Source organism: Medicago sativa, chromosome 3 (assembly GCF_051527215.1).
Source record: "Medicago sativa cultivar Bolivia chromosome 3, Bolivia_mono, whole genome shotgun sequence".
In the NCBI taxonomy this organism is placed as follows: domain Eukaryota; kingdom Viridiplantae; phylum Streptophyta; class Magnoliopsida; order Fabales; family Fabaceae; genus Medicago; species Medicago sativa.
Window position 1 is genome coordinate 34,145,164 of NC_140751.1, and position 72,089 is coordinate 34,217,252.

Here is a 72,089-nt window from a genome sequence, read left to right on the forward strand (position 1 = left end):
ACCCCTTTCTCTCTGGTATATGGCATGGAGGTTGTGCTCCCTGTGGAGGTTGAGATCCCGTCTTTAAGAGTCTTGTAGGAAGATGAGTTGTCTGAAGCTGAATGGTGTCAGGATAGGTATGATCAGTTGAATTTGATTGAAGAAAAGCGTATGACAGCTTTGTGTCGTGGACAGCTATATCAGTCAAGGATGAAGCATGCATTTGATAAGAGGGTGCATCCCTGTGAATTTAGAGAAGGAGACCTTGTGGTCAAGAGTATCAAGTCTTTTCAACCAGACCCAAGGGGCAAGTGGACACCTAACTATGAAGGTCCCTATGTTGTTAAGAAAGCTTTCTCTGGTGGTGCTTTGATTCTTACAAATATGGATGGAGAGGAGTTACCTCGTCCTGTGAATTCTGAAGCAGTCAAGAAATACTTTGTCTAGAAAATATATAAAAGAATAGCTCGGTAGGTTGAAAACCCGAAAGGGCGGCCTAAACCAAAAATGAGCGTCTCGATGGATTGAAAACCCGAAAGGGTGGTCCATGCAAAAATTAGAGACAAAAAAAAAAGAATGTTTACCCTGATAGATCGAAAACCCGAAAGGGCGATCTATGCAAAAGTTAAGGGTTTATGACAAGTAACTGCATCAGACTAAGCATCACTCACTTGGAGCACCTTAGCTGTCAGAAGTTCTCCGATATCAGAGCATCGTAGCAGTGGATTTCAAAGTTGTTAGGGAATATAGCGGTTATTGTGTTCAATGTACCTTCCATATATTAATTACCATTTTCCAAATTTTGTAATCCGTGGTGCCATGCCTTTGGCCGGTTACCATTTCTAATACATTAATTTGAGTCTGTGCTTTTATTTGGAATTCTTGTTTATTCTATGTGCAAAATTTCTTCCATTTTTTTTAATATTAGTACTTGAAACAAAAACTTTGAAAAATCTTTTTAAAAATCTTTGTATTTTCTTTGAAAAAAAAAAAAACAAAAATGACAAACATATTATCTCTACAATTATGTATCATAGAAGCATGTGTCAACATTCGGTCTAAAAGCAGGTAGATACAACAAATGGACATAGTCATTGCTAAAAAAAGAAGAAAAACAAGAAGAAAATGAAAAAGCTCGCTAAGTTGAAAATCCGAAAGGGCGATTTAGGCAAAAAAAAATGAGGGTCTTGGTGGATCGAAAACCCAAAAGGGCGGTCCAGACAAAAATTAAGGACATGAAAAATACAAAAAATATATTTCCGATGGATTGAAAACCCGAAATGGCGATCCAGACAAAAGTTAGGGATTTCAAAAGAATTGAAAAAATATATACAAAAGAAAGCAATGACTATATGAAGCATGAATTTGAGAAAAGTACCTCGGTCAAGAAATGGCGACTTCTGCCAATAATTTATTGGAAAGGTTGTACCCCGGTTGTGTTTTGGTTCATCCCCAGTGATATTATCCCCGATGAAGGGTGCTGGATGTTGGTAATGTGGTGACGGGTCACTTTCTTTGGACCTGCCCAATCTTGTCTCAACAGTCTCACCAGTATACTGTCACATGAGTAGCATAAACATTCATTCATTCATGCATACATAGCACGCATACAAATATCATTCGTACATAGTTGCATTATTCTCCTGTGTTTTACTCTAATACGTAAAAATGTCATCCTTAATTGTGTTTGATTCAAGTTCAAGTGGCAGGTCCCACCAAGTGTTTCGTGTACCAGTAGCTGTTGATTCTTACCCCAGTAAAGGTAACTGACGGTGTTTCTTTCGTATGTTGGTCGTTATCCCAGTAAAGGTAACTGGCGGTATTTCTTTCGTATGTTGGTCCTTACCCCAGTAAAGATAATTGACGGTACTTCCTTTCGTATGTGGTCGTTACCCCAGTAAAGGTAACTGACGGTATTTCTTTTCGTGTGATTGGTCGTTATCCCAGTAAAGGTAACTGACGGTATTTCTTTCATATGTTGGTCATTACCCCGGTAAAATTAATTGACGGTATTTCTTTTCGTGTGATGGGTCATTACCCTAGTAAAGGTAACTGACGGTATTTCTTTTCGTATGTTTGGTCGTTACCTCAGTAAAGGTAACAAACAGTATTTCGTTTCGTATGTTCGTCTTTACCCAGTAATGGTAATAGACAGTATTTCTCTTCGTATGTTCGTCCTTACCGCAGTAATGGTAGTAGATAGTCTTTTCTCCCCAGTGATACTTATCGGTTTTGTTCCCCAGTCACTATGTGTTCTTCGCCTTTGCATTCGTAATTGAATTGTAGGCATTCATATCATTATATTCGTAAAACATTGCATTCCCAGCTTTTCAACTGGTCAAAATTGGCGTGCTTAATATTTAAGTCTCCTCGATCCGTTGATTTAAAACTTCATTTTTAAATCCCCGTGACGAGGAAACTTAAATAGGGGCATCTGTCATACACCAAATTTTGACCAGTAAATATTTTTGTTCGCATTTAATTAGGTAAAATCCTTTTTTCGTATAGCTAAGATCTTTTATTCGCAATTTCAGTATTTAAAGCATTTTTATCCATATTCTAGTCAGTTTAAAACTTTTTTGATTGTTCGTATGTCATTTCTAATTAACTCAAACACTTCTTTCCGTATAATTAAGTTTTTATCGTGTTTTTAGTTAGTGAAGAGTTTCTTATTGTTCGTATAATTAAATCCTTTTTGTTCGTATTTTGAGATTGTCATTCGACATTTTTTTTAAAAAAAAATAAAATAATTTATTCGTATTTTAAAGGTACTGTTTTTTAGACACCTCAATCGATTTTTTGGCAAAGAGGTATTTTAAAATACCTCATTTATGGTAAGCTTTTGGTCTTTCATTTATTTTTATTATTATCTTTTCTTTATTTCCTTTTATTGTTATTATTATTATTATTATTATTATTATTATTATTATTATTATTATTATTATTATTATTATTATTATTATTATTATTATTATTATTATTAGTTTTTATATAGATTTAATTTGTGTTGTTAGAAATCACGTGGGTTGTCCCACATACATAACATTTTATTTGTTCATTTTTATTAGTCCATATCCTTGGGTCCAGTTTGTCCATGTGTCTTTTCCTCATTAGTCTTATTAGAAACTTGGTCCCCAAACTTCATTTTGTTGTGCTGGCATTTTTCATCAGATTCAATTGAGGGTATTTTCGACATTTGTTCTCACCAGTCAGAAACCCTAATTTTTAGCAGTATTTAAAGCCTGCATTTACTGCACCTGTCCAATCAGTCAGAAAAATCAGCAGCAGCAATTATTACAAACACTATTCCATTTCTCTTTCTTCCCAAATCCGAATCAAATACCAAAAAATCATATGAACTTCATGAAGAACATGAAGAACACATAAACCCTAATTTTTTCCAGTGACTAACAATCATTGAATCATACCACAAATCTGTTGGAACAAAATGTGTTTAAGAATGAACCTTAAAGAGTTTTGATGATAACAAGGTATTAAAAAATTGTAAATTGGACTAGCTAATATTTGTTCAAGTGTACAGGACCACAGTTAAAAAGTTACATCATTTATTGGTTCTGAATGAGCAAATAAAGAGCAAATGAAAATGAAGCTTAGACGATTCTGAAGGCAATACGCTCCTGAAAGTGGAAAGCGCTCCTGAATTCAAGCTGCTTCTGAAGATAGTAAACGCGCTCCTGAAGAAATAGTGCTCCTGAAGACAAGAGGTCCAAAAGCCACATTATCAGAAACTGCATCATCAGAAGCTGCACCATCAGAAGCTGCAGACGCTGCTTCATCAGAAGCTGCATCATCAGAAGCTGCCTCATCAGAAGTCATTTCACCAAAAGCTGAAGATCAACTGGATTTGCAGAAGATTCAAGATTGAAGAATCTACATTGCAAAATCTGTCTATTGGATTCGAAAACACAGCAGAAAATTAGTGGAACATTGCAATGGTCATTTCAAAGGTGTTTTAAGGCATGTGCTTGCAATTTGGACGAAAGCGTTGACATTGTACTATTGTACGAACTGTACAACCACCTTCTCCACTACTCTGTTTTGTGTCCACGCTACAACACAAGAAAACAGCACCAGAATACGGCTTCGCCTTCATAGATGTTCCTTTGGATAAGGAATGGATTTCAAATTTGTTCTTCATAGGACAACAACCAAATCAGGCAAAATATCATTGGTGAAAGATCAAGCTTCAACAACGACTCTTTGGTGTGCTGGCAATTTCACAACGTCTCTTTCACACCTCTATATAAAGGAGTGAAGACTTAGAGTTTTGGTAATGCAAGAACGCTGAACGAAAGACTCACAACATTTTTACAAGTGCCAAACCTCTGCTGAAATTGTTCTGCATTCACTTAGAATTTCTGTGTCTCAAAGTCATATCTTAGAAATTCTTAAGTCCATTGAGTCTGTATCTGATTTATATTGTGAGCACCTCTGATTGTATATCAAGTGTTCAACCTTAAACAATTTTCTGTGTAATTTTGTTTAGTTAGGAAGTCTCTTGCAGTTGTGCTTGAGCAGGAAGTCTCTTGATTGTGTTCTTGAGCAAAGGAAGTCTCTAGCTTGTGTGCTTGAGCAAAGGAAGTCTCTTGCTTGTGTGCTTGAGCAATTGTAATCAGATATTACTCTTAGTGAAATCTCCTTGGAAGTGCAAGGGGGACTGGACTACTTCCGGATTGTGGAAGGAACCAGTATAATTGCTTTGTGTCGTTCTTCTTCTCTCTCTCTGTTTTTATTCCGCTGCATTTAGATTCTGATCATCACTTCAGAAGCTGTCTCACTTAGCTTCTGATCAGTGTGTTCAGTTCTTAGGTGAAACGAAGAATTTTCAAAACACAATTCAACCCCCCCTTCTTGTGTTTTTCTCACCTTCAATTGGTATCTAGAGCCTTGGTCTGTTGTGTAACACTTAACCGTGCAACAGTCAAAGATCTGAGAAAAACATGTCTACTCCTCCTCCTACTGGTTCTGGTGATACTAGCTATAAAAATGTCTCACATGATTATAGTGATAGTAAGAAATCCAGTGTTGGAAAGATTCCAAAATTCAATGGAGATGCTGAAGAATTCTCTTGGTGGAAGACCAACTTTTACAGTTACATCATGAGCCTAGATGAAGAATTATGGGATATTCTGGAAGATGGTGTTGGTGATTTAGTCCTTAATGAAGAAGGAGCTGTTGTGGATAGAAAGAAACATACTCTAGAACTGAGGAAACTTTACAAGAAGCATCATATTATCAGAGGAGCCCTTGTCACTGCCATACCCAAAGCAGAATACATGAAGATGAGTGACAAATCCACTGCTAAAGCTATGTTCGCTTCTCTCTGTTCAAATTATGAAGGGAGAAAGAAGGTAAAAGAAGCAAAGGCTCTCCTGCTTGTACATCAGTATGAGTTATTCAAGATGAAGGATGATGAAACTATTGAGGAGATGTACTCAAGGTTTCAAACCTTAGTTTCTGGGCTACAAATTCTAAAGAAGAGCTATGTTGCTTCTGATCATGTAAGCAAGATACTCAGAAGCTTACCTGCCAGATGGAGACCAAAGGTGACTGCCATTGAGGAAGCTAAAGATTTAAACACTTTAAGTGTCGAAGATCTTGTTAGTTCTCTCAAAGTTCATGAGTTAAGTCTTAATGAACATGAGTCTACTAAGAAGAGTAAATCAATAGCTCTTCCATCCAAAGGCAAGTCATCAAAAGCTCTCAAAGTGGTTGAATCTGAAGAGGAAGAACAGTCAAGTTCAGATTCTGAACCAGATGCTGCTGAAATGGCCATGCTCTCAAACAGACTTCAATATCTGGCCAAGAAGAACAGAAAGTTTCTCGCCAGAAGGGGTAACTCCAGAAGCTCAAGGAAAGAAGATCAGAATGGATGCTGCAACTGTAAGAAGCCGGGACACTTCATTGCTGAATGCCCTGATCTTCAAAGAGAAAAGTCAAAGGACAACTCAAAGAGGTCTACATTCAAACCAAGCAAATTCAAGAAGCAGATTAAGCAGAGTTTAATGGCAACCTGGGATGATTTGGGTAGTGAATCTGGATCTGATAAAGAGGAAGCTGATGAAGATGCAAAGGTAGCTGTTGGGTTGGTAGCAACAGCAACTTCAGAAGTTGGATCAGATTCAGACTCAGAAGATGAAAACGAGGTATATTCCAAAATTCCCAGAGATGAACTTGTTGAGTCACTTAAAGAACTTCTTACACATTTTGAAGTAAGAACCAATGAGTTGAAGGATTTAAAAGAAAAATATGCTGATTTGGTACAACAGCAAAAATCAACTCTATTGGATCTGAAAGCTTCTGAACAAGGACTTAGGGGCTTTGACTTCATGTGTAAAACATATGAAGATCAGCTCAGGTTCTTATGTCAGAAGCTACAAGAAAAGTGTAATGAAAAACCTTTAAGTAACCATGAAATTGCTCTTGAAGATTTTATTATATCTGGCATTGACAGAAGCAGAGTAGCTTCTATGATTTATAGCATTTACAAGAACAATGGCAGAGGAATTGGTTTTCCAGAAGTGAAACTTGAGAAAACCAATCTAAAATCTTGTTGTGAATGCATCAAGGAAGGTCTAAAAACCTTCTTTGTACCACAAGGGGCTGAGTTGGAAATTGTTGTTCAATCAGAACCTGAAGCTTCTAGTTCTAAGGCTAAGATTACTTCAAAGCCAAAGAACTCTAAGTCAAAGGCTATGATCAAATCTGATTCCAAGACTTCAAAGGTTAGGATCCTGAAAAGATCAGAACCTATTCCTCAGAGTCTGGTGAAACCAAAATCTGGGGCTCTGAAGTCTAAGTTTCAGAAGAAGACAGTTACTGCTTCTGAAGTACCAAAACCTAAGGTGATGGTTAATCAGAAGCAACCCAACTCACATCACAAGGTACAAGAAGTGAAGAGTAAAGCCTTAAGTACTAACCTTCCAGGACCCATAGGACAATGGGTACCTAAATCAAAAAATGTCAATGATGCAGGTATGTCTAAAAGCAGTGCCAAAGCAAAGATCATGGTACCTAGACAGCGGTTGCTCAAGACACATGACAGGAGACAAGTCCATGTTCCTCAGCCTAACAATGAAAGAGGGAGGAAATGTGAAGTTTGGAGGAAACCAGACAGGCAAGATCATAGGTACAAGAACTATTGGTAATTCCTCTACCTCAATTAATAATGTATGGTCGGTAGATGGTCTTGAACATAACCTTTTGGGCATTAGTCAATTTTGTGATAATGGTTATGATGTGCTTTTTGAAAAACCCAACTGTACAGTAATCAACAAGGAAGACAAATCCATTGTGTTCAAGGGAAAGAGAGTTGACAATCTCTATAAAATCAATTTTTCTGAACTGGCTGATCAGAAAGTGATTTGCCTACTATCAGTGAATGATAAAAAATGGATGTGGCACAGAAGGTTGGGACATGCTAACTGGAGGTTAATCTCTAAGCTTAGTAAGTTACAACTTGTGAAAGGGCTACCAGACATTGACTATCATTCAGATGCACTCTGTGGTGCATGTCAGAGAGGGAAAATTGTGAAATCATCTTTTAAAACCAAAGACATTGTTTCAACCTCAAGACCTTTAGAATTACTCCATATTGATTTATTTGGACCAGTGAGTACTGCATCCTTATATGGAAGTAAATATGGATTAGTCATTGTTGATGATTACAGCAGATGGACTTGGGTGAAATTCCTGAAAAGTAAGGATTATGCATATGAGGTATTCAGTAACTTCTGCACACAAATTCAAACTGAAAAAGAGTCAAAAATTTTGAAAATCAGAAGTGATCATGGTGGAGAATTTGAAAATGAGCCATTTGAAGCTTTTTGTGAAAAACATGGAATCATCCATGAATTCTCTTCTCCTAGAACTCCACAACAAAATGGGGTTGTAGAGAGAAAGAATAGAACTTTACAAGAAATGGCCAGAACCATGATCCATGAAAACAATTTGGCTAAACATTTTTGGGCAGAAGCAGTGAATACAGCATGTTATGTTCAAAACAGGATCTATATTAGACCTATTTTGGAGAAAACTGCATATGAACTCTTTAAAGGAAGAAAACCCAATATCTCTTACTTTCATCAATTTGGATGTACATGTTACATTCTGAACAACAAGCTCTACCTAAAGAAATTTGATGCCAATGCCCAAAGAGGAATCTTTTTAGGTTACTCTGAAAGGTCAAAGGCATACAGAGTGTATAATTCAGAGACACTCTGTGTTGAAGAATCTATGCACGTCAGATTTGATGACAAAGAGCTTGAAGATAAAACTTCAAAGCAAGATGAAAGTTTTGCAGAGATACAGATTCCTGAAGTTACTCCAGAACCTGATCAGATAGCTGAATCTGAAGATAGTCCAGAAGCTGAACCCACATCAGAAGCGCAAGATGAAACTGCTTCTGATGAAGCACAAGATGGCTCACATCAAGCAGATCCTCCCAGAAACACATTCAAACACAAGTCTTCACATCCTGAGGAGCTAATCATTGGAAATAAAGATAGTCCAAGAAGAACAAGATCACATTTCAGACAAGTAGAGTCAATGATTGGACTAATCTCAATGATTGAACCTACAACAGTTGATGAAGCACTCTCAGATGATGGATGGATCCTAGCTATGCAAGAAGAGTTGAATCAATTTCAAAGAAATGATGTGTGGGATCTGGTACCCAAACCTTAGCACAAGAACATTATTGGAACAAAATGGGTATTCAGAAACAAGCTGAATGAGCAAGGTGAAGTAACAAGAAACAAAGCCAGGCTTGTTGCACAAGGGTATAGTCAACAAGAAGGCATTGATTACACTGGAACATTTGCTCCAGTTGCAAGATTGGAAGCAATCAGGTTACTTCTTTCCTATGCAGTTAATCATGGCATAATATTATATCAGATGGATGTCAAGAGTGCATTTCTAAATGGTGTCATAGAAGAAGAAGTGTATGTCAAGCAACCTCCTGGATTTGAGGATATTAAATATCCTGACCATGTTTTTAAACTGAAGAAATCACTACATGGCTTGAAACAAGCTCCCAGAGCTTGGTATGATAGACTAAGTAATTTCTTAATCAAGAATGATTTCAAAAGAGGACAGGTTGATACAACACTCTTCAGAAGGACCCTTGGGAAAGATATTCTTGTTGTGCAAATATATGTTGATGATATAATATTTGGTTCTACTAATGCATCTTTTTGCAAGGAATTCTCTAAGTTGATGCAGGATGAATTTGAAATGAGCATGATGGGAGAGCTGAAGTTCTTCCTTGGCATTCAAATCAATCAATGCAAAGATGGAGTCTATGTTCATCAATCAAAGTACACAAAGGAGCTTCTGAAGAAGTTCAAACTTGAAGATTGTAAAGTGATGAACACTCCAATGCACCCTACGTGCACCTTAAGCAAAGAAGATGAAGGAGCTAAAGTAGATCAGAAGCTGTATAGAGGTATGATTGGTTCTTTGTTATACCTTACTGCATCTAGGCCAGATATTTTATTCAGTGTATGCTTGTGTGCAAGATTCCAATCAGATCCTAGAGAATCTCATATGACTGCTGTCAAGAGAATCTTCAGGTATTTGAAAGGAACAACTAATCTTGGACTCCTTTATAGGAAATCCTTAGATTATAAGCTAATTGGATTCTGTGATGCTGATTATGCTGGTGATAGGATTGAAAGAAAGTCAACCAGTGGCAATTGTCAATTTCTGGGTGATAATCTTATATCCTGGGCTAGCAAAAGACAAACAACTATTGCTATGTCTACAGCAGAAGCAGAATACATTTCAGTTGCAAGTTGTTGTACACAACTACTTTGGATGAAACATCAGTTGGAAGACTATCAGATAATTGCTAACAGTATTCCCATTTATTGTGATAATACTGCTGCTATTTGTTTGTCTAAAAATCCAATTTTGCAGTCAAGAGCCAAGCACATTGAAATCAAACACCATTTTATCAGAGATTATGTTCAAAAAGGAATTTTAGATATACAATTCATTAATACTGAAAATCAATGGGCTGATATATTTACTAAGCCTTTAACTGTTGAAAGATTTGATTTTATAAAGAAAAATTTGAACATGCACTACGTGTCTGATTAAAGTTTGCTTGCTCCTGAATAGGATTTTAGGTTCTGAAGTTAGTTCAGAAGCAGTAGTCCATCAGAAGCTCTTTATTGAGGTTCTGAGGAAAACTCGCTTCTGATGATGACGTCAGCATCTGAAGACCAGAAGCTGGATTTATTGCTTCTGAATAGTTGAATTAGTGGAAACGTTGGGAGTTACTTTTTAAAAGTAACTTCTGGCCCACTAACTTGGTAGTTACTCTGTGAACTTCTTACGTGGCCTGTATGTATTGGTGTATAACTAAAAGGGCAATGATGATTTAATAGCTTTGAAAGTACTTTTCACGCGCCCCCAATTTGTCATTAATGTTATGTTTGTTTGTCTCTTTTGAATTGCAATCGTTTTTACTCTTAAACACTTTTTCAATTCACACACTACTCACTCACAACAAACACATTTTGCTCTCAAACCTCTTGCGAAGTAAGCGCAAAAACCTTAGAACCCTAAATTCTCTAAATCTTCTTCAATCATCATCAAATGGCATCATCAAGTTCGCAACAGAAAGTTTTAGACTCTTCTGCACGAATGGTTCCTGAATATGACTACAAAGGAAGAAGTATGAAACTGGAAGAATGGGTACTACAGGTTCAAATAGAAAATCCGGTGGATTTTCAATCACTCGCCTTCCATGAGTGTTGGGTCAGAAGCTACTATGAAAAGCAGGAACTTATGCATTACTTCAAGATGTTGAATGGACCAACATACGAAGCATTGGTCAGACACTTCTGGGTGAGAGCTAAGGTTTATGACAAAGCTGCGTCTATAGCTGAAGAAAATCAAATGGTGTTGAGTTATCCCGAACTGGAAGGGAAGACCAGAGAAGTAATGGGACTTGAGCCATTTACAGGTGTTGAAATCAGGTCAAGTATTTGTGGTATTCCAGTAAGAATTGCAGAATGGCAGATAGAAGCTGTACTCCCTAGAGAGGCCTCTGGAAAATACTCTGGAATTGATCTCTCAAGTACAGCTGAAGAACGCTTCTGGAAAGAGAAAGTAAACTTGGCTCTGTACAACTCCATGCAAGCAGGAAAGTATGCTGATCTGAGCATGGATAAGAAGCTGCTTCTGAAGATTTAGAATGAGGACTTACTTCCATGTGGTGGAAGTGAGAAACCCAATTTGGCACAGAAGGTCTTTCTCCAGCACTTCATTAAGAAGGAGAAAGTGAACGTGCCAAAATATATGTTCAAGTACTTGATAGAGTGTCTAAAACAGAGTCAGCTGCAGAATAGAACCTGGGTACCTTATGGAAGACTCTTGTCAGAAATATTCTATCAAGGAGGAGTCTTGGACAAGCTAAGCAGTGCTGAAGCCTTCACAGATGAGCTGCTTGATACTAAAACTGGAAAGTTCATAAATGCTCAAACCCTCAAGAATATGAAGTTGATCACTGTTGTCACCAAGCTCCAAACAGATTTGAGTGAATCACTTGTTAAGTCTGATCTTATGAAGGACTTTCCACCCATCTGCAAGAAGGATCCCCTTGAAGTGCAGATGTACTATATCAAGGAACACTTTGAGGTAACCAATGAGAGAATCAGATTAGAAGATGTACCAGAGGAAATGTATGGTGGTGCTCTGCCACGAGCCAGAGGCAGAAAGTCAAAAAGGAAAATGACTGCAGAAGATTATATGGAGGTTGAAAAGACCGTTAAGAAGGCAAGAGTTGCTGCTGACAAGCTCAAGATTGGTGGTTCATCTGTACCAACAATTGAAGAAGCTATTGAAGGCATGGATTCGAGGTTGATCATGGATGTTGGCTTTACTGGTAATCAACCTGTAGTACCAAAGAAGAAGAGGAAGCCAGCAGTAAGGAGGACCAAGGACTTTCCTCATGTGTCCAAGAAGGCTGAAGCTGCTACTAATGTGTCAGAAGCTATTGGAAAAGCTATGGAGATTGCTTCTGAACTTCAAGAGAGGGTAATGACAGAAGCATCACAACTTCTTAAAACTTCTGGCATTGCTGAAGATGATCAATTAAAGTCAGCTGATTGTTCAGAACCTTCTACAACAGGTAATATCTTCACACAATCAGATCCAGTAGTACATGAGATATCCAGTGACTCTCCTTCACCTTCTTCAAAATCCTCATCATCATCTTCAGATTTTGATGATGATATACCCATAGCTCAACTTTTTCGAAAACCAGTAAAATGCCAGTCAACATCAACCAATACCAACACAAAGCCATCTCAGTCAAGCATTTATGAACCAGTTGGTCATATAATCAATGAGAAGTTGACTGAATTGGCTGTGCAGAGAGATAGAGTCATTAATAATATCTTTCGTCTTAACCCTCAACCTCTTAACATTCAACCTCTCAACATGATTGTACCAGAATATGTTGACTCAACCTCAGAGAAAGCCTCTGAGACAACTCCAGAAGCAGCTGCTTCTGATAACGTTGTTTCAGAAGACCCCCCACAACAAAAACCTTCACCAGAAAAAGCCTTTTCACCCCCTACAACTTCATCACCCCCAACTGTTCCTGAACAACCAATTCCTCAAAAGACCGTTCCTGAACATATTGTTCCTGAACAACCAGTTACTCAACCCATTCCTGAACCTGAACCTGAAACTACCGCTCCTGAACACATTGTTTCTGAGCCAACCCTGCTTCCATAACTCCTTCACCAGTACAAGTTATCAAGATCACCCATCATACTGGTGTACGTGATATGGACACAGACTCTGAGGATGATCAAAATGATCATGCCTCTGATATGGTAGTTGACCCCACTCCTGACCAACCATCAACTAGCCAATCCTCAACTAGCAATGACCAATCATCATCAAACCTACCCATTATACACTTAGCCCCTCCAAAACCCTCTAAACAACCTTCACCTCCCACCATTTACCTGGATTCTCAAGTACTAAAAGATGTGTGGGAAGATATTGCTTCTGAAGTTCTCAAGCCGATAGCAGGTAGAAATGACTTGGGTCATATAATAAGCTATCAGAAGCAATGGAGAAGGATAAAAGAAAGGGTCGTCAACCTGATTTCAGCTTTGCATGATTCCTGCATTGAGGTTCAAGAGCAAGCCAAGCAGAAGCTGGAAGATTGGTTGAATGGAATAGAAGAGAATACTGGAGATGTTGAAGTTCTTGGTACTTGGGTGAAGAATCCACTCAGTATCAGAGGCAAAGAACCTGATGAATTCCTATCTAAGGAGCTGCATCTGATTATTCCTTCTGAGATCCTGGAGAAGATTGATGCACCTAACCTGGCTCTAGCTCAGGAGAACAAGGTGCTCAAAGAAGAAAATGACAGGCTTGAAACAGAGCTACTAGAGCAGAAGCTGAAGATATCAAAGTTGGAAGCTGATATGCAAGAAGCCAAGATCAGAGAAGACAACTACAGAAAAGATATGGACCAGAAGTATGCTGATGTTCAAGAGCTTCTGAAGAAGATTTTAGAGAAATAAGCCAAACCCATAGTTGCACACTTTTAGCTTATTTTTTTTCTCTTTAGGCATTTAATATTCTTTGATCATCTCTGCTTCTGATTTAGTTCTTTTCGCTTCTGATATTATAAGCTTTTGAATTCTTCCTGCTTCTGAAAATCTTTAACTGTTTATACCTTGTGTGTTATTATTTGCTTTGATAATAATGCTTGCTATGCTTGTTTATTTAATCTTTGAAGATGGTTAATATGCTTTAAAATAATTTGAATTATGCTCTGAACCTTTAATCTTATGTTTTTCTCATCTCTTCTTTTTGTTTATGTCTTTTTGCTAATGACAAAAGGGGGAGTATATGTGATAGTATTTAAAGGCTCTGAGCCCCATTAATAATATTTGATAATTTTGAAAAATTTCTATCTTTTTGTTTTACCTTAAAACGGTGTATCAAAAAGGGGGAGTATCATATTTCAAATAAAAATTAATTGAACCATTCTTCTTATCTATAAGTCAATTCTCTCAATTTTTTTAAGCTCTGATATTATTGTGCGGAAAATGAATTTAATTAACCTGGATAGAACTTAGGGGGAGCTTACAAACCTCACCTTAAAGACTATCAGACTCAGGGGGAGTTAGAGCTTACAAACCTCAGACTCTGAGCTTACAAACCTCTGAAACCCCAAAGTCAACTCGTTAATTAGATTAACAACAATTGACCAATTTTAAATACTATTGTTTGTCATCATCAAAAAGGGGGAGATTGTTGGAACAAAATGTGTTTAACAATGAACCTCAAAGAGTTTTGATGATAACAAGGTATTAAAAAATTGTAAATTGGACTAGCTAATATTTGTTCAAGTGTACAGGACCACAATTAAAAAGTTACATCATTTATTGGTTCTGAATGAGCAAATAAAGAGCAAATGAAAATGAAGCTTAGACGATTCTGAAGGCAATACGCTCCTGAAAGTGGAAAGCGCTCCTGAAGTCAAGCTGCTCCTGAAGATAGTAAACGCGCTCCTGAAGAAATAGTGCTCCTGAAGACAAGAGGTCCAGAAGCCACATTATCAGAAACTGCATCATCAGAAGCTGCACCATCAGAAGCTGCAGAAGCTGCTTCATCAGAAGCTGCCTCATCAGAAGTCATTTCACCAGAAGCTGAAGATCAACTGGATTTGCAGAAGATTCAAGATTGAAGAATCTACATTGCAAAAGCTGTCTATTGGATTCGAAAACACAACATAAAATTAGTGGAACATTGCAATGGTCATTTCAAAGGTGTTTTAAGGCATGTGCTTGCAATTTGGACGAAAGCGTTGACATTGTACTATTGTACGAACTGTACAACCACCTTCTCCACTACTCTGTTTTGTATCCACGCTACAAGACAAGAAAACAGCACCAGAATACGGCTTCGCCTGCATAGATGTTCCTTTGGATAAGGAATGGATTTCAAATTTGTTCTTCATAGGACAACAACCAAATCAGGCAAAATATCATTGGTGAAAGATCAAGCTTCAACAACGACTCTTTGGTGTGCTGGCAATTTTACAACGTCTCTTTCACACCTCTATATAAAGGAGTGAAGACTTAGAGTTTTGGTAATGCAAGAACGCTGAACGAAAGACTCACAACATTTTTTCAAGTGTCAAACCTCTGCTGAAATTGTTCTGCATTCACTTAGAATTTCTGTGTCTCAAAGTCATATCTTAGAAATTCTTAAGTCCATTGAGTCTGTATCTGATTTATATTGTGAGCACCTCTGATTGTATATCAAGTGTTCAACCTTAAACAATTTTTTGTGTAATTTTGTTTAGTTAGGAAGTCTCTTGCAGTTGTGCTTGAGCAGGAAGTCTCTTGATTGTGTTCTTGAGCAAAGGAAGTCTCTAGCTTGTGTGCTTGAGCAAAGGAAGTCTCTTGATTGTGTGCTTGAGCAATTGTAATCAGATATTACTCTTAGTGAAATCTCCTTGGAAGTGCAAGGGGGACTGGACTACTTCCGGATTGTGGAAGGAACCAGTATAATTGCTTTGTGTTGTTCTTCTTCTCTCTCTCTGTTTTTATTCCGCTGCATTTAGATTCTGATCATCACTTCAGAAGCTGTCTCACTTAGCTTCTGATCAGTGTGTTCAGTTCTTAGGAGAAACGAAGAATTTTTCAAAACACAATTCAACCCCCCTTTCTTGTGTTTTTCTCACCTTCAAAATCATCTTCCATACACAGTCATCTCATGTCAAGCTCGAAATTCATGATTATCACAACATAAGTTTCGAATTTAACACCATAAGCATCACAACATGAACAATTTCGAATATGGCCATACAAGATAGAAAGAATTCGAGTTCACCACCATTTCTCTGTCAAATCCAAATAGAAAGAGCTCAACAACTACACACAGTGGTACAAGCATAAATCGAAACACAATCAAGGAAAAGGTGGAGGCACAGATCGGAATAGAGAGGATAGGAAGGAACAGCAGCTTGTTTTCTTTCGTTCTTACAGATCCGAGATAACCAAGAGGTAACACATCTATCATCTCTTTTCGTTTTCTTTGAGTGTCAATGTTTTTTTGAAAATAAATGCTAGATCTAGAATCGTAGAAGACTTATTTTGAAAAAACAAGGCCGGATTTGTCATCTACATCAAAAAGGATGTTTAGAAACGTAAAAAGAAAAATTTAAACAAAGGTGTTTGATTTTTCCGACGCGGTGGCGCCGCCCTGTTGGGCCGGCAACCACCGCGCCGGCGATGACAAAGCTGGCCGGAGAAGAAACTCTCATTTGAGAGCTTCTCACACTAGAAATTGTTTTAGAGAGAGGAAGAAGAAGGAATTATGGAAGGAATAAACCGAAAATGGCTTTTATAGGTGTAAGCGAACCGGTTTGGTTTACTTGAACCGGACCGGTTCACTTTGATTCCTTCTCCTTCTTCCTCAACCATCAGATCGGCCTTCTTTTTGAATCTAGCGGTTCCTGTTGTTTTGTTCCCATATGCTTGACCTGTTATTGTGTGTGTTATTGCTTAAGAATCGTCAGATCTATCATCTGATGGATCTGACGGTTACTGAAGCTCTCTGTTTAATTCCATGATGCCTGTATTTTGGTAGTGCTGTGTGTACACCTATTTCCAGCCTTATGGTCAAACAATCCTAGGGCCAGGATCAAATCCCAAGCCAATGGATCAAGTGAAGGCCCATTTCCCTTTCTGTTTTAATTTTCTCTATGTTTTTACTACTGGAACCTCCCTGTTATGTTATTTACACCCCTGTTTCATTCAAAATTTCTCAAAAAAATTTCCAAATTTTTTTATATGTTTATTTCACTTCTCTTTTTGCTGTTTTGGTACTGTTTATGTTATATTCTTGCTTTATTACCATACTTCATGATTTCATATTGCATATTTCTTTCATGCATTTCTCTTTTTTAATTTCTTCCCAATAAATATTATCTCTTCCATTTTAAAGCTCTAATTTCTATACCTCATTTTATTTTTTTGCTTTGCTTTAAAGTTTTATCTCATGCATTTTTTAATGTCTTGTTCAATATTTTTCCATGTGAATCTTGCTTTATTTTATGCCTTGCTACAATTTTCTTAACATCATTGCATTGCATTGTAGTATAAGATGCCTTTAAATGTCTCTTTACCTTATTACATCATGATTGCTTTAATTTTAGTACATATTCATGCATTTTTTTTCTCCTATTGCAAAGCCCCATAATATTTAGTGTGTATAATTAGGGAGTGATGTAATTTATTTTGGGCTTTGCATTTCTCTTAGTGTGTATCTAGGAAGGATATGTAATAGCGTAGTAATTGCACACACCGACACAAGCACCGACACTACACCATTTTATTCCTTGCTTTACGCTCGCTTTATTTTTCCGCACCGTTATGCTAGTTTACCGTTAGTTTAGTAAAACCTTTTCATCTCAAAAATCAAATATGTCAAACTTCAAAGTATTTTCCTAATAAACCTTGGTCTATAACCCAAGTGTTTTTCCTTTATTTTCTTAATCAAATTCCTAATGAATCTTAATCGAACTTAGACTAAATTTCGCAATTAAAATGAAACAACGTCACTCCTATTTTATTCTTTTATACCTTGAGGTCTCGCAATCCTTCTCAAAAACCATTTTCAAAATCAAATTAAAATCAACCTAATCCACACAAAAAAAATTTTGAGAGAGAACTACGGCGGTTTTGATCCCTTTTAAGGGTACGTAGGCAGAGGGTTTATTCCTTCCAAATCGATCAAATAAAAATAACCAAAGCTCATACTTCTTCTCCCTCCATTCTTTCACTTATACTTTAAGCAATAAATTTTCAAATAAAAATAAAGTTAGAAAGAGGTTCCCACGGAGTACCGTGGACGATGCGGGTGCCTAACACCTTCCCTAATCATAACCGACCCCCAGATCCAAATAAGAGTTTAACTCATTTTCCCTTCCCACGAAAAATCGAGAAAGTCCAAACGATTGAGGGTTCAAAACCAATCAATGGATTGACACCCGAAAATCATGGTCTACATTACTCTTTTGAAATCATTCATTCTAATCATTCAAAAGCTAATGATTACTTACGGTTTTTTTTTAATTACTTGCTTGATCAATTGTAGAAGCTACTAATAATAATAATCAAATTACTCCCTCCGTCCTTAGTTTTTTTTTTTTAAGCAAGAGAGTAGCCAAAAGCCACCTCACCAAGATAAATTAACAAAGATTGATACAAAAAAGTAGGAGGGGGATCTAGCCAAAACCTCCTCAAGCAAAAGAGAATCTGAAACTAGGGATGCCTAGTCTGTTTTGTACATAAGCTGCTCTAACCTCCACTGGTAAAGTGTCATACATAACCATAGAATTCAAAGATAGCCCTATGTTTGCTAACATGTCAGCACATACATTCCCTTCTCTATAAATGTGTGTTATCAAGAAATCAATATTAGCAATGTAGTCCAAACAATTGTTCCATCTGCTTCTCACTTTCCAAGGAACTAAAGTTACAGATTTAAAAGCCAAAACTGCAAGTTAAAGAATCAAATATAGAAATAGTTTATTAGAATGTGTGCATTACATTTAATTTTAACTTTTTAATGAATTGAATGCACAAAATTTTAGAGAATATTTCTTCTTTTGGGTTTCTTAACATGTGCCTTAAGGACACAAGTTAACATTACCCCTTATAAAAAAAGTATTTATCCCTTAATATAAGATCATATACAAATTTCTAATCATTCTAATCATTGCTTGCTTGATCAATTGGAAACAAAGGTTGATAACATGCATGGTTGCTTTTTAGTTTTTTGAGACATATCATTCTTAAGTGGCAATTTCCAAAGCCATCTTCAAGTAGTCTTTTTCATTAGAGTTAGAGGCCATGATCTTCTATGTAAAATTGTCACTGCAAATTGTTACCGCAAATTGTCACCGTAAATGGTCCAGAAATAAACCAAGGGACACAACGACAGTCCATGCTGTTGCCGCATGGATTCGACATTAATGTTGAACAAGCATTACCGTAGGATGGACATTGCCCTGCTTCAACGTTCTTCGTCTGGACGATTACTGCAAATGGCAAAGGAAGTTAAAGTTGGAACCAATACACATCTATGCATATAACGTATATATTTAAGAAAGTTTGGTATTAAATTGAGAATGTAGTATACTAAATTTTCATTTATTTTATTTTATTTTATTTTATCAAATCCTAATAAGTTTTTTTTCCTAGCATATAAATATATCCATTAGAAAGATGACCGCAATGTTAAAAAAAAAAAAATGTACGTACAGAATGTGGTGAGCATGAAGACAGCCAAAGTAGCGAGCTTAACATAAATCATTGTTTGATCAAAAGAAAGAATAAGCTAAAATTATTTGTATGAACTTAGCTTAGTGTTGCATTAGTTCATTGTTAAATGCAACATTTTATAGAGAGGTCCATACACTAACTGACACTATAGCTCCCTCATGAAATTAAAATTGTTTCATTCCATTTCATCAAAAGTAAATATTCACTTCCCGTACAATAATAGAGCTGCTTGATGGTGCGTGACAATTTTTATATAATCTCTTTTCGGCGTGTTTTCGTCTTATAACTGAAAAGGCAAGGCTCGTGTCTTATATAATTGAAAAGGCAAGGCTTGTTTTTTTTATTTTTTTGTTACAAAAAGGCAAGGCTTGTGAATAATGACACTATTTTTACCTTTTATTTTTTTTTTAAAACCAAAAAAGAGGAGCAGCAAAGGGCTACTACCTCAAAACATTATATATGAAAGAGAGAAAGTACAAAACAAAAGGAGGGGGACATAAACCAAAACCTCCTAGACATTAGAGACCCTAAAGTTGGGCATCCCTAGTCTATCATGAGTAAACAAATAGTTAAGAAATTCTGGCATCTGTAACCAAATTGTGACCCCTTGAACCTCCAAACCTTTTGAAGCAAGCTTGTCTGCGCACCTATTTCCTTCTCTGTAGACATGAGTAACTAAGAAATTCATGCGATAGAGCATGTTTCTACAGTTTATCCATCTATTTCTTAGACAACAAGGAATCATAGAGCTATTTTTGAAGGCCATTACCACCAAAGATGAATCAGACTCTATCCATAAGTTAGACCATCTTCTTTGGTTTCCTATTTCCACAGCTCTCATAATTGCTGAAAGCTCTGCATGGTAAGCGCTACCACCTCCTATATTCTCTGCAAAGCAAGAAATGAAATTGGAATTTGAGTCTCTAAAGATCCCCCCACAAGATGAAGCTGTTGTGCTGGAGGACCCATCAGTGTTACACTTAATCCATCCTACAAGAGGTGGAGTCCAGATGACTTCCTTGATGCTAGGTGGCTTAGCAGGGTGGACATTCACATTGAACTTCGTAAGCATTATCAAATCCTTGACTGATGAGTTAGAGGGTTTAGTTGTATAGTTACCAGAAAGGGTCACTGCCGAAATAATGTTGTTGACTGCTAGCTGCCAGTGAGTTTTCTTGTTGTGGAATCTGCTTTGGTTTCTAGAATACCAGATTGTGCTAATGATGTTCACAATGGTGGCTTGAATCACAATTTTACATTGGGGAGACCAACCCCTATCACAAGTGGACCAAATGTCTTCTCACTACTACATAAATGATTTTTTACATCAGTTGAAAATGATTTTTCACATCAGTTTGCAACCGATGTAAACTGATGTGATGTGGTAAGTCCACATTCTTTCACATCAGGTCGCGACTGATGTGAAATCTTCAATTTCTACATCAGGTCTGCTTCCACTGTTGTAATAGACGCACTTTAAAATTTCAAACTAGAGTTTTCACATCAGTTATACTATAGACACTGAAGTGAAATAATTATATTTTTTTTGTTTTAATATTTTTTTTAAATGGCTTACCAAATAAGCTTGACACCTGCTCTTTTCTTTTATATTAATAAAATGAAAAAAAAATTTGGATAATTTTAATGCCAAAAAAGAAGTTATATTATCTAATTGGATATACATAATCAATCCTCAATTTTCCACGTCAATATTCCAATCTATAAAAGAGGCATATGAATACAATATAGCTAGGAATATTCCAATAAAACAACTTTAGGCAGAAATTTCAAACAAAAAAAAAATCCACAGGAGGACCACCATGAAAAATCAGATATTTTTCCTTTGTGACCCCCATGAGAGAAGAGTAGTTCAGGAGGACCACCTTCTTCATCTCCCTCTATCAGCTCATCCTCAATCCTGAGTCATCGTGAAAATAAAGCATGGTAAAATGTCAAAAAACATATTTCAATTCTCTGTTTATATTTTACAAAATCATAATTGAACTTAAAAAGTAGAATAAATTAAACATTACAATTATCAGAGAAAGAAGAAACAAAGAATTCCATAGGAGTGTCTTCTTTTACCTGTTAAGGTCTCAAACCATCACTAGAAGATGCCAACACTCCCTCGTAGTTAGGATCCCACTCTACCTGGAATACCTCATCTCTACGCATTGAAAAATAAACCAAAGACGTGAGTAAAAGGCACTGGAATTTCCAAAGCTAAGAACTTATCAGTTATCACATACAAAATCGGATCTAAAGGTCAAAAAATACATAGTTGATATCAACTACTATAGATAGTAATATAAAGAAAAACACACAACATGGATCTGTGATAGATGAAGGTCGTACGTGTGGCTACTTAGAAAATGCAGTGGCACATCAAGCTTCCGTAAATCAAAGAGACCGATGTCGGTGTCTGAAGATGCTGTAGCCAAAATCCATTCACTATTCGGACTGAAAGAAACAAAATTCACCTGTTCAAGACAAAAAAGAGCATACAACCATTACACATGATTGTTTAGTTTAAAATAGAGAAACCAATTTCAAAATTTCTTATATTAGAGATGTTCTTCATTACTGAAAGTTGGTGCATCCAAGAACACCAATAAAAATTAATTTATGTATCTTAATTTCTTCAACCGATATATGTGACATAGCCTTAGAACTTTATAAGGGCCTTTTCACTAGCCATAAATCAAACAACAATTTTTTTTACATAGAAATAGTACTTTGTGATAAAAGTTGTTGTAACCTGATAACTGATGCATCCAAATTAACAATCATATTAAACACTTTGAATCCCACTCTTTTAAAATAGGCAAATCACTTTCAAGTGTAAAATAAGCAATAGTACTAATTATTGAATTATTGAAATAGGCAAATACACTTTAATAGTTAATATATATGCATATTTTTTATATTTTCCCTCTCAACAAAAAAAAAATGCATATTTTCTATATGCATGTATCGAAATTATTGACTATTAATTTCTAATATGATTGATGAAGAATAGCCTAGCCTACACAAAGATTATGAAGTAACATCATTACCTCCCTTTAATGGGGTGTGAGTGAATGATGGGCTTTGTTTGTCCGCAAATCCCAAATTACCAACTTGTAGTCATCTCCACCAGACCCAAACAAATTCTCATTGTGCAAGTGCCAAGACACATCTTCAACCACACTTTCATGTCCCTAACACACAAAAACCACAACTTCAACAATAATTTCATCATCAAAACAGCAATTAACCTCACAACAAAACCAATATCACACACCAACACCAATCATCAAATCAATTCTAATCATTACCTCATAAACATGAACAACATCAAGCACATTACTTTCAGATGCACCAAACACATCCCACAAGCAAATCTTATGATCATTAGAACAACTCAAAAGATACCCTTTCTTAAAACCACTCCAAGACAGCCCATACCCTTCTTTTTCATGACACTTCAACCTAAAATCAGGATCACATCCCTCTGCCCTATTCTTAGTAAAATCAAACACATATACCTCCGAATTACAAGTCTTCGCAGCAACAACGTTCGCATCCTGTGGCATAGCCCGCGCCCTATTCACCTCACCATCAACAAAAATCCTCTAAGTAATCTCCACCTATAAAAACAAACAACAAACATCATTCATGAATTTCATCAAACAGTTCGTACCCATAAAACAAAAACAAGAAAAAAAAATCAAAAACCTTGGGAAGAATAGGGTTTTCAGGATCTGTAGCGATGATGGGTTGAGATGGGTTTCCAGGAAGAGTGGATTCAGCGAGCATGAGGTAATTGGGTTCTACATCGGAAGTGTGGGTGGCGAGGTGGAGTTTGTGGAGGTTAAAGGAAGAGTTGGAGTGGGGTTTCGTATTCTTCCGCCATTTTTGTTTGTTAATCTATCCTTCAGATTCTGTAGGTGTAGATTCCAATCTTTCAGAACCATGAACCCTAATTAGGGAGAGAGAGAGTGAGAGAGAGAGAGAGAGCTCACCAAGAAAACAGAGCTAGGACGGTGAGAGGTATCATTTGAATAGCAAGGAAAACGGTGAAAGCTTTACGATTGAACTTGGACGATGGACGGTGAAAGCTTCGATGGTGAGAGTGAAAAAGTATCCTTTGATACTATGTACGATAGATGAAGGGATAAGGCTAATGACCTAATTTGTTTTTACCTCAGGCAGTTTTCACCCACTGATGTGAAAAAAAATTAGCCAAAATATTCACTCAAATTGCGAAAATGTCACCGCGTGTTTTTCCTCTCATTTCAATTATCCACTGATGTAAATGTTATATGCTACTAGGAATTCCCATCATGTGCTTATGTTAACTGATGTAAAAACTCATAGTGTATATATTTCCCTTCAGATATTTTCCCTGCTAATGTAAAAACTAAACCCCCCTTGATGTTAAATGTATATTTTGTAGTAGTGTCTACAGATTGGAACTGCAGGGGCGAATCAAGGATTGTGGCAAACCAGCACCACAATTTGAAAGCAAAGCTACATTCAAAAAATAAGTGGAATGTTGTTTCAGCCTGAGTAGTACAAAGAGAACACATAGATGGGATTTGACAACCTCTTTGTTGTAATTTCTCATCCGTTGGAATCTTGTCATGAATCAATCTCCAAGCTAAAAGTGATTTAGAAGGGGGTATGTCCTTGCTCCAAATGCTTTTTGCCCATTGCCGAGTAGCTGCAGGATGTCTTTTGAAATCATAAGAGTCACCAAGTCTCAAGGTGCCATTTGGATTGTGCTTCCATATCAGTTTATCATCTGTGTCTTCTAGAGGGATGATTACTTTCATAACAATCAATCTAAGCTCAGGGTGTTGAGAGAGGATCATTTGAGGTATATTCCATTGATAGTTTTGAATATAATTATGAACATGTTGTGGATATTCAGAATATATGGACTGGTTCACATTGAGAGTTTCCTTCAATGGCTGACCGCACCAAGCATCTTCCCAGAATCTAATCATCTTTCCATTGCCCAACAGCCACTGAGAATTATCAATCACATTTGCAAATTCAGATTTTATGCCAGACCATATGGATGAGTAAATATGATATTTAATAGCATTGTTTCCTCTGATGGCTCTACATTTCAAAACTTTGGCCCAGTCTTCTTCAGATTGCATCAGATCCCAACAAAGCTTCATATTGAAAGCTTCATTCAAAGATATAAGAGATCTCAATCCCAATCCACCCTCCTCATAAGGTTTGCACAATTTTTTCCAAGCCACAGTCACAAGCTTCCTCTTTGTTGTATCACCACTCCATATAAAGTTCTTGATCCATTTCTCAATATTTTTCAAAAGAGATACAGGCCAAGAGTATATAGCCATAGAGTGAGTTAACATACTGAGAATCACAGACTTTACAAGCTGCACTCTCCCTGCAATTGAAAGAAGGGAAGCCTTCCAAGCTGCAAGTTTAGCTTTAACCTTGTCTGCAATGGGTTGTAAGTGAATAGTTTTTGGTCTTCCTTTGAAGATAGGCACTCCTAAGTAATTGAATGGCAGTGTGCCAATTTCAAAACCTAGAAGATTAACAATATTCTGCAGCCTATTTTGAGATATTCCACCAGCATAGATAGTGGACTTTCTGGCACTAATAACTTGACCTGCACTTTCAGCATATCTTGTAAATAATTGTTGTAAAGCAACAAGACCGTCAAAATTCCCTCTACAATAAATCATGATGTCATCAGCATAAAAACAATGAGATGGGATGATAAAGTTCCTTGCTCCAGAAATCAATTTCACCTTTCCTTCATCCACAAGCTTGGTAATACCTCTGCTTAAAACTTCTTCAGCCAGACAAAAAAGTAAAGGGGACAAGGGGTCACCTTGTCTAACCCCTCTAGTGCACTTAAAATAGCCCTGTTGAGTGCCATTCACAGATAAAGAAAGAGTAGCAGATGATAGAATTGAGGAGATCCAATTACAGAAAGTATTGTTGAAACTAAAACATTTGAGCACTTTTAAGAGAAAATTCCAATCATGAGTATCAAATGCTTTTGTGATATCTATTTTTAAAGCCAGGTTACCACCAAAAGCTTTTTTATCTAGAATATTAATTGCTTCAGATGCGAGGCACAAACAATCTTTAATGTTTCTACCTTTAATGAAACCTTTTTGATTACCCAAAACAATAGTAGGCAAGATGCTAGCTAGCCTATCTGCAATGATTTTAGAGATCACCTTGAATTTAAAGTTTGCCATTGCTATAGGTCTGTAGTGTTCCACACAATCTGCATTTTGGTGTTTGGGGATGAGGATGAGAGTGTTGGCATTGTAGTTTGGTAAGATCCAACCAGAAACAAAGAATTGCATCACCGCATCAATGAGATCCTTTTGAATGATATCCCAATAAGTTTGAAAAAAGAATGCCCCAAAACCATCCGGTCCAGGTGCTCCCTCCTTGTTGAGATTAAAGGCTGCTGATTTGATTTTTGAGTGAGAAGGTAAAGCAGTGAGAAGATCATTAGTTGTGTCATTGATTAAATTTGGAATAACTTCTTCAGCAAGTACCTGTTCCTGCAAAAAAATGTTAGAACAAAACAAATTTTTATAATAATCAACAATGTGCTCTGAAATTTGTTGAGGGTCACTGATAATATTATCTCCATCTCTCAAGCTGGAAATGAGTTTTGTTTTGTTTTTTATTTTAGAGAGTCTGTGGAAGTAAGCAGTGTTTCTATCACCATTCACATGCCAATTGGTTCGAGATTTTTCTTGCCAGTAGCATTCTTGTCTTTCTAGGGCTTTGTTTAGGTCACATTGTGCTATCTTTTCTTGGTTCAAGAGGTTATCTGAGGGTCCATCAGTGTGTATTTGATTTTGGATTGAGGTGAGGTTGGTTTCAGCAGTTTTCACAAAGTCATGGACATTACCAAAAATCTCTTTGTTCCATACTTTCAATCTTTCTTTCAAGATTTTCAACTTTTTGGTGAGGACAAACATGGGGCAACCAATAACTCTAGTTTTCCAGCACGATGATATAATCTCTTTACAATCATCATGCAAAGCCCACATTTTGAGGAATTTAAAACAAGAAACAAAGCTACATTCAGAGGTTTCAAAAATAAGAAGTAAAGGGTAGTGGTCTGACTTGGTTTTGACAAGAGTTGAGCATGAGACAGATTGGCACATATCGAGCCAAGCTTGATTGCAAATAGATCTGTCAAGCCTTCTTTGTGTGTGCCTTCTTCCTCTTCTACCATTACTCCATGTATAGAATGCCCCCCTTGTTGGAAGATGTAACAAATCAAATGAATCCGACCAGTTCTGAAACTCCTGCATAGGGGTTCTTGCTGGAGTAAAGTGGCCCTGATGCTCATGAGCTCCAAGGACAGTATTAAAGTCACCTATAAAATTCCAAGGAAGATTGTGTTGTGTTTGCAAGGTGTTTAGGGTGTTCCATAAAAGTCTTCTTCTGTAATGGGATGCTGAAGCGTATACAGCAGAGATAGCAAAAACCTTATCATTATCTGATAGTGAGAAGGAAACACTTTGATCATCTATGTAAAGAATATTAGGGTTCAGGTTAGTGGTACAAAAACACCATAGATTGGGTAGCAAGTTTTCTCTTGTGTTCAAAGCAAAAGGTTTGAGGTTGAGTCTAGAGAACCAATTCCTAGGAATGTCCTCTATATGCATCCAGGGTTCAGAAAGAAAAACAAGATCAGGTTTGTTATTTACAATCAAATTTTTCAGGGCCAATCTTGAAGGGACATTGGCAAATCCCCTAATGTTCTAATATATGCATTTCATTTGAAAGGTTTGGGGTTAGGAACCTTAGACCTAGTTTGGTATGAGGTATTGGAAGTAGATGTATTGGTTTTCTTTGGTGGTGTTCTTTTCCTGCTGGTCACTATTTTAAAGGGTGGAAAGTCATGTTGTTGGTTAGGAACATGTTGGTTAGGTGTTTGTTGGTGATCAAAATCCTGCAGCAATAAAGCTTCTGCTTCATCATCCTTGTCAATGATATTTGCCCAAGACTCCTTTAAAAATTCTGCATTTCTATTGTTTTTTCTCCAGATGTTTCATGCTGCTCGTCACTAGCATCTTCATTCAAACACTCCTCTTCAACAATTTGTGTGGCATCCACAAACTCAGAGTCCTGTGTGCTATTGTCTTCATTCTCTGCATTCTGGCTTTGTATTTCCTCATGTTCATCATGTTTCTCGTCATTCACATGTTCAATATCCTCATCAACTGCTAGAGCATCAAATCTATTATGTTGTGCAGCTGGCTGCTCCTTTTCTATCTGATTATGTGGCACAACATCAATTCTTTCAGTCACTTCTGTTCTAGCCAAAGCCTCATTAATTTCCTTTTCTAGCGCGGCATCAGGGCTCAGGTCAGTTTGCAAGTTTTTTTGTTGAGCAGTATCTTCCTTTTCCACTAAATCAGTCTTCCCCTGATTCAACCTGCCATCTCTTGTTTGCACATAAACATTACCCGCCTTTTTAGGTTGCTTCCCAAACTGGTCTTGTTTCTGTCTATTATCATCAACCTGATGCAATCTTTTACAAATCTCTATATAATGGCCAACAGTTTTGCAATTTGTACAAAAGTCAGGGAGGTTCTCGTACTCAACATCAATAAAAAAAGCATAACCTCTTCTCTCCACTAATAACTTGTGCCTAATCAATTGTGAAACATCCATATCAATTAAAACTCTAACAAATTGACCAAAGGTACGTTCAATTCTAGGTTTCGCAGTTGAAGCATCAGTACCAATCGGTGTTCCTAGGCTACCAGCTATTGTATACAAAATATTTCTGCTCCAATACTCTTGTGATAACCCATAGAACCTAACCCATACCTGAGCATTCGAGTTTCTTTGAGTTTTAGGGTTGAAATCCTTCGACCAGGAAAACAGTTTAAGAATACCTGGATTTAGACTCCATGATGCAACTGACCTTACTCCGTTAACATCTTCTAGGGTGGAAAAAACGAACTCATAGTAGCCTCTCCCCAGTGATGTGATTCCCCAGTTGGACAATCCCTTCCAAAACGTATTCAATTTGTTCTTCAAGGCTGCAGCTGTCAAAGGGGTTGCACCCTTTGGCCAGATGACTCTTCCATGTAGATTCAGTTTGCATGCATCAACGTTTGCCATATATTCTTCTTCTGGTATCGATAGTGCAAGATCATCTCCCTTGAGACAAGGTTGAGGCATCCGGGAAGCCGGTATTTCACAAACGTTTGATAGGGCCTGCGCGAAGGATTTTTGAGGTTTCTGTTGTGTTTTCTTTGCGATGATTGGTGTATCTGTGAATTCTAAACATTTCCAAGGGATTTGGAATGAAGGCATAGTGAATCGGTGAAGGTAAAAAGGATCGGTGGTGGTGGTTGGAGGGTTTCTTCAAGGTGAAGGAAGAAGGCGGTGAACAGTAATAAATCCACTAACTTTTTCTCCAGACTCTCTCACTCCTCGCTCTAACATTTTTCAACTCAAAAATAGATATCCACTATTTTTACCTTTTAACCAAAAAAACAACCTTGTAAAAAAAAAAAACTATAAAAACAACATTCAATCGAATACATCTAACGACACAAATTCAAAATCATTAAAACCAAGCTCAATCATTGGTTGGATTTTACTTATCTCTCTATCGAACTCAAATTATCAATGTCTCTTTTTCCTGTGAATTGAAGGGTTTTGCACAAAAAAAAAACAAAAAAGATGAATTTACAAACTTATTAACAACATCCAGGTTAATATAATATAGCAGCGTATATGAATTTCTTTTTTGTTTTGAAATAAGCAGCGTATATGAAAGTTAATAACTAGAAAAAATACAATTTTACCTCATTTTAATTTTTTGACGCCTCAGCATATATTGTGTTTTTTAACAGCAAATCATATTTAGATGAAAGAGAAATTAGCTTCCAAAATATTGATGTGATTTTGTAACAAAAAATTCTTTTTATATGGTTGTATCTAAACAACCTAAATTACTTTTTTATAAAATGATTTTATTACGATAAAAAAATACAAAATATATGTTGATTTATTTATAAAATCTCTAAAAAGAATCTCTAAACTATTGAATTTCAAAATCATTTTTATTCTAATCCGTAACGAACAGAGCCTACAAGGTTTGTTATAATTTAAAAAAAAAAACATTTTAAAGAGTATTGTATCTGTTAGTTATAGTTTTTGGAGTTAAATATGTATTTTGTCCCTACAAAATTACAAGCTTTCAAGTTTTGGTTTGTTATAATTTAAAAAAAAAAAACATTTTAAAGAGTATTGTATCTGTTAGTTATAGTTTTTGGAGTTAAATATGTATTTACAAGCTTTCAAGTTTAGTCCCTATAAAAAATTTATTCACTTTTAGTCCCTATTTCCATTTTACAGGGACTATTTTGCAGGACTCAAAGTATCCATTTTTTTGTAAAATGTTTTCAAAATAGAGACCGTTCTTATAAACTACAATTTTATGGAGGACTAAAATTACCATTAAAATTTTATAGGGACTAAACTTGAAAAATCATGATTTTGTAGCGACTAAAAACATATTTATCCCTATAGTTTTTGAAAAAATCGAGATCACCAAAAAATCTAAAAACAACTTCATACTTTTATCTTTTGGTGGCCGCTTAGTTCTTCTGAAATCTGTCCTGTCCTCCCTACCAGTTTATTTTCTTTCTTTTTTCAGGCTCCTACAGGTATAATTTTCTCTATTGAATCTATTTTAAAAAAAAAATAAAATTGGGGGGGTTGTGAGGTCTCTAAAAAAATTGCTTGGATAAAATGGGATTCTGTGTGTTTATCTATTGATAGAGGTGGTTTGGGGGTTCGGAGGCTTAGGGAATTTAATTTATCTTTGTTAGGAAAGTGGTGTTGGAGATTATTAGTTGAGAAATATGGCTTGTGGTACCGTGTGTTGAAGGCCCGATATGGGGAGGATGTTGGCCGAATTCAGGAGGGGGATCGAAACGCTTCAGCGTGGTGGAGGATGATGTGCAGGTGCGGGAGGGTGTAGGGTCGAGACTAGGAAACTGGTTTGATGATAACATTAGGAGGGTGGTAGGTAATGGGAGAAACAGTTTCTTTTGGACTGATAATTGGTTGGATGGAGTTCCTTTAAAACTCCAGTTCAGCCGTCTGTATGAGTTATCAGTGCATAAGGAATGTACGGTGGAGGAGATGGCGAGATTGGGGTGGGAAGAAGGAGGGAATGCTTGGGGGTAGAGGAGACGTTTATTGGCATGGGAGGAGGATAGTGTGAGGGAGTGTGCTCTTCTGTTGAATAACGTTATTTTGCAGGATCATATTCAGGAATTTTGGAGGTGGGTCATTGATCCAATCCATGGCTACTCGGTTCGTGGGACTTATCGCTTTCTAACATCTGCAGCCGTAGGAGTTGTAACGCCCCCTTTTTATTCTATTATTTTAGTGGATGTTTGAGTGTTTTATATGACTTTATATGATTTATTTGGTATATGATGTGTTGTCTGTTATTTAAATGAATAATTGTTTTGTTATTTAAAATAATAGGAGAAATAGAATTAAGGAAGGAATAACATTTATTTTGGTTTAAGGGGAATAATGAGGATTTAATAGAAATTAAGGGAGTTAAGAGAAAGGAGAGGTATTAGTTTACAGTAAAAACAAATAGGTCAGAAATATAACATTCAGTACGTACAAAACTTTAGAAACTGGTTTTTGAGAGAAGGAAGAGAAAGCTAGGAGAAGAGCTAGGAAGAGAGAATCCAACCATTTTTGCTGTAGAATTTGCTGAATTAAGGTAAGGGTGGGATTCCTTTCACTAATAATATGTATAATTCTGAAATTTGATGAATTGTTGTGTTCTTGATTTTAGGTTTAGAAAGGTTGTGATAAATGATGAATTGTAATGAATTATGTTGAGAATGCATGTTTTCTATGTTGTTTTGGTTGCTATGTTGTATATAGAACCTGTAAACATTGTTCTAATTCCTTTTGGGTGATAAGGAGATCAAAAATTGGGTTTTGGAGTGAAAACTGGTATGTTCCCGTAAATCTGTCCATGTTCCATCATAGTACGATGCTGGGAAATCGTACTACAATTTTTCCAGTAGCAAACATGACTTTTTCAGTATATCCCATCGTAGTACGACGCATTCCATCGTAGTACGATGTAATAGTGACAGCATTCCCCTGTTTCGAGTTCTTGCGTTTTTTTCACCCGTTTCTGTTTTGAACTGGCCTTAGGTGTAAACATGGAAGTTGTAGATAATTAAGTTAGCTTTATAATGGCCTTGGTTTGGTGTGGAAAAGATCTGTAGATTTTGAGTTATGATAAAAAATAGTCCAAGTGGGTCTTCAGAAAACTTTAAGAAAACTTAGCATAACTAATCCCAAGTTAGTCCAAAAAACTTATGGTTGGTTTCCCAACTTCAAACTTAAGTTTTAGGGATTTAGTTGAGGTGTTTTATGGGTATTTGGCTTATGTCCTATTGATTAAAACTTAATTGCTTTTGAAGGATGTTTGGACTTTGAGATGAATGTAATTGATTTATATATATGCTATGTTGTTGATTTCCGTTGTTGACGTTGTTGTATCATCTAATGTCGAAGTTGGGGAGTGTGTCATAATTGTTGTAGGCACATATGTTGTTGTTGTAGTTGTTGTTGAAGTTGTATGTTGATATACACAAGTCGAGTCCATATGCATACTCATGTTTCTGTTGGGGGCTTATGCCCTGGAATGTTTATCATTCAAATTGTTGGGGGCTTATGCCCTGGAATGTTTATCATTCAACTGTTGGGAGCTTATGCCCTGGGATGCTTTAACCATCCAAACTGTTGGGGGCTTTTGCCCTGGAATGCTTAGCATTCAATGTAACACCCCGAAAATTAGATGTAATGATGTAATGAAGTTAATTAGAAGAATTCTTTATTTCTTTTTATAATAATGGTGTTATGATGCTAGAATATTATGCTAGCTATGAAGAAATAGACATATGATGATTAATGACGTGCTATAAGGATTATTATGATGAAAGGGAAAATAAATAAAGTAATGTAGAGGCGGGAGGTGTAGAATAGAAGTTTTAATTCAGTGGGGGAGGGACAAGTAAAAATAATATAAAATAGAATGACAGGAATAATATTATGAGGTTAGCCCATATATAAATAGAGAATTAACAATCAAGGTTGTCACTTTCTTGAAACGTAGAAGCAAGAGAAGAAGAGAGAAGAGGAGGAGAAAACCCTAGTTTCGGAGAAGAGAGCCGGAAAGCTGTGACTTCGAAGATTCGAGGTAAGGGGGAGATTCCTCTCACTTTAGGGTGTTTAATCTATGATGGGGGTAACTTTATTTAGTATGATGTGTTATTTTAATATGATTTATGATGGAATTATGGTGATGAATAAAGGTTGTGATGTTGTTGAACGAATAGAATTGATGGAGATTAATTTAGGGTTTATAAATTGAAAATTTTGATCTTGAAAGAGTAGGTTATCTAATAAGATAATGGAAAAGTTAGTGTTTAGATGATAGGATAATCCCTATGATGATTATCGGAAGTAGTTTTGAGGTTGGAACCATGGGATTGGATGAGATGTCGGTGAGTTAAGAATTAGGGTTTTGAGGTTGTTATAGATTGTCGATTGAATAGAAGTTTGTTAAAATCAGGTCCAGATGATGTACAGTTCATAGATTAATCATATAACAATGTTCTAATCAGTATTTTGGATTTTGGGTAGATGAATTCGGGTTTTTCGTGTGAAATATTGATGTTTAAGCATTTTTGCAAATAAGTGACTAAGTGAGGTTCCCGAAAACGATATTGGGGTGGTTTAAACTTGAATTTTTCTGTAGAATATGATAGAGCTTAGTGTCAGGAGCGTGTAGGCGAAAACGGCATCAAAAACGGATTAACGGTTTAGGTTTTACGCGCGAAAACGTGAAAGGTAGAAAATCTGATGTTGTCTTTCGAACTATGAACGTGCCACGATGGGAACCCAACGTGCCACGATTTTTCCAGAAACGAAACCATTTTTAGGCTTCCCAAACGTGCCACGATGGTACCTCAACGTGCCACGATGCTGTGTTGACTTAGACTATTTTTGACCTATTTTTATGCCTCTAAAGGGTTCCTAAGATGTATAGTAAGGTCCCAAATCATTAAAATTAGATGAGAGGAGTTTAAATAAGGGTTATGAGAGTAGTTTCATAAGACATAACGAATTTAAAACAATATGAGTATCAAAAGTGTTAGAGAAGAACTAAGGTAAGGATATGAGTTATTCGACGACCGTAGTGATAGGAAATATTTGGTGAGCCTTAACCGTAATTTGGTGAGAGGGAGACATGACTATTATAAGGGAGAATACGGAAGGATAGTTTGTGGTAGTAGTCAATTACAAATTAATTCCCAATGTAATGGTAAGAGTCGTAAACTATGTTAAATCTAAATGAGGGAGTATGCTTAAGTGTCATTAGGATTGATTATCTCAAAAATCAAAAAGAGATTAGGTAGTGGAACGATGAAGGACTTAGAAGCGAAGTAGATAGAGTTGGGAGAGGGTAACTCAAGAACTAATGAAGATGAAAATAGTAGTAATTTAGGATAAAGGATAGATGCAACGACGAGACTATATGAAGAGTAGAAGCTAGGGTAAATTAAAGAGACACGATGGTAAAGGATTAAGGTAATAAATGACGTTAATGGTGTGGCAAAGTATGAAGTAGGGTACAAGATATGAATGGGTTGAAGAATTGAAAAGACGATGATAAGAGGGAATGATAGAGTAGGTGGCTATGGGTAATTGATGAGGGTAAACATAACCGCCTTAAATAATAATGAGCTCAGGAAGGTTGTTAGGTTGTAGTGAGTAAGAGTTAATATAAGCGGTAATGTTAAAGAGTTGATGAGGTGTATATAAATGAGGAGAAGGATATGTGGGTTAAATGAACAGACAAGATGAAAGTTAAAGTGTGTCACGGGGAGTATAATATGTAGAATGAAAATTAAACTAATGGTGGGTGTAAGATTTAGATATGATGTGAATATGACAAAATCATGAGTTAGACATAGGTAGACGAATATATGGTGTAAAATGATGATGAGTTGATAATGACGTAAGATGATGATGTAAAATGATGTTATGATTATTAAAGACGAATGATGTAAAATGATGTATGACGAATGACATACTTGTTTTCTAATAACAAGCAATATGACGAGTAACTATGATGTAAAGATGATGATATGTTGTTTATGTGTCTTCTAAATGATGTTTTGGTGGGTCTTCATGCATCATATCATACTGCATAATGACGAATGACGAATGACGAATGACGGATGTAAGTTCAGTAACACACCTCTGACTTACATTATTATGACGATAGGATCCGGTACCGGCATGCATGTAGGTCTAGGAATGAATTATGTTGCATATAGGTCATGTTAGGTGAACTTTGATATGTGCTAATGATGTGAATGTGATATGTGTGTTAAAGGTGTGCATAAGATGTATGTGTTAATGATGTATATGAAATGAATTGTATGAATATTATGATGAATGATTGGTGATGGTATGATGAATGATTGATGATGATTAGACGAAGTACCGATGATGATATGATTATCTACTTTATTATTCATGTATCCCAATATATGCTATGATGTGAATTCTCACCCCTTTGTTGTTGTTTGTGTATTTTGGTGTCTGTACCCTTGGGGTACAGATATTCAGGATGAGGAGCTTTAGAATTGCGAGATGCTTAGAAGGTGGTGATGGGGACATACTCTTGTAGCTATTATTTGGGATATTAAGTAGTCGAATAAATACGTGCTCTGATCTGTAACGCTGGGGTTGGGTTAAACGTTGAATGTCCTTAAATTATGAAGTTCAAGCACTATGATGTTTTAAGCTGTATTTCCTAAATAGTGTTAAAGACAAGACATTTATAATTATGAAATTTTATGAAGTATCTTCCGCTGTTGTATCTGATTCTCTATTATTTTATTATGTGAAATATGAATTAATGTGTGTGACATCCTTTTTCGTTAAAACCATGACTATTATTATATAAAATGACCGTCGGGAATTAGGGTGTTACATAGTTGGTATCAGAGCAGGTCGGTCCATCCGGCCAGGTTATTTAATTTTGTTAATTCCCTACAGGCGGCATGTGTGCAAACACTGTCATTGCCTGAATCCTTTTAATATGGTATCTAACTGCTGATGGGTATAAAAGGAAAGTTGGAAGAAACTTGCCAAGCGAGGTCTACTCACTAAAAGAGTGTCAGGTAGAAGAAGGGTAAGAACCAGGAGTACGGTGATGCCTTGTGGAGTTACGGCGGATAAAGAAGAGGATGAGTGTCAACAGGAAAACAAGTGGGGGAGATACCTCTACTCCTCTGGGATGTTTCACTTGTGGTGTCATTAAGAAGAGAAATTTAGTCATTAAAATGAGAGATTAAGAGCTGCAATGATAACCTTTGGAGTTAGTTTGGTGTTAGTTATAAGTTGAAAGAGTGGGAGGAAAAAGTTTGGTATTTGTGCTTGCCAACTTAGGAGGATAATATGGATCGAGAATTATTAGTTTGACCTTTTAAGCTTAGTCGCTAATAAGTGAGTTATAACATAATTTTGAATGTGGTTTAGATTAATATGAGTTGGGAAGATAACCCTTTGGTGGAAACATGTTTCAGATGGGTAGTTATAAGATCTAAATGCGAAGGGTATTTTTGGAGCATGTAGATTGGATATCATTCATTTACGAATGAGTCATAGAAAGTTTTGAGCAGTTTGAATTATCATAGGGAAGGAATGATGAGTGGATGATATTACGTTATATTTAAGTTTTCATGTGGATCATCGACAGTTGAGATGAAGATGTAGTAAGAATAGGCGACTCACCAGGATTGATGATCTTATGGATAAGTTAGTTGGCGGGTGCATGTGTGATTAGTTAGATAGAATTGAGATCGGGATATCATCATATTCGAGTGAAGTTGGAGGATGTACCCTAAAAACTGCATTTATGACTCATTACGGACAATATGAATATTCGGTAATGTTATTTGGAGTGTCTAACATGCCTAGAGTATTTGTGGAGTATATGAACAACATTTTCTATCCGTATTTAGCTCGGGTTGTTGTAGTAGTCATGGATGATATTTTTGTGTACTCTGAATCAGATGAGGAGCATGTAAAACATATGATGATTATGTTGCAGACTTTGAAGAAGAATAGGTAGTGTGTTATGATGTTGAAGTGTGAATTTCGGTCATGAGAAGTAAGTTTCTCACGACATGTGATTTCTAGTAATGATATAACAGTTAATCCTTCTAAAGTGGATGCAGTGTTTGCAATGGGAGGCTCCGAAGACGGTTGCGAAAATAAAACATTCTTAGGTTTAACAGAGTTGCATAAAAGGTTCATCGAAGGATTTTCATAGGTAATGTTACATGTGACACAAATGATGAAGAGGACATACATATGTGTGGGATAGACAATGCGAAGAAAAAATTCAAGGGCTTAAAAGGAAGTTGACGAAGACGCCAGTGTTAATTTTGCCAAAGCCAAGTAGGTCGTTTATAGTGTTTTGTGATCTATCCAAAAGGAGTTAGGATGGTGTGCTTATGCAAGATGATCGGGTTGTGGCTAATGCTTCAAGACAACTAAAAAATTCATAAAAGGATTTATCTGGCACAAGATTTAGAATTAGCAATCGTTGTAATTGTACTTAAGTGTGGAGGAATTATTTGTATGGTTCAAGGTTTGAAGTATTTAGTGACCCTAGTAGCTCACGATATCTGCTTAATCAGAAAGAGTTGAATATGAGGCAAGGGAGATGGTTGGAATTATTGACGGATTATGATTTTGAGCTGATTTTTCTTCCAGGAAAGGCCAATGTTGTAACAGATGCCATGAGTAGGAAGTCCTTACACTTGTCAACACATATGGTTAAGGAAATGGAATTAATAAAACAATTCTGAGACAATAGTTTAGTTTGTGATGTGACGCCTGATATTGTGAAGTTGGGTATGCTAAAGTTGACGAGTCAAGTGTTAGAAGAGATAAAAGAAGGGCAGAAAACTGATTTGGAGTTAATTGACTGTTTAACACTAATCAACGATGGAGAGGAAGTGAATTTCAAATTAGACGAGAATGAGATTACAAAGTTTTGAGATAGAGTTTGTGTGTCGAATATTCCTGAACTGAAGCAGAGTATCTTTGAGGAAGGTCACAAAAGCATTTTGAGTATACACCCGAGAGCCACTAAGATGTATCAAGACCTTAAGGAGATATTGTGGTGGGCAAGTGTTAATAACGATATAGTGAATTTGTGTGTGCTTGTTTAGTCTTGCAAAAGTTAAGGGTGGAGCATCAAGAGTCTTCGGGGCTAATGCAACCTTTGAGTATTCTGGAGTGGAAGTGGGACAACATTTCTATGGAATTTGTGAGGGTTTTCCAAATAACGAGAAGTGAAGAACTTAAGGGGAAAGGAGATTGCATTGGTGAAAGTGACATGGGGAGGACCAGCCAAAGGAAGCGTAACATGAGAGTTGTAGAGTTAGATCAAGAAGTCTTATCCGGAGTTATTTCCTTCAGTCAATTTTCGAGGACGAAAATTCTTTAAGTGGGGGAGAGTTGTAACACCCCGAAAATTAGATGTAATGATTTAATGAAGTTAATTAGAAGAATTCTTTATTTCTTTTTATAATAATGGTGTTATGATGCTAGAATATTATGCTAGCTATGAAGAAATAGACATATGATGATTAATGACGTGCTATAAGGATTATTATGATGAAAGGGAAAATAAATAAAGTAATGTAGAGGCAGGAGGTGTAGAATAGAAGTTTTAATTAAGTGGGGGAGGGACAAGTAAAAATAATATAAAATAGAATGACAGGAATAATATTATGAGGTTAGCCCATATATAAATAGAGAATTAACAATCAAGGTTGTCACTTTCTTGAAACGTAGAAGCAAGAGAAGAAGAGAGAAGAGGAGGAGAAAACCCTAGTTTCGGAGAAGAGAGCCGGAAAGCTGCGACTTCGAAGATTCGAGGTAAGGGGGAGATTCCTCTCACTTTAGGGTGTTTAATCTATGATGGGGGTAACTTTATTTAGTATGATGTGTTATTTTAATATGATTTATGATGGAATTATGGTGATGAATAAAGGTTGTGATGTTGTTGAACGAATAGAATTGATGGAGATTAATTTAGGGTTTATAAATTGAAAATTTTGATCTTGAAAGAGTAGGTTATCTAATAAGATAATGGAAAAGTTAGTGTTTAGATGATAGGATAATCCCTATGATGATTATCGGAAGTAGTTTTGAGGTTGGAACCATGGGATTGGATGAGATGTCGGTGAGTTAAGAATTAGGGTTTTGAGGTTGTTATAGATTGTCGATTGAATAGAAGTTTGTTAAAATCAGGTCCAGATGATGTACAGTTCATAGATTAATCATATAACAATGTTCTAATCAGTATTTTGGATTTTGGGTAGATGAATTCGGGTTTTTCGTGTGAAATATTGATGTTTAAGCATTTTTGCAAATAAGTGACTAAGTGAGGTTCCCGAAAACGATTTTGGGGTGGTTTAAACTTGAATTTTTCTGTAGAATATGATAGAGCTTAGTGTCAGGAGCGTGTAGGCGAAAACGGCATCGAAAACGGATTAACGGTTTGGGTTTTACGCGCGAAAACGTGAAAGGTAGAAAATCTGATGTTGTCTGTCGAACGATGAATGTGCCACGATGGGAACCCAACGTGCCACGATTTTTCCAGAAACGAAACCATTTTTAGGCTGCCCAAACGTGCCACGATGGTACCTCAACGTGCCACGATGCTGTGTTGACTTAGACTATTTTTGACCTATTTTTATGCCTCTAAAGGGTTCCTAAGATGTATAGTAAGGTCCCAAATCATTAAAATTAGATGAGAGGAGTTTAAATAAGGGTTATGAGAGTAGTTTCATAAGACATAACGAATTTAAAACAATATGAGTATCAAAAGTGTTAGAGAAGAACTAAGGTAAGGATATGAGTTATTCGACGACCGTAGTGATAGGAAATATTTAATGAGCCTTAACCGTAATTTGGTGAGAGGGAGACATGACTATTATAAGGGAGAATACGGAAGGATAGTTTGTGGTAGTAGTCAATTACAAATTAATTCCCAATGTAATGGTAAGAGTCGTAAACTATATTAAATCTAAATGAGGGAGTATGCTTAAGTGTCATTAGGATTGATTATCTCAAAAATCAAAAAGAGATTATGTAGTGGAACGATGAAGGACTTAGAAGCGAAGTAGATAGAGTTGGGAGAGGGTAACTCAAGAACTAATGAAGATGAAAATAGTAGCAATTTAGGATAAAGGATAGATGCAACGACGAGACTATATGAAGAGTAGAAGCTAGGGTAAATTAAAGAGACACGATGGTAAAGGATTAAGGTAATAAATGACATTAATTGTGTGGCAAAGTATGAAGTAAGGTATAAGATATGAATGGGTTGAAGAATTGAAAAGACGATGATAAGAGGGAATGATAGAGTAGGTGGCTATGGGTAATTGATGAGGGTAAACATAACCGCCTTAAATAATAATGAGCTCAGGAAGGTTGTTAGGTTGTAGTGAGTAAGAGTTAATATAAGCGGTAATGTTAAAGAGTTGATGAGGTGTATATAAACGAGGAGAAGGATATGTGGGTTAAATGAACAGACAAGATGAAAGTTAAAGTGTGTCACGGGGAGTATAATATGTAGAATGAAAATTAAACTAATGGTGGGTGTAAGATTTAGATATGATGTGAATATGGCAAAATCATGAGTTAGACATAGGTAGACGAATATATGGTGTAAAATGATGATGAGTTGATAATGACGTAAGATGATGATGTAAAATGATGTTATGATTATTAAAGACGAATGATGTAAAATGATGTATGACGAATGACGTACTTGTTTTCTAATAACAAGCAATATGACGAGTAACTATGATGTAAAGATGATGATATGTTGTTTATGTGTCTTCTAAATGATGTTTTGGTGGGTCTTCATGCATCATATCATACTGCGTAATGACGAATGACGGATGTAAGTTCAGTAACACACCTCTGACTTACATTATTTTGACGATAGGATCCGGTACCAGCATGCATGTAGGTCTAGGAATAAATTATGTTGCATATAGGTCATGTTAGGTGAACTTTGATATGTGCTAATGATGTGAATGTGATATGTGTGTTAAAGGTGTGCATAAGATGTATGTGTTAATGATGTATATGAAATGAATTGTATGAATATTATGATGAATGATTGGTGATGGTATGATGAATGATTGATGATGATTAGACGAAGTACCGATGAAGATATGATTATCTACTTTATTATTCATGTATCCCAATATATGCTATGATGTGAATTCTCACCCCTTTGTTGTTGTTTGTGTATTTTGGTGTCTGTACCCTTGGGGTACAGATATTCAGGATGAGGAGCTTTAGAATTGCGAGATGCTTAGAAGGTGGTGATGGGGACATACTCCTGTAGCTATTATTTGGGATATTAAGTAGTCGAATAAATACGTGCTCTGATCTGTAACACTGGGGTTGGGTTAAACGTTGAATGTCCTTAAATTATGAAGTTTAAGCACTATGATGTTTTAAGCTGTATTTCCTAAATAATGTTAAAGACAAGACATTTATAATTATGAAATTTTATGAAGTATCTTCCGTTGTTGTATCTGATTCTCTATTATTTTATTATGTGAAATATGAATTAATGTGTGTGACATCCTTTTTAGTTAAAACCATGACTATTATTATATAAAATGACCGTCGGGAATTAGGGTGTTACATTCAACGCGCGTAGATTGGTACCACATGCATGATGCATTAGTTGTTGTCGTTGTTGCATTGTCGAGTTGTTGTTGTCGTTGTCGCATTGTCGAGTTGTCGGTGTTGTTATTGATAACGAATTTGTTGTTGTTGCTATTGTTGTTCAGCGTTGTTGAAGATGATTATGTTGTTGCTATATGTATACGTTTATATACATTATTAATGATGCCTGCTGTAATATGTTGTTGTTTCATTAATTTGATGGATTATATATTATTATTGAATAAGTTTCTCACCCATTCTGCTTGAAAATGTTGTCCTTCGTATGGGTAACTTGCAGGTAATGATGGCTTGTAGGTTGGTTGGCTCAAGTGTCTAGGGCTCTGATACATATTAGGATGGGGATCGTCGCGAATGTTTTCTTCATTTCTTATATGGATCATGTTTTGAAAAGACTTTGTTGTTGGAGTTACCATTGTTGAGAATAATGTTTATTAGGTTGAGGCCTTTGTGCCAAGAATTATATTGATGTTGAATTATATTTTTAAAAGAATTATTCCACTGCAGTTTAAAGATATTTGAATGTTGGTTTAAATAAATAGTTATTTTCTATTTATGAAATTTTGAAAAGCAGTGTGACACTCCGTTGTATGATTTACTCTGATTATTATAATTAATATTACGTTGTTGGGAGAACGGGGTGTTACAATTGGTATCAGAGCAGGTCGGTCCGTCCGGCCAATTAGTAGAGTCGTGTCGAGCCTAGTAGTGTTGTGTGACAATTTTGTATTGTCCTTGTTGTTCTGGATTGCTTTGTTGTGTAGAATTTTAGAATGGCTAGAAGAAACGATGCTGCCCTTGTTGCCGCTTTGTAAGCTATGGCCCAAGTGGTGGGGCAACAACAGAACAATGCTGGGGCTGGTGCTAATGATGGTGTAAGATTGCTAGAGACCTTTTTGAGGAATCAACCGCCAACCTTTAAAGCAAGGTATGACCCTGATGGAGCTCAGTAGTGGCTCAAGGAGATTGAGAGAATTTTTCGAGTCATGCAATGCAGCGAGGCTCAGAAGGTACGCTTCGGTACCCATATGTTGGCTGAGGAGGCAGATGACTTGTGGGTAGGTGAGCTTCCTATCCTAGAGCAAGATGGTGCTGAGGTAACGTGGGCTGTGTTCATGAGAGAATTCCTGAGTAGGTATTTTCCGAAGGATGTCCGAGGTAAGAAGGAGATTGAGTTCCTTGAATTGAAGCAAGGAGATATGTCGGTGACGGAGTATGCTGCGAAATTTGTGGAGCTTGCTAAGTCCTATCCACATTACACCGCGGAGAATGCTGAGTTTTCGAAGTGTATTAGGTTCGAGAATGGTCTGCGTGCTGATATAAAGCGGGCCATTGGTTACCAGAAGATGAGGAACTTTTCTGAATTAGTGAGTAGCTGCAGAATTTACGAGGAGGATACGAAAGCTCATTACAAGGCGATGAGTGACCTGATGACATGTTGTCATTACGTAATTTTTAGGACTTATTGTGACATTTTTATAGAGTTCTCATGCAATTTATACTGTTCTGGAGTGCAAAAAGCTTAAATATTGAAGTCTGTTCGAAGGAAATCGCGCCACGCCAATTTCAAGCCGTGCTGCGATTTTTGAAGCAAAATTACATCCTCCCTGTTTGAGGGAAATCGCGGCACGCCTATATACATGGCGCGGCGCGATTTTGATGGGTCAGGCCCATGACTTCTATAAATACTGCACTAATCCTGAAGAACAAGGGTTACGATTTTGGAGAGCAAAGTGCGATTTTGAGACATCGGAGACGGCTAGAAGGGCGATTTCTTCAACCTTTTACCAATTCATGTATGTTTTAATTATTTCATTGATTATGCTATTTGTAAACTCGATTATGAGTAGCTAAATCTCTTAGAGATTAGATCCGAGATGAATCTTTGTAACCCTAATTGACACATGTTGCTGTGAAACTCTATTTTGTTTATGAATTCAATTCTAGTTTATTCAATTCAATTGTTCTTAATGCTTTTTATATCTTGATCACATATAACTTGATTTCGTGGGAACGAACGACCACTGACCATGGCTTTCGACTTAGACCTAATTGAATTGTTCTAATAAACAGGGTTAGTCTAGGAATAGATAATCGTTTGCTAGTGATAATAGGTTAACGTTCGGTAAAACCTTCAAGAATTATTAGACCACCTAAGGAATTAGGGGCTGTAGTTTAAGAAGAGGGTCCTAACTCAAGGAATTGATTAGGGCTATTTTGTTAATCATCGTAAATTAGAAGAGGATTCATAACAAATAGGTGCAGTAGACCAATTAGGGGAACTTAGAGGATTCAAAGGATCTGATCTCATCTCTCCATATTTTCTTAACCAAATCTATTTCTTTTATTTGATTTCATAAAATCAAACCAAATCTTCTGCCTAGTGGCAAACTAAAAATAACTTTTATACATCCTGATTATATAACGCAATTGAATTATTGAAGTTAAAAACAGTCCTCGTGGGATCGATATTTTTACTACTTCGATAGTATTTGGTGCACTTGTCAAACGTCTATCAAGTTTTTGGCGCCGTTGCCGGGGACTGTTGAATTATTTCAACAAGGCAATTACGTTATAATTTAGGGTTTTTGCAATTTAATTTTTTGTTTTTAATTTTTATTTTTCTGTTTTCATATTCACTTGATTACTTTGCGTTGTGCAGTGCTACTAAGGTATTTTGCTGTTTATGCAAGGTAAACAGAGCTCAGACGACTTAGAGTACGATCGGAAATTGAAAGAACTGCTAGAGCACTTCGGAAAGCTGTCCGGTCGCAAAGGTTAGCTCAGTCCGTTCCACCGGGTGTTCGAGAACAAATACCGGAGCCACTCTCAACTGAATCTGAAACGATCTCTTCTCCTAAATCTGCAACTATGGAAGGTGAAGGAGTTGTACCACCGAGACCTAAGCTAGGAGACTACGGGTTAGCCACTCATCGCTGTCAACTGACCCATACTTTTCAACCAGCTAACCCCGTAGCTTTCGACATCAAGACAACTGTCCTCAACGGTTTGTAGGACAAGCAATTCGATGGGACTGAAGCTATGAGTCCTCATGAACACTTGAGCCGCTTTGCTGAAACTTGCGAGTTTTGTGTGCAACCATCCACCGTGACTGAAGCACAAAAGAAACTAAGGCTATTTCCTTTCACCTTGACGGGAAGAGCAAAAGATTGGTTGCTAACAATACCAAACGGGACTGTCCAAACATGGGAAGAGTTAGAGCTGAAGTTCTTGGAGAAATATTTCCCTATGTCTAAGTATTGGGAAAAGAAGATGGAGATATCTAACTTCAAGCAAGGAGAAGGTGAGTCATTATATGATGCTTGGGAGCGATTCAATTTGCTTCTTAAGAGATGCCCTAATCATGAGTTCACTGAGAAACAATACCTCCAAATCTTCACTGAGGGGGTAACACCAAACACTAGAATGTTCTTAGATGCTTCCGCAGGAGGTAGTCTCAAGAGCAAAACTGTTCATGAAGTCCAAGCTTTGATAGAAAACAAGGCTGGAAATGAGTATCGTGATGAAGCTAAGAAGAAGGAAAGACGAGTGTTTGGGGTGAGTGAACAAACTGCTATCCTTGCTAACCAAGCAGCTATGAACAAACAAATCGAAGCTCTAACTAAGGAGTTTCAAGGCTTCACTTTGGCTCATAAGCAACAACAAGTGGCTGCAATCAAGTGTGATCTATGTGGTGAAGAACATCGCAATGGTGAATGTGTACCAGAAGGATCAAGTGAGGAAGCTAACTACATGGGAGGATATCAAAGGCAAAATCAGTACTACACTCCAGGAATCAACAAGCATCCCAATCTAAGCTACTCGAATAACAACGCTTTGAATTCTCAGATGCTTACTCCTCCTCAACAACAACAAAGAAATCCATCAGCTCTTGAGGAAACTATGATGAATTTCATGAAGATGACTCAAGGCAACTCCGAAAAGATGAAGAAAAGTCAAGAAGCTAAAAGAAAGAACAATGAAGCTTCAAGGAAGATGCTTGAAACTCAACTGGGGCAATTAGCTAAGAAATTGGCTGAACAAAGTAAAGGTGGATTCTCAGGTAACACTAAAGACAACCCTAAGAATGATTCTTGTAATGCTATTGAATTGAGGAGCAAAAAGGTTTTGACACCTTTAGTTCCAAAAGCTCCACAGAAGGTTGATGATGTAGTTGAGGTGGAGGAGAATGGTGTAGTTGAAAAAAATAATGAGGGTGTAGTTGAAAAAGAAAATGATCATGGAGTAGTTGAAAACGAAAGGAAGGGAAAAATAGAGGGAGAAAAAAGTGAGAAGTTAATTGATGAAGATTCAATCTTGAGGAAGACGAAGAGTCAAATATTGAAGGATGGAGACAAACCATAGGTTATTCCATCATATGTGAAGCTTCCATACCCTCACCTTTCAAAGAAGAAAGAAAAGGATGAAGGTCAATTCAAGAAGTTCATGCAACTTTTCTCACAACTTCAGGTGAATATTCCTTTCGGCGAAGCTCTTGAACAAATGCCGTTATATGCTAAGTTCATGAAAGACTTGTTAACCAAACGAAGGAAGCCTAAGAATGATGAGAACATAGCACTTTCTGAGAATTGTAGTGCTATTCTTCAAAAGAAGCTGCCACCTAAGCTGAAGGATCCTGGAGCTTTTACTATCCCTTGTTCAATTGGACCGGTAGACATTGGTAGAGCTTTATGTGACTTGGGAGCAAGTATCAACTTGATGCCTCTTTCAATGATGAAGAAGCTTAAGTGTGGGGAACCAAAACCAACAAGAATGACCATTACTTTAGCTGATCGGTCAATCTCTTATCCTTTCGATGTGCTTGAAGATGTGCTAGTCAAGGTTAATGACTTGGTGTTTCCAGCAGATTTTGTGATCTTAGATATGGCTGAAGACGAAGAAATGCCACTCATTCTAGGAAGACCTTTCCTTGCAACCGGTCGTGCTTTGATTGATGTTGAACGTGGAGAGCTAATGTTGAGGTTCCATAAGGAGCAGGTAGTTTTCAATATCTTTGAGGCAATGAAGCACCAAGATGAGAACCACAAGTGTTACCGGATTGACGTTGTTGAAGAAACAGTCGAAAAGAACTCCCTTGAATCTCAACCTATTCAACCTATAGAAGGAGAAATTGTTAAGCCTATTGAAAGTAAGGAAGTGGTTGAAGATGTTGGGGTGACAGAGTGTGTCAAGCAACTTAAAGCAAGCACAAAACTTATGCATTAAAAATCATCAGGAGACATCCTTGACAACAAGTATGGGGGATTGGGAACCTGGAACAATATGCCTAAGACTACTTTTACTAATCCTTGTGGTGTATTTGCTTATAAGAAGATCCCCTTTGGAATGCGTAATGAGCAGGCTACTTTTCAATGGTGTATGCTTTCTATCTTCTCTGATACAATAGAAAGAGTTAGGAGGTACTATGACAAAGGGGTGGTAAGGAACAAGCCTTTTGATGAAACTGTGGATTTAAGGAAGTCTGGTGCACAAGGAACTTTCAAGGGTAAGGAACAAAAGCTGAAACGGTACCATGAAAGAGGACTCCCAAACAATGAAGAGGGAGAAACATCCACTGATCCTTAGGGATCGTCATCAGTCAAGCTAGTGACGGTAAAGAAGCGCAGGGTGGGAGGCAACCCACTGTTTAATTTTCAGGTATGATTTTATTGCTTTCAAAAAAAAAAACACAAAAATATTTTTCTTTTCTTTTAATACAAGGCAGGAAAGTTTAATTTTTTTTTTTTTCAAAATATACCTCTTGCCAAGAAAATCATGCAAGGTACTGATGTCTTGCATAATTCTCTCCTCAAAAGCTTTTCAAAAATTCAATGAACTCAGGCATTTTTCAAGAAAACAAAAATTTTTGGCCCTAGGAAGCAAAACACCCTCCTGTTTTCATCAAAATCGCGCCGCTCTGTGTATTTTGGCATGCCGCGATTTTGAGGAACAAAAAAACACTTCCCCTGTTTTAATGAAATCGCACTGCGCCTTGTATTTGGCCGCAGCGCGATTTTGCTTGGAAACTGCCCATATGTTTCAAAAACTAGCCGTTACAAACCCACCATTTGCCAACCGTTGTAAAACTAGCCGTTACTAGCCGTTTCAACACAAAATCGCGTCGCGCCTTGCATTTTGGCGTGCCGCGATTTTCACCAAACAGGCCTATAAAACCTGCCTTTTTCACCATTCATCCCATTCCCAATTTCCTACTGTTACTCTGTTAAAATTTCCCTAGAAACCTAACCACGAAATTCCATCATTATCATCATCCTAATCACTTCCTAAACATCATCAAACCATGAATTCATCATCCATTCATCAACCTAAACCTTCACAATTCACCAATTTTCCAAAACTCCACAAATTTCCCATTCACCATCTTCCTTTGACTCACAAATGGCCTCCAACCAAAGAAACACCCGCTCAAAGAAAGCCACCAACCCCAAACCATCCACAAACAAATCCAAACGCCCTCGTGCCGCATCCGAACCACTCGAAAACGCCATCCATTTCATCAATGACCAAGCCCAAGAGTTCCATCAATCTATGAAGAGTTTCGAAGTCATAGGGGAGAGGAAGTTTGATTTCACAAAGCTTGTGAAGTATCCTTTCTTTGAGTCTGAATTACGAAGGAGGGGGTGGACGAGGTTGAATGAGATGATCGATGAAGCAAACAACAAAACGGTGATCGTCGAAATCTTTGCAAATGCAAGGGTGTCCGATACACCCTTTCAATCTTTTGTTCGAGGCAAGTATATTGATTTCAGCCCGGATGCTCTCAATGCATGGCTGAATGTTCAAGCACCGGAGGAGTGTTGGGTTGAAAAATTGAGGAAGGAGAGATTTGGTATTACGGAGGATACTTTTGATGAGATCATTACAACTATGTGTAGGCCTGGGTCAACTTGGAAAAAGTCCAGGATGCTTACCTATGCGGAGATGTTGCCAATACCCAAGGCGTGGGTGTCCTATTTGGTCCAGACTCTTGAGAGTGCATCTTACACTTCTGAAATTCCTATCAAGAGGGTGCTTACTGCCTATGCAATCATCAAGGAGCACCCTATAGATATTGGCCGCCTCTTGGCCAATAGTCTTCATGATCTAGCAACCAGAAACACCACACAATTGGGGCATGGAAGTCTAATTAATTGGTTGTGTGAGCAAGAGCTTGTGCCGGCTTATGATAGTGATCTCAACACCAGCAATATGAAACCAATCACCGACTCGGTAATGGATGGATTTGTGAAGAAATATGAGGGCTATATGAAGGAGAGAGAGAGAGAGGGAGGCAGCAAGGCAACAACAAATGGAGCAAGGAGGGAGCAGTAGCCAAGGGGGTTATGCTCCTCTTCACCCGAAGCTTGAGGAATTCATGCATGTGCAAGCTAATTGGATGAATGAGACTTCGGACCAGCTGTGGGTGAACCGTCCTAGGTTCTCAACTGCGTTTGCTGCGGAGGCTCAATTGCATATGGATCCGATTAGTGGGTCTTATGAGAGGTTTGGAGGCTCCCGTGAGCGCATGGAGCAATATTTTACACATCAAGAAGAGCATGGTCTGCGCATGAGGAGGGAAATCACTGATGATTTCAATGCCATCGAGCAAGATCAAGGGGATGGCATCTTTGAAGGATTGAGGACACCGGGGGCTGGACACTCGGATGATGATATGAACATGGGCTGATCTACTGATGGATTAGCATTTTCTGCTTTGTATTTTATTTTCAGTTATTTTTCTTTTGATGTATTTTTTTTTATTTTCTTTTTATGTCGAAGTCCATTCAACTTATTTCCCTATTGTAATTGCTCCTGCACTTGTTTATTATTAATGAATTTGTTTTGTTTCATGTGACCTATTCCAGTTTAGTAACAGTTGTTTGATGAAACGGTATTCCAAAAGTTCTAAAGGAGGGGTGACTTGATTCAAAGGCGAAGTGTACGGCGTTGCTAGGTAGTCACATACTCCCAGAAATCTCAGCCATATGGTTCATTGCCAAATTTGTTTTTCAATTTACTTATATTTAGATTAGTTTTCCATGCAACTACATTTCTAGAACTTGCATTGTTTCTCTATTATTGATTGGTCTTTGTCGATTACACACTGAGGCAAAAGTGCTTGGTCCTGTGAGCCTTTTTGAAGCCTACCCTGTTTTAATTTGTTGAATTTATCCTTTCTTAACCAATTGTGAGCCGGTAGGATTAGAACTTTTTGTTCGGTGACAAACTACATTACAAGCCTAGAAACTTTTAGGACTTGTCCCTTAATGTATTTTCTGAGTTAAGGCATTGTAGAATGTTGCTAAAGATTAAGTTTGGGGTTGCTATTGGAATTTGCAACCAACTATGTTTGGGGTGGGGGTACTAGAGAATAAGAGAACAAAAATGAATGAAATATGAAATTGTCATGCGAAATATACACAAAAATGGTGTATCAAAAAAAAAAGAAAATTGAATGATGAAAAAGGGACAAAACATTGAAAATCCGAGTAACTTCAAACTCGATTGTCCCTAAATGTTAAAAATATTCTCTAGTACCTTTGCATTGATTGTTATTCCACAAGGTGAATGATTGAAGGATTGAATTTTGTGCTTTAACTTCCGTAGGAATGCCTAACTCAAATTTTGTGTAGCCTACTTATCCAAATATATCCCACCTTTCACCTAAGCCCCGTTATAACCCTAAAGACCTCAAAAGAGTGTAATGATATTGACTTTGATTGATATTTAGAAACTTTTCAAGCGTATGGTAATATGTAGACATGCATGTCGACTGGTAGAACCCTGTTTCAATTTGATGCGAGGAGTTGTGAATTGGTGGATGCAAACAAGTCAAACTAGCTCATCTTTAGCTAGAAGGAGAATGAACTTTTGGGTACTAGCGTTTTGTCAGGTAACTGTTATTTTACTGTCGTTTGTCACTGTTGCAAGCAAATTCCTAGAGGACAAGGAATGCTTTAAGTTTGGGGTTGTGATGACATGCTGTCATTACGTAATTTTTAGGACTTATTGTGACATTTTGATAGAGTTATCATGCAATTTATACTGTTTTGGAGTGCAAAAAGCTTAAATATTGAAGTCTGTTCGAAGGAAATCGCGCCACGCCAATTTCAAGCCGTGCTGCGATTTTTGAAGCAAAATTACATCCTCCCTGTTTGAGGGAAATCGCGGCACGCCTATATACATGGTACGGCGCGATTTTGATGGGTCACGCCCATGACTTCTATAAATACTGCACTAATCCTGAAGAACAAGGGTTACGATTTTGGAGAGCAAAGTGCGATTTTGAGACATCGGAGACGGCTAGAAGGGCGATTTCTTCAACCTTTTACCAATTCATGTATGTTTTAATTATTTCATTGATTATGCTATTTGTAAACTCGATTATGAGTAGCTAAATCTCTTAGAGATTATATCCGAGATGAATCTTTGTAACCCTAATTGACACAGGTTGCTGTGAAACTCTATTTTGTTTATGAATTCAATTCTAGTTTATTCAATTCAATTGTTCTTAATGCTTTTTATATCTTGATCACATATAACTTGATTTCGTGAGAACGAACGACCACTGACCATGGCTTTCGACTTAGACCTAATTGAATTGTTCTAATAAACAGGGTTAGTCTAGGAATAGATAATCGTTTGTTAGTGATAATAGGTTAACGTTCGGTAAAACCTTCAAGAATTATTAGACAACCTAAGGAATTAGGGGCTGTAGTTTAAGAAGAGGGTCCTAACTCAAGGAATTGATTAGGGCTATTTTGTTAATCATCGTAAATTAGAAGAGGATTCATAACAAATAGGTGCAGTAGACCAATTAGGGGAACTTAGAGGATTCAAAGGATCTGATCTCATCTCTCCATATTTTCTTAACCAAATCTATTTCTTTTATTTGATTTCATAAAATCAAACCAAATCTTCTACCTAGTGGCAAACTAAAAATAACTTTTATACATCCTGATTATATAACGCAATTGAATTATTAAAGTTTAAAACAGTCCTCGTGGGATCGATATTTTTACTACTTCGATAGTATTTGGTGCACTTGCCAAACGTCTATCATGACCGTAGAGGTAAGGGACAGCAGAGTCGTCCGAAGCCTTACAGTGCTCCTGCTGACAAGGGCAAACAGAGGATGCATGATGAGAGGAGACCCAAAGGAAGACATGTTCATGCTGAGATAGTTTGCTACAAGTGTGGTGAGAAAGGCCACAAGAGTAATGCATGTAATCAACGAGATGAGAAGAAGTGTTTTCGTTGTGGCAAGAAGGGTCATACAATAACTGAGTGCAAGCGTGGTGACATCGTTTGCTTCAATTGTGATGAAGAAGGTCATCTTAGTTCTCAGTGCAAGAAGCCTAAGAAGGCTCAGTCAAGTGGAAAGGTGTTTGCACTGACTGGTACACAAACGGATAATGAAGATCGACTTATTAGAGGTACTTGTTTCTTCAATGGTACTCATTTAATTGCTATTATTGATACTGGTGCTACACATTGTTTCATTGTTGTTGATTGTGCAAATAAGTTGGGTTTAGTTATGTCAAGTATGCCTGGGGAAATGGTTGTTGAAACTCCAGCTAAGGGTTTAGTAACCACTTCTCTTGTTTGTCGGAGTTGTCCTATATCCATGTATGGTAGGGATTTTGAAGTTGATCTTGTATGTTTGCCGTTGGCGGGTATGGATGTGATTCTTGGTATGAACTGGTTGGAATACAACCATGTGCATATTAATTGTTTTAGAAAGACGGTGTACTTTTCTTCTGCTGAAGAAGAGAGTGGAGCAGAATTTTTATCTACCAAGCAGTTAGAACATGATGGAGACTTGATGTTTTCTTTAATGGCATATTTGTCTGTGGAGAATCAGGCTGTGATTGACAGGTTACCTGTTGTAAATGAATTTCCAGAAGTGTTTCCTGATGAGATTCCTGATGTACCACCAGAGAGGGAGGTTGAATTTTCGATTGATCTTGTGCCGGGTACGAAGCCTGTGTCGATGGCCCCTTACCGTATGTCAGCTTCCAAGTCGGCAGAATTGAAGAAGCAGTTAGAAGATTTACTTGATAAGAAGTTTGTAAGACCGAGTGTTTCAGCCGGTGTTGTTGGTAAAGAAGAAGGATGGTAGCATGAGATTATGTATAGATTATCGTCAGTTGAATAAAGTGACGATAAAGAATAGGTATCCACTTCCGAGAATTAACGACTTGATGGATCAATTAGTGGGTACTCGCGTGTTTAGCAAGATTGACTTAAGGTCAGGTTACCATCAGATCAAGGTGAAGGATGAAGATATGCAGAAGACGGCGCTTAGGACGCGATATGGACACTATGAATATAAGGTGATGCCTTTCGGTGTTACTAATGCACCTGGTGTGTTCATGGAATATATGAACAGAATTTTTCATGCTTTTCTGGATAAGTTTGTTGTTGTGTTTATTGATGATATCTTGATTTATTCTAAGACTGAAGAAGAGCATGCAGAACATTTGAAGATTGTGCTACAGGTGTTGAAATAAAAGAAGTTGTATGCTAAGTTATCCAAATGCGAATTTTGGTTAAGTAATGTAAGTTTTCTTGGCCATATTGTTTCTGGTAGAGGAATTGTTGTAGATTCGTCGAAGGTTGATGCGGTATCGCAATGGGAGACTCCTAAGTCGGTTACCGAGATTAGAAGTTTCTTGGGTTTGGCTGGTTATTATCGTAGATTTATTCAAGGGTTTTCGAAGTTGGCACTTCCATTGACTCAGTTGACTTGTAAAGGTAAGGCGTTTGTGTGGGATGCTCAGTGTGAGAGTAGTTTCAATGAACTGAAGCAACGGTTGACGACAGCTCCAATTTTGATTTTACCAAAGCCAGGTGAAGCTTTTGTTGTATATTGTGACGCGTCAAATTTGGGCTTGGGTGGTCTGCTGATGCAAAATGGTAAAGTAGTGGCTTATGCTTCTAGACATTTGAGAATTCATGAGAAGAATTATCCTACGCATGATCTGGAGTTAGCTGTTGTGGTTTTTGTGTTGAAAATTTGGAGACACTACTTGTACGGTTCCAGATTTGAGGTGTTTAGTGATCATAAAAGTCTGAAATATTTATTTGATCAAAAGGAGTTGAATATGAGACAGAGAAGGTGGCTCGAATTGATAAAGGATTATGATTTCAGTTTGAATTATCATCCAGGTAAAGCCAATGTGGTTGCAGATGCCTTGAGCAGGAAGACGTTGCATATGTCTGCTATGATGGTAAAATAATTTGAATTGCTGGAACAGTTTAGAGACTTGAGTCTTGTTTGTGAATTGGCACCTCAGAGTGTGCAGTTGGGTATGTTGAAGATTAATAATGATTTCTTGAAGAGTATCAAAGAAGCACAGGAAGTTGATGTGTAAATTGTAGACTTGATGGTTGCTAGTAATCAGACTGCAAATGGTGATTTTCAGGTTGATGATCAAGGAGTGTTGAGATTCCGAGGCAGGATTTGTATCCCTGATAATGATGAATTGAAAAATTTGATTTTAGAAGAAAGTCACAGAAGTAGCTTGAGTATCCATCCGGGAGCTACAAAGATGTATCATGACTTGAAGAAACTGTTTTGGTGGTCTGGGTTGAAGCGTGATGTCGCACAATTTGTATATGCTTGTTTGACTTGTCAGAAATCTAAAGTTGAACATCAGAGACCTGCTGGTTTGTTGACGCCTTTAGATGTGCCTGAATGGAAATGGGATAGCATCTCCATGGACTTTGTGACTAGTTTACCCAACACTCAAAGAGGGCATGATGCCATTTGGGTTGTTGTCGATAGATTGACAAAGTCGGCACATTTTATTCCGATTAATATCACTTATTCAGTAGCTCAGTTGGCAGAGATTTATATTCATATTATTGTGAAGTTGCACGGTGTCCCGTCGAGTATTGTGTCGGATAGAGATCCGAGGTTCACTTCGAGATTCTGGAAGAGCTTACAAGAAGCTTTGGGCTCTCAGTTGAGGTTGAGTTCAGCTTATCATCCGCAAACAGATGGTCAGTCGGAAAGAACGATTCAGTCATTAGAAGATTTGTTGAGGGTGTGTGTGCTTGAGCAAGGTGGAGCTTGGGATAGTCACCTACCGTTGATAGAGTTCACGTACAACAATAGTTACCATTCGAGTATTGGTATGGCACCTTTCGAAGCTTTATATGGTCGAAGGTGTAGAACTCCTTTATGTTGGTTAGAGTCGGGTGAAAGTGTTGTGTTGGGACCTGAAATAGTTCAGCAAACTACGGAGACGGTCAAGATGATAAGAGAGCATATGAAAGCGTCGCAGAGTCGACAGAAAAGTTATCATGACAAGCGTAGAAAAGACCTTGAGTTTCAAGAGGGTGACCATGTGTTCTTGAGAGTCACTCCTACGATCGGTGTGGGTCGTGCATTGAAGTCCAAGAAGTTGACTCCAAAGTTTATTGGTCCTTATCAGATATCTGAGAGAATTGGCACGGTGACTTATAGAGTTGGTTTGCCACGACATCTTTCGAACTTGCATGATGTGTTTCATGTGTCGCAACTTCGGAAGTATGTAGCGGATCCTTCACATGTTATTCCGAGATATGATGTGCATGTTAGAGACAACCTTACGGTGGAGACTTTACCTTTGAGGATTGATGATCGCAAGGTGAAGACGTTGAGAGGCAAAGAGATACCTCTAGTGAGGGTTGTTTGGGGAGGAGCAACTGGTGAAAGTCTTACTTGGGAGTTGGAGAGTAAGATGCAAGAGTCATATCCTGAGTTATTTGCTTGAGGTAATATTTCGAGGACGAAATTCTATAAGTTGGGGAGAGTTGTAACGCCCCATTTTTATTCTATTATTTTAGTGGATGTTTGAGTGTTTTATATGATTTTATATGATTTATTTGGTATATGATGTGTTGTGTGTTATTTAAATGAATAATTGTTTTGTTATTTAAAATAATAGGAGAAATAGAATTAAGGAAGGAATAGCATTTATTTTGGTTTAAGGGGAATAATGAGGATTTAATAGAAATTAAGGGAGTTAAGAGAAAGGAGAGGTTTTAGTTTACAGTAAAAACAAATAGGTCATAAATATAACATTCAGTACGTACAAAACTTTAGAAACTGGTTTTTGAGAGAAGGAAGAGAAAGCTAGGAGAAGAGCTAGGAAGAGAGAATCCAACCATTTTTGCTGTAGAATTTGCTGAATTAAGGTAAGGGTGGGATTCCTTTCACTAATAATATGTATAATTCTGAAATTTGATGAATTGTTGTGTTCTTGATTTTAGGTTTAGAAAGGTTGTGATAAATGATGAATTGTAATGAATTATGTTGAGAATGCATGTTTTCTATGTTGTTTTTGTTGCTATGTTGTATATAGAACCTGTAAACATTGTTCTAATTCATTTTGGGTGATTAGGAGATCAAAAATTGGGTTTTGGAGTTAAAACTGGTCTGTTCCCGTAAATCTGTCCAGGTTCCATCGTAGTACGATGCTGGGAAATCATACTACGATTTTTCCACTAGAAAACATGACTTTTTCAGTATATCCCATCGTAGTACGATGCATTCCATCGTAGTACGATGTAATAGTGACAACATTCCCCTGTTTCGTGTTCTTGCGTTTTTTTCACCCGTTTCTGTTTTGAACTGGCCTTAGGTGTAAACATGGAAGTTGTAGATAATTAAGTTAGCTTTATAATGGCCTTGGTTTGGCGTGGAAAAGATCTGTAAATTTTGAGTTATGATAAAAATAGTCCAATTCAGAAAACTTAAAGAAAACTTAGCATAACTAATCCCAAGTTAGTCCAAAAAACTTATGGTTGGTTTCCCAACTTCAAACTTAAGTGTTAGGGATTTAGTTGAGGTGTTTTATGGGTATTTGGCTTATGTCCTATTGATCAAAACTTAATTGCTTTTGAAGGATGTTTGGACTTTGAGATGAATGTAATTGATTTATATATATGCTATGTTGTTGATTTCCGTTGTTGACGTTGTTGTATCATCTAATGTCGAAGTTGGGGAGTGTGTCATAATTGTTGTTGGCACATATGTTGTTGTTGTAGTCGTTGTTGAAGTTGTATGTTGATATACACAAGTCGAGTCCATATGCATACTCATGTTTCTGTTGGGGGCTTATGCCCTGGAATGTTTATCATTCACTTGTTGGGGGCTTATGCCCTGGGATGCTTTAACCATCCAAATTGTTGGGGGCTTATGCCCTGGAATGCTTAGCATTCAACACGCGTAGATTGGTACCACATGCATGATGCATTAGTTGTTGTCGTTGTTGCATAGTCGAGTTGTTGTCGTCGTTGTCGGTGTTGTTATTGATAACGAATTTGTTGTTGTTGCTGTTGTTGTTCAGCGTTGTTGAAGATGATTATGTTGTTGCTATATGTATACGTTTATATACATTATTAATGATGCCTGCTGTAATATGTTGTTGTTTCATTAATTTGATGGATTATATATTATTATTATTGAATAAGTTTCTCACCCCTTCTGCTTGAAAATGTTGCCCTTCGTATGGGTAACTTGCAGGTAATGATGGCTTGTAGGTTGGTTGGGTCAAGTGTCTAGGGCTCTGATACATATTAGGATGGGATCGTCGCGAATGTTTTCTTCATTTCTTCTATGTATCATGTTTTGAAAAGACTTTGTTGTTGGAGTTACCGTTGTTGAGAATAATGTTTATTAGGTTGAGGCCTTTGTGCCAAGAATTAGATTGATGTTGAATTATATTTTTAAGAGAATTATTCCGCTGCAGTTTAAAGATATTTTGAATGTTGGTTTAAATAAATAGTTATTTTCTATTTATGAAATTTTGAAAAGCAATGTGACACTCCGTTGTATGATTTACTCTAATTATTATAATTAATATTACATTGTTGGGAGAACGGGGTGTTACAGGAGTAATAGAGAGTGACATCAACAATGTTTCTCGTAAATTAGTGCCTATGAAGATTTCTCTATTTGCTTGGCGTATGCTTCAAGATAGAATTCCGACAAAATCAAATTTGGTGAGAAGACATATCCTTCAAGCTAACGATAATTTATGTGTTGGAGGGTGTGGCGTCATTGAAACAACGGATCATCTTTTTATTGGTTGTGATTTATTTGGGAAAGCTTGGTTTTTAGTCTGTCAATGGCTTGACATCTCTTTCGTGTTTCCAAGAGCAATCAAGGATCACTATTTTCAGTTTATTCATATAACAGGCGTGGCGCGAGCGGTTCATTCTTACCTAAAAATTATTTGGCTTGCGTGTATTTAGGCAATATGGAAGGATAGAAACAACTGTATCTTCAAAAATGCGGTAATCAATCCTCATAGTATTCTTCAAAAGGTGAAGATGAACTCCTATTTATGGTTGTGTTCTCATTTTGTACCTATTGCCTTTGGTTTTCATGATTGGTGGAGACAACCACTTTGTTGTATGGGTGTTATGTAATTTTTCTTGTAATTATTTCGTTTTTTGGGTGGTGGCAACCTTCTCATAGGTGCCTTGGTTTGTAACAGATTTTGGGTGATTCATCACTTTAGCACACCTTGTGCGGGGTGAATCACTTTTTCGTTTGAGCAATATATTCCATTTTGATTTGTTCAAAAAAAAAAAAAATTCAAATGAAAAGAGATTAGAATAACTTTTCAAAAAATATATTTTTTTTTTAGGGGGGACAAAATAAGTATCAAAAGATGAAGATAATTTTGTGACAAAAAATTCATTTATATAGTTGTATGCAAACAATTATTTTTTTCAAACAAGTGATTGTTATTACGATAAACAAACACAAAAATTTTTTTTGAACAAGCTAAACAAACACAAAATTGATTATGCTTTTTCATAAAATCTCTAGAAAATAATCTCTAAATTTTTCAATGTCAAAATCATTTTTTTATTATATAAAAAACTAATCATATATTTAATTTACATTTATTAAAAATAAGTTTTATGATGTACATGTGTTTTTATCTCAGACTACATTCGATGAGTTTTTCTTTTTTTAAGTAATCCAATGAAAAAAATAAAATTGTTTAAATATTTAGTATAAAAATATATTCACAAAATTAAATTCTAATAAAAACATTAATAAATACATTGATAAATACATTTCACTTATCTATAATAAAAAAAATATGAATGAGCAAATTATGGCCGATACTTAACAAAACACAGGAAAAATATTCATAGGAAAAATATTTTCACTTAGAAAATAAAAAAGAAAAAAACACTTCTTATTGATGGAGTTTTTTTGCAGCTAAATTTATTCAATTATAAGGATGTGGAGCGTGGGCAAAAACAAGAGCCATATAAAAAAGCTACTGTTCGGCCCCAGGGTGCAAAGGGAGCTTCTTCCTCCAGTATGTTCAAATACGTGGCTGTAGAAACCGCACCAGCAGCTGCCACAGTTGATGAGAATGCTGCACAACCAGTTCCAAATAAAGATGTCACGGCAAGTTCTTTTACTTTTGCTTTGCAAAACGTTTCAGACGTGATTCCTCCACGGGTATTGCCTCATTCTGACATCCCTGTGTTAGAATTGGCATCAAAGGTAGCGCACGACGACGTGCAAATTTTTGAAGAGGATAGAAATCGTCAAGAAACTCGGAATGTTGTTGTTCCAAAGAGTCTGGTTGTTTTGGTTCCGCCTATTTACACTATTGAGCACGTTGATGTGGTATTGTTATGTCCCCGGACAGGGGGTGACTTCGGCCATTGTTTACCAGTGTTTTCGGCAAACTACGGGCTAGTTCTGATTATTACAAGCGAGACCGAACTAGAAATCTCAGGACATGTTGTGCAAAGGTTTTGATCGAAAATGGTTTGAAAAAGGCCACGAAATGCACTCAGGTTACAAAGAGAGCAGGACTGGTTTGAGAGCAAAAAAGGCACCGTCTCTCGACAGGTTTGAGATTGCAAGTAAAAGCAAAATAAAATTAAAGGAAAGGGTAAAAGCTTAAACGCATAAACTTAAAGGAAATGTAAAATGCATTGCATTAAAAGTAGAATGGTCTACAAATTAGTTTACATACATTCTGTATAACTCGTTTCCCTATGCGCCGGTAGTTTGAGTGTTTTAGAATTTCTATAAATGATTTGCGACCCATTTTTCGACTAGGAAACTCTTATTTATAAATTAAGAAAATAACTGGCAAAAGTCTAATCCCATGATCAGAACTTCCTCCATCTTTGACAATTGCTTGTCCCACGTTCCAACTAAGGAAACCACCTTTGAGCTTGAAATGGTATCTTTCCCGCCTTGACTACTTGGCTTCGACGCGATTACACTTTCTTCCTTGCTCTGTCGAACTTCTGACTATGCGTGTTAGGCTTGCCATCTTGCCGAAATCCTCAGATTGAAATGTGAAAGCCTTCGATTCCTGTAAGTTTAAAAGTCAACTAAATGTTGGCCATATTAAATGAGCCTGTTGAAATTACACGTTAACAAAATGCCCCCCAAAAATGTCATTTTTGACGTCATTCGTCGAGAAAGAAGATGATTGGCATTTTTGAAGATGTCTTATATGCTTTCAACTCCTCAGGGTGACCTTCTCGACGTTCTTCTGATCTCTAACGAAACACTCCCTTCCTCTAATGCCCTAGATAACTTGTTGCCCAACCGACAACCGTTCCGTAATGCCAAGGTTCATCAACCTCTCACTACTTTGGGAACTACCCTCCATGTGGCGGTTACTGGAATAGGAAAACAAAATAGCATTTCACTTATTAATTGCCTCTTTCTGTGTCCATAAAAACCCGGCCTATTCAAACCCATTTTTCACTTGCAATTTAACATTCCTTCTGGATTTTAAATCATGGATATGCTCCCAGAAGATATCTTAATCCATATTTCCCAGAAGAAAGCTATTTACGGAGTCCAAAACCTTTTGAATTTTGGAACTACTTCCACCTATCATCAAAAAGTTTCGAACAAAAAGGCGGTATTACGAGCCTTACCACAAGACTGTTTGTGGTACCTTACTGATTACAGGCCCTGTGTTGTGAAACGGGCTTTTATGCAGAAACTATCTTGCAGTGGCCATGCAGAATATTCATTGGTTTTAGCATGCCAAATGTTTCAAGGGGGACGTCCTGACCTGAAAGAAATCAAGTTCATTCTGCGAAAAGCAGCCAAACACGGTTATGACGGGGCTATGTATTTCATGATGATGCTTTTGGTTTTGTCTAAAGATGAATCCTTTGTTGAGGATGCCTTCTTCACCTACAAATGCCTTTTCAACTATCGACAATTGGCCAATTATAAAGGGGCCATCATGAACGTCAAAGGTCCTCCTTATTTTTTGGGACATTTCTGGACCAGAACACTTCGAGCTAAACTTGTCAAAGACATGGGAGAAATCCAGGCGTTTATTGGCCATTTCCACGTTCTGACGATGACTACTCAATGACAGATCTTTGCCACTTCTATCGCTTTGATGTTAAGATTACCTGGTTTTTGGTCCAGTTTCGTTTCCTCGAATCGGAAGACTACTAACTTCCTTCCTTTGTTTAGGGACTAACTGAAGGTGAGAAAAACACAAGAAGGGGGGTTGAATTGTGTTAGCTTTTTCTTCGTAATCTCCTAAGCTGAAAACACTGATCAGGAAAAGATAGAGTTCTGCTTCTGAAGTGAAGTTCAGGACTAACTTGCAGTGGATAAAAATAGATAGAGAGAAAGAAGAAAGACACAAAGCAATTATACAGGTTCCTTCCACAAACCGGAAGTAGTCCTGTCCCCCTTGCACTTCCAAGGAGAGTTCACTATAATGTAATACCTGATTACAACTGCTCACTGCTAAAACTAGCAAGAGACTTCAAACTGCTCAAGCACAACTGCAAGAGACTTCCTATGCTCCTGAACACAATCAAGAGACTTCTAATGCTCAAGTACAACTGCAAGAGACTTCTAATCAAACATAATTACAAAGAAAAAATGTTTGAGGTTGAACAATTGATATACAATCAGTGGTGTTCACAATACAAATCAGATACAGACTCTTAAGACTCTAGAATTTCTAAGATATGAAAGTTGATGAGAAATTCTAAGTGAACTTTTGAATGCAGAACAATTTCAGCAGAGTTTTGGCACTTGTAAATTGTTGTTGAGTCCTTGCCAAACTCTAAGTCTTCACTCCAATATATAGAGGTGTGAAAGAGACGTTGTGAATTGCCAGCACATCAAAATAGAGTCGTTTGAAGCTTTGATCAATCACCAATGATCTTTTGCCTGATATGGTTATTGTCCTATGAAGGATCAATTTCAAATCCATTCATATTGTAAAGGAACATCATTGCAGGAAGAGCTGTTTTTCTTGTCTTGTGGCAGAGACAGAAACAAAGTGGTGGAAGTAGTGGTTGTACACTTCATACAATTGTACTTTGTCAACGTTCTTTGAAGAACAAGCATCCAATGCCTTCAAATCCTTTCAAAATGATCGTTGCTTCACTCTTCCAGTCTTCTGCAAAGCTTAGACAAGTTTAAATCCATTGAACAGCCCTTGAAGCTTTAAGTCTTGCATCTCCTGATGAACTTCAGCTTCTGGTGATGAACTTGCTTCTGATGAATTTGCTTCTGATGACGTCATCACTTTAGGAGCACTTTGTCTTCAGGGACACTTTGTCTTCAGGAGCACTTTAACTTCAGGAGCACTTCTCTTCAGATGCTTCAAGCTTCCTTTTCGTTGATTTCTTAGATCTCTTTTGCTCTTCCAGAACCTATTTAAGATGTCAAATTTTGTCTATGGTCTTGTAGACTTGAACAAATATTAGCTTATCCAATTGACAATTTTTAATACCTTGTTATCATCAAAACTCTCAAAGGTTTATTGTTAAACACATTTTTGTTCCAACAATCTCCCCCTTTTTGATGATGACAAACATTAGTATTTAAAATGTGCAATTGTTATTAATCTAATTAACAAGTTGACTATAAGGGTTTGAGGTTAGTAAGCTCCCCCTGAGTCTAATAGTACTTTAAGGTGAGGTTTGTAAGCTCCCCCTGAATCATTAAAAACGAGTTACCACTAAGAATATTCTCACATTAATAGACTAATAGATAAGAAGAAGGTCCTATTAATTTAACTTGAATAAAAATTAAATTAATGGGGCTCAGAGCCTATAAATACTATACATATACTCCCCCTTTTGTCATCACCAAAAAGTATAAAAACTGAAGACAAAAAGAAAGATATTGGAAAAAGATAGTGAGAAAAATTATAAAGGCATAAGACACGTATCAGAGCAAAAATACAAGGAAAATATTAGAGCAAAGACAAGTGAGTTCAGAAGCATAAACATTAATCAGTAGCGCAAAAACTTGTTCAGAAGTAGAATGTGATATCAGAGGCAAAATTGAAGTCAAAAGCACAATAAGTTCAGAAGAAGATAAGCAAAGAAACTTAAGATAAATGACTAAACAAGCTAAAATAAGGTGTGCAACTAAGGGTTGACTTATTTGTTGAACATATCCATCATCTGTTTCAGCATCTTGTTTGTCTCTTCTTGTTGCTGCTTCATTGCTTCTTGTTGTAGCTTCATTTCATTCTTAAAATCTTCATGGCTCTTGATCAGATTCTCTTCCCTGACTCTTGCTTCTTCCAATTTGGCTTCAGTAGCAGACTTATATTCCAGCAGCAGTAGCTTCTGTTCAAGAACTTCCTTTCTGAACTACTTGTTTTCCTTTTTCGATGCAACATTCTTTTGCAATAAATCCAGTTCAGTAGAAGTTGACTTGAAATTGATCTTATTCAAGAAAGTTAAATCCAATTCCTTGGGGTGCACACCAGAAGGAATGAAATCAGTAACATCTCTTCCTTTTATGCTTGGAGGATTCTGCACCCAAGTTCTTAGAATCTTTACTTCCTGCAGATTGCTGTCAACTCCTTTCGGCCAATCTTGAAGCTTCTGTTGAGCAGAGTCTTAAGCATCCAAACATGTCTTCTGGAGCTCAGACAAGACAAAATCAACTTTTTCCTTCTATTTTCTTTATTGCTTCTCATAGTTGTCCTTATGAATAAGGTTATTTCTTGCTTGGATCAGATTGATCAGCTCTTGAGATATATTCTCACACACATATGCTAATAGAGTAGAATCTAGAAATATGGTTGGTGGTGAGGGTACTTTTGGTTTGGCAGGAGCAACAGGTTGAATAGCTAAATGAGATGATGAAGGTTGGTTGTATGTGGATGTTGCTGGTTGAATATTGGTATTTGAAGATTGACCAGGAACAAACATTGTGACATTAAAGGATGAGAAAGATTACTCAACCTCAACATCAAAGTCATCTGATGTGAGCATAAAGTCACGTTCACTGATTTTCTCTATAGATGGATGAAACTCAATATCATGAGGAATAGTTTGTTCAGGAACAATTTTTTCAGACACAGTATGTTCAGAAGCAACTTGTTCAGGAACAGAGACATCAGGGTGGGTGATTGAGGCTGTTTGTGAGTTTGGTGCTTGATGAGCGGGGCTTTCTAAAGCAAGTTCACCAGAATAGTGACTAACCAAGTTATCTAACACAGATGTTTCAGGAGTTTGATTTGTTGAAGAGGGATGAGATGATGACTCAACATTAGGGTTGGATGATTCAGAACCTATATGTTCATTTAAAAACTCTGCATCAGCAGGAATAACACTTATAGGTTCAATCATTGGTGGTTTCAGAAGATGATTAGCAGGTAGTCTATTACAGAAATTTGCTTTCATTTGTGACATACCAATGATTCTTTCATCAATGTTTGAGTTTAAGGGTTCATGAGGGGTGATGTCAGCAGGCTTTTTATGGAGTTTGGTGGTTGGTGAAAGGCCTTTGTGAATGGTTGAGTAAACTTGGGCTACGGGTATATCATCTAAATTTAAAGAAGATGATGAGAAGGTGGATTGAGAGGATATGGATTGGGTTGAATCTGATTCTACTACTATAACATTTTCAGTGTGTGGAGAATCAGAATTACCTCTTGAAGCTTCTGGAACAGCAGCTTTTGATGCATCAGCATTGTCCTCCAGGACTCCCTATGCAGCTACCATCAGCAAACCTCCAACTTCTGAAGTTATCATCTCTTGTACTTCTTCAGTAGCCTTAACAATTTGCATTGCACTTGCTCCAGCATCTTCCCTTACTATGCTTGATGTAGGAACTTCAATACCCTTGGCAAGTTCTCTGATCCTTGCAAGTGCAGCAACATCTTCAGCCTTCTTCTTCTTCACTTCCCTTGTAACTAACTCAGTAGTAGCCACAATCTGATCTTCATCTTTAGCCACATATGATGATTCTTTCAACTTCCTGATAGATGTCTTTCTCTTCTTCTTTGGGATTGGAGGTTGATCAGGATCAGTTTATGAAGAAGCAGCAGCTTTACCACTTCTGGTTCTCTTGTTTAGAACCGTATCAACATCCAGGTCTTGAACTTCTTCCTGAATTGTTGGTACACCAGAACCACCAACATTTACTTTACCAGAAGTCTTCTCCTTCTTTTCCTTCTTGGCCTTCTTTGCACGAGCATCATACAGATACTCATCCTTGGTTATTGCTTTCCTCTTTGACTTCCTGCTCTTTGCTACTAGCAAAGCTCCACCATACATGTTCTCAGGAACATCTTCAAGTCTGATGACCTTACCAGTTGTCCAAAGTGGTCTTTGATATAATTCATCTACACTTCAAGAGGATCCTTCTTGCAGATGGGAGGAAAGCCTTCCATCAAATTTGATTGTGCATTAGATTCACCCAATTATGTGCTAAGCTTTGTAAAGGCCTCAATCAGCTTCATGCTATTGAGTGTTCTTCCATTGATGACCTTGCCTGTTTCAGTATCAAGCTGTTCATCTGTGAAGAAGTTGACATTGCTAAGAGCCTTCAGAATACCTCCTTGATGAAGGATCTCTGAGATGAGCCTACCATAGGGAACCCAGCATCTTCTGTTCTCCTCACTTTCCCTTAGCTCCTTGATCATATGCTTGAAGATATATTTGGGCACATTGGCTTTTTTCCTTCGTGATGAAGTAGTGAAGGAAAATCATGTGCTCCAAGGATGGTTGATCACTACCACCACCTTTTGGCAACAAGTTTTCATTCTGAATCTTCAGAAGCATTTTCTTCTCCATGCTTAAGTCACTATAAGCACCTTTCTTTGTGTTGTTGAACATGAATTCGTTGACAATCTCATTCCAAGGATTGGTCTTGGGGTTGGTTATCCCACCTGCATGTTTATTGTAGAATCTATTCTGAGAACAAAAGCTATATTCTCTTCTGAGATGAAAACTGGAATGCCCATGATGCTTGACCTGATTTCAGTGCATCTGAATGGTTCCAAACCCATTTCTCCCCTTGTCTTTCCTTTCAAAGTCGGATCAATCAGCACCTTCTCTGTTTCCTCTAACTTAGCAGCATTCCTATCATAGCTATGCGCTCTTACCCAGAAGTGCCTGACTAATGTCTTGTATGTTGGGCCATTCAACATATTAAAGTACTCCATGAGACCTTGTGACTCGTAGTAGCTTCTGATGCCACACCCATGATGTGCTAAAGAAGTGAAATCTATCGGATTCTCTATTTGAATCTTCAGGTCCCATTCTTCCAAAAACATGGTCCTTCCTTTGATTTCGTAGGCAGTGCTTCTTGCATGCTTGATGATATTTCTGGAACTGAACTTGAGGACGCCATTGATGTTGAAGAAAGCTTTTAGGGTTCTAGGGTTTTGATTGATGAAGATGAACTTGCTTCGCAGAGAACAGGGTGAAAAGAAGAAAGTGTAGATTGTGAAGTGAGTAGTGTGTGTTTTTGTCTAAGTGTTTTGAGTAAAAACAGTTGCAATTCAGTAGGGGACAAACAAACACAGCATTAATGACATAGGGGGCGTGAGATAGTGTATTCAAAGCAAAAAATCATCATTGCTCTCTTACGTTATACACAAGTACACATAAGCCACGTCAGAAGTTTCTCAGAGTAACTGCCATGTTAGTGGGGCAGGTGTTACCAAAAAGTAACTTCCAGCGTTTCCATTAACTCTGCTATTCAGGAGCACAAAGTCCAGCTTCTGGAGTTCAGATGCTGATGTCATCTTCAGAAGCACATTTTCCTCATAATCTCAATAAAGAGCTTCTGATGGGTCACAACTTCTGGACAGACTTCAGGACCTAAATTCCTATTCAGGAGCAAGCAAATTTTAATCAGACACAAAGTGCATGTTCAAATTTTTCTTTATAAAATCAAATCTTTCCACAGTTAAAGACTTAGTAAATATATCAGCTCATTGATGTTCAGTATCAATGAATTGTATATCTAAGATTCCTTTTTGAACATAGTCTTTAATAAAGTGGTGTTTGATTTCAATATGCTTGGCTCTTGAATGTAGAATTGGATTCTTTGTCAAACAAATAGCAGCAGTATTATCACAATAAATGGCAATACTGTTAGCATTAATCTGATAATCTTCTACCGATGTTTTATCCAAAGTAGTTGTGTACAACAACTTGCAGCTGAGATGTATTCTGCTTCTGCTGTAGACATAGAAATAGTTGCTTGTCTTTTGCTAGCCCAGGATATCAGATTCTCACCCAGGAAATGACAATTGCCATTGGTTGATTTTCTTTCAATCCTATCACCAGTGTCATACCCCAATTTTTGACCCATGATCCTACATTCATACAGTCTCTGACCCCGAATATTCTTTGTTTTTTCAGAGGAAAATTCGGCAAAGAGGTATTTTAAAATTCCTCATTTTTGTACCAATTTTGGGCCTTCTTCTCACTTTTTTTATTTTATTATTATTAGTTTTTTAGTTTTATCTTACCTTTTATTTTCCATCTTTTAATTTTATTTTACTTTACTTTATTTTATTTTAATTTGTTTTTATTTCGTATTAGGTTTATTTTATTTTTCATTTCTTTTTAATTAATTAGTGCCCAAAAAAAAACAAAGAGTCAATGAGTCCAAAAATCCAAAGTGTCCAAGGTCCAATTTTTCTTTCTTTTCTTTCCCATGCCACAATCATAGGCAATCACCAAAGTCATCCTCTTTTCTTTCCATTTCAAGCAAAAACGCGTTCCATTCCATAAATCACCATAAAAAACCATTAAACCATTTTTCCATTCTCATCAACCTCCTAACCTATAAATAGAGCCCTCATTCCACACTTTAAAGACACACAAAAAGTTCTCTTGAGTTGTCAAAGAACTTTTCTCTCTTCTCCCTCATTTAGCTTGTGTTGACGAGCTATTCTTTTCTTCTCCCTCTTTTTTCTGTCCCTTCAGAAAAAGTCCCTTCGGAAAAGTCCATTCGGAATTTTGTCCCTTTGGAATTTTGTCCCTTTGGTAATTTTGTCCCTACGGTTGTCCCTTTCTTTTATTTCATTTTATTTATTCCGCTTTTATATATATTCAAAAAAATGCAAAAAATATTAGATTAGAAAATGGTTTTTCATGGTGATTCAATGTCACTACGGAAATTCCTCGTGCTTTTATTTTCTTGTTACGTTAGTTTACTTTTAGTTTTAAATTAATACCATAAACAAAAAAAACATTTAAATAATCAAAAATCACAAAAATATTTTTTCATAATAAACCTTGATTTTCAATCAAGTGATCGTTCTTTTTATTTTCTTTCTTAATCAAATTTCAAATCAATTTTAATTCTACTTTGAGTCATTTTTCTTTCAATATAAAAAACACAAACAAATTCTTTTTGCCGCTTGGCTTTTTATTTTAATTTTTTTTTTCAAAACAAATAAAAAACACAAAACCAATCAAATGTCAATTTCTACCCCGAACTACGAGGTTTTGATCCCTCACGGGTACGTAGGCAAAGAACACTTGTCCTTCCAAATCAATAAAAAATGTAAATAAAAAACTTTCTTTTTCTTTTATTTAATCATCACTCTAATTTCTTTTTTTAAAAAAAGCAAGCAAATTTAAGCACAAATAGTTAAATAAAATCAAGAGGTTCTCGTAGAGTACTACGAATATTTAGGGTGCTAATACCTTCCCTAAATATAACCAACCCCCGAACCCTTAATCTTTAAAAATGGTATTTGAACTTTTTTCCATTCTCTTTGAAAAAAAATTAAAAGTTTAGTCGTGAATAAAATAGTGAGTCTATGCTAATAAAATTGCTCGACCTCCAAAAAATGACGCGACAAAAATGGCAACTTCACTGGGGAATCCTTAAGAGGGTTAAGCCTAACTTGGCTTTGTTTAAAATTTTGTGCTTTAAACTTGCTTAAAAATCCAAAAAAAAAAAAAGATGGAAATACGTGTATATATGCTCTTTCTTCTTCTTTCTTCTTTTTAACGGGAGTGGTGAGATAAGTCCATTACCCAGACTTGAGAGAAACATTAGGATAGGACGGTGGTATAATCATAGTGCCATGCCAAGAGTGAATTTTGGTTTGTGACACATGTGATAACCCCACCCAACTGAGGGATCTTGGAAATATACTATGTTGGCATGAGTATTCGTGTTTGGCATGTTATTTTCAAGTGACCATCGAAGTTGAGGACCTTTAGTTACCTTTGAATCCATGTTGGCCTTTTAGGACGTAGTGCAATACTACACTCATACGTGACTTTCTTACGAACATTGTTGGATCGGAAGTATTTTTGTAACTCGATAGTGTTCGAAAGTGGTTGATAACTCTGAGAACTTGGTAGAACCCGTGATACAGGTACATTTGAAACCATAGTCCTTACCAAACGGCGTTTTTACTCTTGACTCCATCATTATGGACCCAACCTCTCCATGTTTTCACCGTTTGTGTAGCATAATCATGCATACATGCATTCATCCATAATTTTTTTTTATCAAAACCGAAGGACCTAGATAAGTTCTTGTTAACATCAGAGGTGTGGACCTTGTAAAAAGGAACACCAAGGAATACAATTTCAAAAGTCTTAAAATAAACCTTAGCTTTGTTGGGGACTTTGTCTTTGACTTTGCTTTTGTTCTTAAAAAAGGATCTGTTTATAACATTTCAAATTATCAAATGATGTTTACAATTACTTTGACAAAAGTCCTTCAATTAAAAAATGTGTCTATTTTTGCATAAGCATCATGCATCATTTTTGCATTGCATAGTATGAATTTCGAGTCTCACAAATTATTATTTTCCATAAAAGGTCAACCCGTTTCAAAAGTGGTCCGATTGTTCTCATCCAAAGTTAACTCGCAATTACAACACTCGTGCAAACAAAAAGAAAGAACGTATATGTTTGAACAAGAAATCCACGAGCATTCGTGAAGAGGTAACAACACTCCAGGACGAGTAAGAAAGACTGGGTACCCTGGTATTTTCACTGGTAGCTTCGCAGTTCCAGCAAGGGCTCGAACGCAAATATCAACAGCCTCGACAACAGGCTCCAAGGATGCAGTTTGACCCAATCCCAATGACATATGTGGAGCTTCTTCCCACCTTGCTCCAGGGGAACCTTGTCCAGACCAGAGCGTCTCCTTGAGTGCCTAACAAGTTGCCGGTTTGGTATCAATCTGACTTCTCCTGTGCCGTCCATCAAGGAGCACCGGACCATGATATTGAGCACTGTTTCACTTTGAAGATTGAAGTCCAGAAGCTGATTGAAGCCAATATGTTGCTTTTCGAAGATTGAATTCAAACATGCAAGTTAATCCACAACCGGACTATATTACCTAGTATTGCGACACTTGGAGTGGATAGCTGCAATTGGGTTGCTTTTGATGTTCCTTCTACTACTTATCTTATCTGTTCAAATAAAGCGCTGGTTTGTTGTTTGATGCTTTTCAAAGAAAATCCTTTCGTCCAGCCTGAGATGAAAGTGAACTTGTGTAGGGCTTTTTGCTTCATGTATTTTCCATCATTAATAAAAACATCGTTTTGATCCCGACTTTGTTTTTATTTTTTGCTTATTCTGGAAAAATGGTAATACAAAAAACCAAAAAACCTTTAATCATTCTCAAATATCTCCATAATCATAACTTGTACTTACTTGTCAAAATAAAAAATCAAATCATGCATTAATAAGCCCGTTGAACACATTAACTGTGTACTCTCACCCGACTTTGAATTCCCTGTGTATGAGGCGGAAGAAGAAGAGAATGAAGAGACTCCCGACCAGATCTCTCGCATACTGGGGCATCTTAGCCGTCAAAGGAGCAAACAAAATTCAAGAAGATTGTCCAGAAGATGACAGACACTTACAAAGACTAGCTTGAGATGCTATCGTCTATACTTCATGAGGATTGTACCCCCAAGTACACACCTCAGCAGGGGCAACCCCCTTATTCATCAGTATACAACATGGAGGTCATGCTTCATGTGGAGGTCGAAAGTCCCGTCAATAGGAGTTCTACTAAAGTCCTAGCTTGATTGAACTTAAAATGCATGATGACCTTGTACAACGACGTCAAAAGAAGTTGAAACAAACTTCCAACAAGAAGGTTCGTCCCCGTAAATTTCAAGAAGAAGACTTCGTGCCCAAAAAGGTACTATCTTTCAAACCAGACTCTAGGGGCAAATGGATGCCTAACTATGAAGACCCTCGTACAATGATTCTTATAACTATGGATGGTGACAAAGTCGCACGTCCTGTGAATGCCGGTGCAGTCAAGAAATACTCTGTCAAAAAATAAAAGCTCGATAAGTCGCAAATCTTAAAAAGCGGCTTAGGCAAAAATGAGCGTCTCGGTGGACTGAAAACCTGAAAGGGTGGTCCATGCAAAAATTAGAGACATGAACAAAAATGATTATCTTGATAGATGGAATACCAGAAAAGGTGATCTATGCAAAAGTTAAAGATCATGACAAAGTAACTGCATCAGTCAACACCATCCACTTGGGGCATCCAGCTATCAAAAAACCTCTGATTCGATGCATCTGCAGATCAAAGACTCAGAATAGGGGCATTCAAAGTTGTTAGGGAGAATAACGCTTATCATGTTCAATGTACCTTCCCATATATTTACCATTTTCCAAATTTTTTAAAGATCCGTGGAACCATGCCATTGGCAGGTCACCACTCAATTCATCAAATTAGAGCCTGTGCCCATTTATTTGGAACTCTCATTTATTCTATTTGCAAAATTTCTTCTATTTTTGATGGCAATATTTGAAGCAAAAAAAATTCAAAATACAAAACCTTTTTTACATCTTTTGAATAGTTTGAACAACAGACACACTCTCTTTGAACTTATGAGTAGGTGAAACATACATCAGCATTCGCCTCGAGAACGGTTACATTCCGGAAGAGAAACATGGCTAAGCACTATGGAGAAGACCTCTGCTTCAAACAAGATGTTGTCACAGTCCATGAAATACAAAACATATATATACAAAAAGAACTCGCTAAGCTGAAAACCTGAAAAGGCAGCTTAAGCAATAGAGAGCGTCCCGGTGGACTGAAAACCCGAAAGGGCGGTCCAGGCAAAAATTAGGGGCACAAAAAAGGAATATAGTTGTCACTAGCATATTCCCAGCATATAGTTCTTCAAGTGATGTCACTAATCAAGTCAATTTCAATGGTGTCATCCCCAGCTTAGCTGTTCAAGTGATGTCACTAATCAAATCAATTTCAATTTCAATGGTGTCATCCCCAGCTTATAGTTGTTCCAGTGATGTCACTAATCAATTTCAATTTCAAAAGTGTCATCCCCAGCTTAGATGTTCCAGTGATGTCACTAATCAAATCAATTTCAAAGGTGTCATCGCCAGCATAGCTGTTCAAGTGATGTCACTAATCAAGTCAATTTCAAAGATGTCATCCCGAGCCTAGATGTTCATGTGATCTCACTAATCAAATCAATTTCAAAGGTGTCGTCCCCAGCTTAGCTGTTCCAGTGATGTCACTAATCAATTTCAATGGTGTCATCCCCAGCGTATAGCTGTTCAAGTGATGTCACTAATCAAGTCAATTTCAATGGTGTCATCCCCAACA

General features: G+C 37.0%; 2 protein-coding genes, 1 long non-coding RNA gene and 2 pseudogenes across 4 annotated transcripts in view; 2 read left to right on the forward strand and 3 right to left on the reverse strand.

Moving 5' to 3' along the window:
* The window catches only part of LOC146937273 (uncharacterized), a 567-nt gene extending 141 nt beyond the window's left edge, over positions 1 to 426 (forward strand). Inside the window, exons 1-2 of the mRNA XM_085749385.1 lie at positions 1 to 15; positions 112 to 426. The exon at positions 1 to 15 is cut by the window's left edge and continues 141 nt beyond it. Of these exons, the coding sequence (XP_085605511.1) occupies positions 1 to 15; positions 112 to 426 (330 nt within the window). The remainder of the gene's footprint in view (positions 16 to 111) is intronic.
* Positions 427 to 18,553: 18,127 nt separating this feature from the next.
* LOC146937274 (uncharacterized) lies at positions 18,554 to 19,446 on the reverse strand. Its single transcript, XR_015030888.1, has 2 exons — positions 19,314 to 19,446; positions 18,554 to 19,090 (listed from the first exon to the last, which is right to left on the reverse strand). It is a non-coding gene; the product is annotated as an uncharacterized LOC146937274 (long non-coding RNA).
* Positions 19,447 to 19,845: 399 nt separating this feature from the next.
* On the reverse strand, positions 19,846 to 27,007 carry LOC146937275 (uncharacterized; annotated as a pseudogene).
* On the reverse strand, positions 20,974 to 23,373 carry LOC146937276 (WD-40 repeat-containing protein MSI3-like; annotated as a pseudogene). Its single transcript, XR_015032999.1, has 7 exons — positions 23,359 to 23,373; positions 23,052 to 23,243; positions 22,652 to 22,963; positions 22,391 to 22,534; positions 21,690 to 21,814; positions 21,420 to 21,501; positions 20,974 to 21,252 (listed from the first exon to the last, which is right to left on the reverse strand). The product of XR_015032999.1 is annotated as a WD-40 repeat-containing protein MSI3-like (transcript).
* Positions 27,008 to 41,862: 14,855 nt separating the features above from the next.
* On the forward strand, positions 41,863 to 59,004 carry LOC146937277 (uncharacterized). Its single transcript, XM_085749386.1, has 7 exons — positions 41,863 to 41,931; positions 42,062 to 42,270; positions 42,352 to 42,638; positions 47,788 to 47,797; positions 51,288 to 52,334; positions 52,774 to 53,218; positions 58,450 to 59,004. The coding sequence occupies exons 2-7, from the start codon at positions 42,203 to 42,205 to the stop codon at positions 59,002 to 59,004; spliced, it is 2,412 nt and encodes an 803-aa protein (XP_085605512.1). The 5' UTR covers positions 41,863 to 41,931; positions 42,062 to 42,202.
* The last annotated feature ends 13,085 nt before the right edge of the window (positions 59,005 to 72,089 follow it).

Excerpts from the sequence above, each read along its gene's own strand:
- LOC146937277 (XM_085749386.1), top strand. The coding sequence starts at position 42,203 with ATGCAATGCAGCGAGGCTCAGAAGGTACGCTTCGGTACCCATATGTTG. Across the intron at positions 52,335-52,773 it reads GTTGGTAAAGAAGAAGGATG|TAATGTAAGTTTTCTTGGCC; the intron begins GTAGCATGAGAT and ends ATTTTGGTTAAG. Across the intron at positions 53,219-58,449 it reads ATCTGGAGTTAGCTGTTGTG|CTAAATTTATTCAATTATAA; the intron begins GTTTTTGTGTTG and ends GTTTTTTTGCAG.